Genomic DNA, 65370 nt, shown 5'->3' on the forward strand with positions numbered 1-65370 from the left:
AATAATAACTATAACTCCTATAATAACTATAAATCCTATAATAACAACTAGAGGAGACCTCAACACCTGAACTTGTCATATGGTAACTCTAACCAGAATGTGTTGAGGCCTCCTAGTTGGTTCATTAATGAGCACAGGGAATAAGGGTTTGGCATGCCCCCGTACCAGTAGCAAGCCCAAGCTCCTGCACAACCTTCTGGCTCCCAAGATGAAGTGCTGACTATTCTAAAGGAGATGCCAGTCGGACTTGCAAATAATGAAGCCTTCTGCAAGGATTTGAGCAATCAAGTGGCTCAGATGAACCGGGAAAGGCAAGAAAGGCCCTAGGGTTCTCTACCAATCACCACAAAAAGAACCTGAAGATCCTAAGGAAAGAGTAGGTATAAGGGGATAAAGTAGTCGATTTGCCCCGACTTTAAATAAATTGTTAAACTCTTTGTTTCGGTTTAATTTAATTTTTTCGAATTCTTTTTATTTTTGCTTTTCCTTCATTACTTTTATTTGCATAAAATAATAATTAGAAAACCTGAAATCTGAGTTGAGGGGCAAATCGGCCTCTCAGCTCGGCGAGATGGCCATCAGTAAGAGCTTTCGCTCATACTAAAGCCCGGCTCAACGAGCTGGGCATCTCAGCTCGCCGAGCTAAGCTCGGGAATCATATAGTGATTCCCGATTTTCGTCCCTAAATGTATAAAAAATAATAATAATTGTACAGAAATAAAAACTTTTGCTTTTATTTTTTGAACAATTGCTAAAAAAATGGCCCTTGGTTTTGGCCTATTTTATTGATGTGCTCGTTTTTTTCTTACTCACGCTTTATACTGCATGCAATGAATGAATGAATCAATCAACCAAAGATAAAAAGCAGCCTTAATAGGCATGTGATTTATTATTGAACTTTCTGGTTCACTATGCCATTTTCCCTTTCACATGACATAAGATACATGATAGACATTTGTTTTCGTGTCGTCTGAATATGTTTTGTGACAGTATTTTAATTCTATGTCATCGGAAGGCTAAATAAAAAATGCGCTTGCGTCTCAGATGACGTTACGGTTACAGAATGTTGTCATCCCAAAAGAACGCGATTTTGATGGAAAAGTCACTTAAGCATTAGACGACACTTCGATTAAATGACTTTCATTGTTGTACGAAAATAAAAAAAGCGGCAACCAAAACTTAGAAAAGCAGGGGAGCAAAAACTCTAACTTTTAGTTTGCGCGCTTAAAAAAAGAACGGGGTATATAAGGCCAATTTAGCCTAAACCCAGTCTTTCGATCCTCCTCTTCTCCTTTGATCTCCACCTCTGCAGAAGCCCTAAACAGAATTCATCTTCTCCTACTTGGTTTATCTCTCTCAATCGGGTGAATCGTCTTCTAACTCGTTAATTCTTCATCTCGGTAAGGTTCGTTTTAGGGTTTATTTAACACATTACACTATGTTTATGATGATTGTTTTTGAAATTATTAGACTATCTGCATGTTAGTTTTAACTTAATCTACTGCATATTCTTTCTATAATTTGAAGTTTGTTTGCTTAAAATTAGGTATTGACATTCTGAAATAAGGGTTTTATGTGGTTTTAGTATATCTAGTTATTTTTTGTGTTTATCTGGTTTTTTGGCAATGCTGCTCTATTTGGATGATTCTTTCATGTACTTTTGATGCTGGGTTTACTTTGGATGGTTCTTTCATGTACATTTGATGCTGGGTTTACTTTGGATGATTCTTTCATGTACTTTTGATGTTGTGTTTACTTTGGAGATGATTCTTTAATGTACTTTTGATGCTGGGTTTATAGTCTTGCAGATACATTTTCATATACATTTTGGGTTTCTCTGCTGTTTTATGTTTGTCAATGTATGTGTTTATTGTTAATTATTAGTTAGAATACAACTAATTATAGATTATGTTTGTTCAAGATGGATAAATCATGGATGGTGGCTGATAGGAGATCACTACAGTTTAGAATAGGCTTACAAGAGTTTTTGAAGTTTGCAACTGCTAATGCTACAAACTCAAACTATATTTTCTATCCTTGTGTCAAATGTTGTAACCTTAGAGGTGGTAGTATTGACTTTATTAAGGATCATTTAATCTGTAATGGAATTATGAAAACATATACAACTTGGGTATGGCACGGTGAGTGTTCTATTGCAGACTCAAATCATATAGGTGAGAGTTCTGAAACAGTTGAAATGAACCATGACTTAGTGAGAGACTTAGAAGAAGATGGGTGCTCAGTAGAGTCAGATGAAATTATGCATTTCGTCCATGATGGAGACAAGCCTTTGTATCCTGGTTGTACTAAATCCACCAAGATGAATGGTTTACTACAAACCTTTAATCTGAAAGCTAAACATGGTCTGACCGAGTCTTGTTATACTAACATTTTATTGTTGTTTCACACCCTACTTCCTGATGGGAATGAAATGCCAATGTCTGCCAATGAGGCCAAAAAAACTCTTCATGCTTTAGGGATGAAATATGAGAAGATTGATGCATGTCCAAATGACTGCATTTTGTATAGAGTTGTTAATGAGGGTGCCACTCGATGTCCATCATGTAATGTCTCTAGGTGGAAACTAGCTAGGGATAATACAGAGAAGGTAGGGGTAGCTGCTAAGACTTTATGGTATTTTCCACCAATCCCAAGGTTTAGAAGAATGTTTCAGTCCACAGTTACCGCTAAGGAACTTACTTGGCACTCGACTGGTATGAAAATTGATGGATTGATGAGACATCCAGCTGATTCCCCAACTTGGCAAATGATTGACACTAAGTGGCCAGATTTTGGTAGTGAACCTAGGAACCTTAGGATAGGACTATCTTCAGATGGTTTTAACCCATTTGGCAATCTTAGCAGCACCTACTCGCGTTGGCCAGTCATAATGGTTGTTTATAACCTTCCGCCATGGCTATATATGAAACGAAAGTACATGATGTTAACTTTATTAATTTTCGGACCCAAGCAGTCTGGAAATGATATAGATGTGTACTTCCAGCCTTTAATAGATGACCTAAAAGTCTTGTGGGATGATGGAATTGATCGGGTGTATGATGCAGTGAGAGGAGAATACTTTAAGTTGAGAGGGGTCTTGTTGTGGACTATTAACGATTTTCCCGCTTATGGGAACTTATCAAGGAGCATTGTTAAAGGGTACAATGCATGTCCTATATGCATTGACCAGACCAAACCGATAAGGTTGAAGTATTCTAAAAAGATGGCTTATATAAGGACTCGTAGGTGGACTGCAAGAAACCATCCTTATAGGAAGCAAGCTTCTGCTTTTGATAATACTATAGAAAAGGTTGATCCTCCTAAACCATTAACTGGGGAGGAGTTATATGAAAGAGTTCAATGCTTGCCCAAAGCTAATGGGAAGGGTGAGAAATCTGTTCTGTATAAGGGTGACCCTAAGTCTAGACCATGTTGGAAGAAGAAGTCTGTATTCTACGAACTAGAATATTGGAAATTCCTTCCAGTCAGGCATAATCTAGATGTAATGCATATTGAAAAGAATTGTTGTGAGTCTATTCTTGGGACACTATTGAACATACCGGGTAAAACAAAGGATGGAGTTGCAGGTAGAAATGATATGATTGATATGGGGATCCGTACTGACTTGAAACCCACATCTGGTGAGAAGAGAGACAAGTTGCCTATGAGTCAGATCAACTTGTATGCGGAAGAACGAAAGATTGTCTGCAATTCATTTTTCAATATGAAGACTCTATCTCACTTTTCATCTAATGTATGGAACCTTGTTTCGTTAAAAGATTCTAGAATAGGTAATTTAAAGTCTCATGATTGCCATGTTATAATGCAATTGCTACTGCCCATTGCATTGCGTTCAGTGTCAGACAAACCTGTTAGAATTGCCATCATTCGATTCTGCTTATTCTTTAAATCTGTTTGCACTAAAGTAATCGACATATCAGTCCTTCACAAAATCCAAAGTGAGCTTGTCAATACCCTCTGTTTGCTTGAAAAGTTTTTCCCACCCTATTTCTTTGACATAATGATTCACTTAACCCTACACCTTGTAAGAGAAGTCGAGTTGTGCGGTCCGGTATTTTATATATGGATGTACCCCTTTGAGAGGTATATGAAAGTGTTTAAAGGAATGGTTCATAATCGACAATTTCCTGAGGGTTGCATTGTAGAGTGCTACATTGTTGAAGAAGCCGTAGAATTTGTTCAAGAGCATATGAGTAATGGAGATGTTGCAACTGTGGGGCTTCCTAGAAGGAACGTGAAGGGACTAGTAAATGGATGCAAGTCTTTATCTGCCCCTACAATTGTACAGGTGGACTCAGAACAACTGCATAAGGCACATTTAACAGTTTTGCAAAACTGTGAAGATGTACAACCTTATTTTCTGTAAGTACTATCGTGTATACCTTGTGATTTTGCTTTATTTTTTGTTTGTTTGTAGAATAAGTAATTATTGCTTATCTATGAAATATGTATGAATTGCAGGGAGCATATGAAGTTCTTAGAGTTGAGTTATCCCGGCCAAAAAAAGAATCCTAAGTGGATGAGAGATAGACAAAACAAGACATTTCCCGATTGGCTTAAAAACAGGGTAATTTTACATGAATTTATTTGTCAGGGTAATTATGCATATCCGGTTGAAGTAATGGGTTGTTGTGTACTGACTATAAATGATTTCATTTGTCAGGTTTCAAATGAAATAAGAGTTGACAAGTCTGTCGTTTCAGAGACCTTGAGGTGGCTTGCTTCTAGACCGAATAGTCATGTTCCTACATATCAAGGTTATCATGTAAACGGCGTTGATTTCAACACAAAAGCACGGGATGTTACCAGATCAGTTCAAAACAGTGGTGTCTTCTTAGTTGCTGATGCTATGCAGTTTGCAAGCGCGAAGGATAAAAGGCCTAAGACTATGGACATGAATTTTTATGGCCGTATCAGTGAGATTTGGGAAGTGGACTACTACCACTTTAGGATTCCAGTATTCCTGTGTAATTGGGTTGAGTCAGCTAGAGGGGTGAAAGCAAACGATCTAGGCTTTACTTTGGTCAAACTATATAGAATTGGTCATTTGAACGATCCATTCGTGCTGGCTACCCATGTAAAGCAAATATTTTACATTGAGGACCCCTTGGATCCTGAATGGTCGGTTGTCGTGACGTGCCCAGATATATATTTCAAATGTGATGACGAAGATGAAGCTGATGTGGTTGATGATGATTATTATGATGATGATAACAGCAGGATATTCGATGAACATCCACTGAATGTGCCTACCTTCGATGATGTTGACACCGATTGTACAGTTTCATATGCTAGACCAGGAGAAGAAGCAATCTGGATTGATAAGTGAAATTATGATGAAATTGTTTGTTTGCTTGTTCTTATACAATGTATGTCAATCTGGATTTACTTGTACACTTTGGAATAATTAATGTTTGATGAAATAAATGTGATTTGCTTGAGTTATTGTGTGTGAACTTGCTTTGGTTATAATGTGATTGATTGTGAGTTATTGTGCATACTCCTAATGTCATGTACCTACAAGTTTCCTTCATATATGTTTTCATTGATGCAACTTCAGGAATATCATCATAGCACACAGCTCTAATACGAGAGGAGCACCAGAAAAAATGCATGCACGACAACTTGTAAAAAAATAAAGCAAGTTGCTAAGAAGTCATTGGAACGTAAGAGAAAACGTAAAGAGTCACCCAACAATGACGAGACAGTAATCACAACCCTCAGTAAACGTCAATCGAGTTCACCTCCCTCTGAATCGCCACCTGTTGTCGACGAACCTAAAATCACAAATGTGACTGTTGGGTTAAAACTGCTAAAACGTGAGACCGTGACTATGGCGTGGCTGACCCAAGCCATGATTCGGATGAAGAAGATGCACATTAAGTATAATCGCCATTGAGATCCTATTGGCAAGGAGTTTGGGTGGATGCAATCTTATATAGGAGTGTTGGCACGCACGAGGATATCCATCGTGTACAAAGACTGGAGACAAGTGCCAGCTGATGCAAAGGAACAGCTTTGGGAATCTGTTACGGTATACACATATTTGTATGTTGTTCATTAGATGTTATTTGTATGCTGTTCTTTAGACGTTATTTGTATGATGTTCTTTAGACTGTACTTGTATGTTGTTCTTTAGTCTTTATTTGTGCTATCACCGAGTCAAAAGAAGGAAGTCCTGGTATCTGCTGCAGCCAAATGGAGGAACTTCAAGTCTTTACTTATGTCCAAGTATACCATGCCCCACAAGGATGATGTTGAAGTCTTGCAAAAGGTTCCTGATGACTACCGGTTCATGAATAAGGACGACTGGCATCAGTTTGTATCCGATCGGCTTACAAATCAGCACATGGTTTGCCATTTGATTTACGTATATGCTATACTCTTAATTTGTTAGTTTGTATGTGTCGTGCTAACAAATACACATATATATATGGCTTTATTGTTTAGAAAATCCGCCAAGTGCAGATATCCAAGCGGCAAAAGAACAAGTACAACCACCGGATGTCTCGCAAGGGGTACAGAGGAATCCGGGTTGAAATGGTATGGTCGTTTATTGTCTATTTTCATACTTCAGATTTGTATGATTTTTGATATTATTCGTACTATGTGGCAGACCTCAGAGCTATCAAAAGAGGAAGTGGAAAAAATCAGCAGGCACACATATTGGATAAAGGGAAGACAAGACAAACTGGGAAATTTTAAGGACACTGAAGTAGAGGATGTGGTTAAAAGAATTGTAAGTAGCATTTATTCAAATACACATTGTGATTGATAAAACGCATATGTATAACTGATTTATATATGTTTATTTCCATAGCTGAAACTGGAAAATGAGGAGGTTGAAGGTGTGTTTAAAGCCAATGGTAGTAATGATGTGCTAACTGAGGTATTAGGGAATCCAGAACACAGTGGCAGGGTTAGAGGAGTGGGTGCTGTGAAGCCGGTAGTATTCTTCAAGCTACCGGGTCAGAAGAGGGGAAGAAAGAAGCGAGCTGAGGAGTTGCAAGCATTGCTTGAAACAGAAAGGGCAAAGTGGGAGGAAGAGTCAACAAAGAAACATGAAGAAGAATTGAAGAAGATACATGAGATGTATCAAGATGAGTTAAAGAAGTCTGAAGCGAAAATGGTCCAAAAACTAGATCGAATGGAGAAACTTGTGTCCAAGGGGGTTACGACTGAGGAATCCCCAGCAGCTGCACCAACAACTTACAATGGCAAATCAGGAGAAGGTACTTGTAATCGAGATGATATCGATAGAGAGGAGATATTAGGGAAATATGAAGCTGTGGCGAAGAAGAAGTTGGTATTAGAGGTCTCTAATACCATAGAAGAGGAAGTTGTTGGTGAAGGCCCAGGATATGAGATTCCAACGATCTCAGAGGTAAACGGTTATTATGATTGTCAGCTTGTTGAATTTATCACTTATATATACTTAGTTAATTAGTTGTATTTGAAATTGTTGAACTTGACATTGAGGTTGCACTATCAGTGGAAGAGAGTGGGAAGATTGTTGCCCATGGCATATTGATACAATCAGACATTGACCAAGAAGAGCAGACAATCCATGGGCGACCACTAGGAAAGGACAATTATTTAGTGGAGATTGTGTCATTTGATGATGGAGATGCATGTCTGCCATACCCGATAAAAGGTGAAATGGAAGTTGTTAAGGAGGCAATGGGGTCTATTATAGCATGGTCGAAGGTGCTATGTAGTGTCAAATCTGTTGAGGTAATATTCATTTATTTCTTATGTATTATGTGTTTCGATTATTTCTTTGGTTGTATAATGCGTGTTTAATTATTGCAATCAGGAGGCAAACAAGGCAGCAAAAGTTTTTTGCGAAGGCCTTGAAGAAAGTTAATAGTGAGGCTGAGGCGATTGATTTCGTTAAGTTGCCAACAAATTTACCACGGCCATTGCAGAAGTTGTGCAACTGGGCGAGAACAAATATGATGGATGGAATCAAATGTATAACCAAAACTTTTGGACCTGAGTTGTTCGGAGCAGAACGAAAGCAATTATTGATGCCTATCGATTTATATGCAATGGTACACTTTCATGAGATGACCGCGGGCACAATTACATTTTACATGAGGTACATGAATGCAATACACAAATTTATTAATTTGTATATCTATTTCATCAACACTTATACATGTATTTGCCCAGTCATCTATACCATGTATTGAAAAAAACATGAATGGAAGAAAGGGTGTTATTTGTTGATCCATGTACCACTTTTGCTCTTGGAACTAAGAAAACTCCAACGGACCGCTCGAAGGAGTTGATGGATCGGTTCAAATAGGGTGGTGCTAATTCTATATTCCTTATTCCTTACAACTCAAGGTAACTATGAATCTTTTGTACTGTGTGTTTATCAGTTGATTAACTGACATTGATACAGCTGAAATGGATAATGTTTGCAGATCACATTGGACTCTCACTGTCGTTGACATTGAGAAGAAAAAATCATATTGGTTAGATCCGTTGAAAAGGAGATTGCCAAATTCCACAGAATGGACGGATGTTGTGAGTAAGTAAGTTACCAAATGCCTCTAATGTGTACGCCATTCAAATAGTTACTCACATAAGCTATCATGTTGTTACGCTTGTTGCAGTGCCATGAAGTTCTATTATGCTTAGAAAGACCCAAAGAAGGTGACGAAGACCAAGCTGAAGATGACACCGCTTCTAGTGAGTTTTACAGTTACACAAGCAAGTGTATATTGTCTTTTTTGGGGTCTAACCATTATATTTCGTGCCACAGGGGATACCTGAGCAACAAGATGATAAAACATGTGGTTTTTGGATAATGTTGTATATGCGGGAGATCGTCATGGATAAGGAATTAAACTTTGTTTAAGGAATTAAACTTTGTTGCAAAGGTACCATAATTCATTAGCATGATATTATGTTCAGATATATGCAGTCGTTATCAGTGATATAGAGCAAATTCCTAATAGTAAAGCATTTATGTTTTGTAGTGGATAAACAAGTGTGGATTGACTTACAGCCATTCGGATTTGGATCATCTCCGCACAGAATGGGCAGATCATGTACTTAACTTGAAGTGATTGTGTATGTAATCCTGTTTTCGTACAATATGATAATCAGTTTGTGGTACACTGTTGTTGTGCATATTTTGGGTCTTTTTTGCTGTACAATGATATCCCACTGGTTCTGTGTATATATTGTGCACAACTAGTGTACATGTTATGTAAATAATGGATAGTTAAGTTATATATATGAAGTTTATATCTTGGTTGTAATTGGAGTATTAGTATCATGTAATTTCAATTACAGTATGTACAGGTGCATTAAAGGGTTACAGGTTATGCGACACAGTTGGGATAAAAAATCTGGCATCTAATGCATTAATGAATGAGCGCAAAATTAAAAAAAATTGTCATATTATGACGCGTGACGCGATACCAGGTTAATGAAATACTGTCATGACTAAAACGATAAGATGATATTAATAAAAAATAGGACTGTCGTCTTACAATTAACGTAGTCAAATTTCATTGACTTTTATGACATTTGATTAAATGAAAAATGTCATGGGAAATCCACGCACAAGACAAAAAAATTAAAGGCAACGTCAATTGAAACATCTTTGAACGACAGCAACAAAGAGGAAAACTATCGTCGTAACTTATCTACAATAACACAAACAATAATAAAAAATGTCGTATGACAAGAAAAAGGTCTATAGTTTTACATACTACAATGACGATTTATATAAAAAATCTGTCATTAGAAATTATCCAATACTACGGTTTTGACATTTTCAAACGTCGTTGTAACATGGAAAAGATGACAGACGCTTAGGAAGCGCGTGTCATATGTCGCGTCGAAAGATGATAGAACTCGACCGTCATCTAATGCTTTATCATACGGCAACGAGCCCTGTGACAAATTTATATCGTGCAGGACGACGGTTTTGAACCGTCGTCTGAAGAGGGTTTTGGCGTAGTGGTTACAAACTTTTGGGTAACCATAGGGAAATCCTCTAAAAAAGGACATAGTGAAGTGGCTTTACACTTGATATTTCCAACTCCCAATGTAGTACATGAGCAATACTAACATAGCCTAGCTGGAACTTTCTGTGGGGCTATTGCCTTCGTTTCCTCTTTGATAACTTTCCCACATTGTAGGAAAGAACTTCTTCAGATATCTCCCATTTATAACTCTTTGATGTGGTTCCCCTTCTAAATTGGCTAGCCAATATGCATTTCCCTTAAACACTTCATGGATCTTGAATTGACCTTCCCAATTTGGGGACCACTTACCGAACTCCCTATCTTTCGATCCCAGTGTAGGATAGACTTCCATACTAAGTCCCCTTCCTCAAAAGTTTTGCTTCTCACTTTCCTATTATAAGATATGGCCACGTTCTTCTTTTGGATCAACATCTTATTGAAGGCACTCAGCCTCGCTTGCTCCAAATTTTCCATTTCTGTCAGCATGGCTTTCGTGTACCCTTCGATAGTTAGACCTACCTGACGTGCCACTCTACATGACTGAACTATTAGTTCCATCAGCAACATGGCTTTGTGTCCATAAGTTAGCAGGAACGGACTGGTTCCAATTGCCTCCCTTCTAGATGTTCTGTAGGCCCATAGTGTTTCTAAAAGAGTTACATGCCAATTCTTTGGATTATCTATAAACATTTTCTGTATGATCCCAATCAGGATCTTATTGGATGATTCAGCTTGTCCATTTGCCTGGGCATAATATGGGGAAGAGTTGAGCATCCGGATCTTATATGCTTTTAAGAACTCCCCCATCTTATACCCGGTGAAGATTGTACCTTGATCTACGGTTAGCGTCTCGGGGATGCCAAACCGGTGTATGATATGGTTCTTCACGAAGTCAATGACATCCTTTTGATCCACTTTCCTCATGGGCACTGCTTTTACCCACTTCATGCAGTAATCTATCGCTACAAGGATGAATGAATGCCCTTTTGATGCAGATGGGTAGATCTTCCCAATAAGATCCATGGGCCCAACCCCGGAAGGGCCATGGTTTGATTACGGGATGCATGATGTCGGTAGGTACCCTTGACATGGGGTCGTCTCTCTGCCACTATCTGTACCCTTTTGCATAATTGACACGGTCTTTCAAGATGGAAGGCCAAAAAAACCCGTGTCTTCTAAGCAGCCAACGCATTTTGATCCCTGCCTGGTGCGCTCCGCACACGCCTTTATGTGCCTGGCTCATACCCTTCAAGGCTTCAGGCATACCCAAACATCTTAATAATAGGCCATCGTCACCTTTTTTATACAATACTTCCTCCAACAGGAGATAGCATTGCGCCATGATTTTAATCACGTGCGGAGCTCTTTGTGAAGGATCTTTCAGGTACTTCTTTATTGGATCTCTCCAATAGTTTATATTGTCAGCATCAATGTTGAAACTTTCTACCTTGATTCCTCTCTGGAAGATGGACGGGTGTCCTTTCTTCTGAACCAGGAACAAACAATGAGTAAGTTCTTCGGAAATTCTCAAGCCTGATGCCATTTGTGCCATCTCGTTGGCCTCCCAATTTGCCTATCTAGGAAGGTACACCAGAGATAGTTCTTAAAAGTCATCTGCCAGTTGCCTTGCCATGGTATAGTATAGTGTTAAAGATAAGCTTGTGCATTTGTATTCCCCACTAATCTGTCTTAGCACTAGTTGAGAATCACCCATCACCACAGCTTCTTTGGCCCCGAGGTCTTTTAGCAGCTCCAGTCCAATTATCAAGGCCTCGTACTCGGCTTGGTTGTTAGTGAAATCAAAATCCAGGTAAAAAGACAAAGCAGTTTTAACATTGGAAGGGGAGATAATTATCACACCTGCTCCCGCAGCTCTTTCTGTGCTGGAGCCATCGAACTTGAGAGTCCAAGGCGTTCTGCTTGCTCCATAAATAGGCAGATCCAATTCCTCTTCCTTTTCCATGCTTGAGGGGTGCTCTGCCAGGAAGTCCGCCAATGCCTGTCCCTTTACAGATGTCTAAGGGATGTGCACCTGCATAAATTCTGCTAGCGCTAGAGCCCATTTCCCAATCCTCCCCGTGATCAATGGTTCGGATAGCATGAACTTTAGGAAATTTATGGGAGAAATCATGAACACTCTAGATTGGATCAAATAATGCCTCAACTTGGAGCAAGAAAAATACAAGGCCAAACATTGTCTTTCCACTGCTGTATATCTCTTTTCGGTGTCTGTCAAACATATGCTCAAATAATAGACTGCCTGTTCGTGGCCTTCCTGGTTATTCTGGGCCAATAAACAACCGATGGATCTTTCTGTTGCCGAGAGATACAACTTCAGTGGTACTTCTTTCAATGGTGGTACCAGCAGTGGTGGGCGCATCAAGTACTCCTTGATTTTGTTGAAAGCTTCGTGGTGCCTACTCTCCCACCTGAAATCACTTTCCCCTTCAAGGTTAACAAATCAGAAAAAATGTGAGATTTACCTGCCAGATTGGCGATAAACCTTCTCAGGTAGTTCACCAACCCCAAGAACCTCTACAGCTCTTTCTTGTTACTAGGTGGTTTTACTTCAATGACTACTTTCGCCTTGTTCTTGTCCACCTCTACTCCTCTTCGGTGCACCAAGAAACCTAAAAAATTCCCAGCTCTGACTCCGAATGACATTTCAGTGGGTTCATCTTGAGCTTGTGCTCACTCATTGGTAGGAAGCTCTTCCTGAGATGCTCTACATGATTATCATCTCTTTTAGACTTTACCACAATATCATCAATGTACACCTCCATGAACTTCCCTAACATATCATGAAAGATGGCATTCATAGCTCTTTGATAGGTTGCCCTGGCATTTTTCAAGCCAAACGGCATTACCAGCCATTCAAATGTCCCTAATGCTCTCAAGCATCTGAAGGCGGTCTTTGCTATGTCTGCTATTGCTATTAGGATCTGGTTGTATCCAGAGAAACCATCCAAGAAAGATAGGATATCATTTCTGGACACAGCATCGATTAACATATCAACAATGGGCATGACATACACATCTTTGGGGGAAGCATTGTTTAGATCTTTGAAATCAATGCAAACCCTGAGCTTTCCATTCTTTTTTACTATGGGAACTATGTTTGACAACCATTAGGCATATCTAGTCGGACATATGAACTCTGCGCTCAATAACCTTTCGATCTCCTCCTTGATCTTCAACTCAACTTCTTTTGACATTCTTCTTGGTGGCTGGCGGTGGGGCTCAAACTCAGGTTTGATTAGGATCATGTGTTCTACTAAGCTCCTATCCAAGCCAGGCATATCCTTGTAGTCCCAGGCAAAATAATCTTTGAACTCGTGTAAGAGCCCGATGATCTACTTTCTTAATTCTAGCTCCAATAACCCACTGATGAACGTCACCTTGGGCTCTTCTTTCGTCCCTAGGTTTACTTCTTCCAATGGATCTTCTACCTGCCGGGGACTGTCCTCCAACTTGTGTGAAGCATCCTTGAGCTCATGTAGTTGGATCTCTTCTTCTCCCTCTTCGAGCTCTTTCTCTTGCTCCCAAATGACTTCGGTCCCGGCGCACTCATATTGTTCCACCTGTAACATCTTTTCAATTAGCTCCTGTATATGGACTTTTATCTTAGCGGCTGCAGATACCGTCTTTTGTTATTGAGAAGACTTAATCATCATCAATCTCCTCGATGATTGGGGCATCGTCTAGTGGCCTGCTGGTGTTTGGGCCTACTAGAGCTCTTTTCTGTCTAAAAACTATTTCTTCTTTAGCCGGGCTCATGGAGATCCTCTTTAGCATCCCTGGCTTGCTCTGCCTGATGAATCTGATTGGGCCTATCTCCCTTCCGTAGAACTTGGCATCAATTGCATCTGACACTGCCACGAATGGTTTGTCTTCTATCCAAACTACCTCCACCTCGTTCCCTTTCCAGAACAACAATAACTAATGGAGAGAGGACAGTACGCACCAATTTGAGTGTATCCGGTCCCTCCCCTACAAGACTTGGTAATTTGCTGAAGAATTCACCATAAAGAAAGCAGATAAATCTGACTTGGTTCCCACTTTTACCTCGAGAGGTAGAATGCCCAAAGACTTGGTGACTTCTCCATTGAATGTCGATACTGTAACCTCTGTGTCAATGAGATCTGCCTTAGTTTTCCCCAAGGCCTGCATCATCTTCCATGGCATGATGTTCACAACTGACCCATTGTCTATCAACACTTGGGAAGTGGGTCTTCCGTTGAGGTGGGCTTTGATATACAATGGTTTAATGTGTTGCGTCATCTGGACGGAAGGCTTCTCAACGATTACTTTCTTCGGCCACTATTTGTAGGGGCTTGGATGGTGATTCCACTACTGATTTTAGGCACTTTTTTGGGTATCTCCCAAACCTCGAACTCCATTGTCACTTTGGACACTTATGGCTCCTGTACTGTATAGTCCTTCTTCCTGTCCTCTCCTTGGAAATCTGCAGGTAGGTTTAGTGATATTGTGTTGATTGGGATCACAAAATCACCTATCCTTATTTCGACTGGTCCTGAGAATTTGGCAGCCTGCTGCTTTGGTCTCCATACTTTCTTCTCTTTCTCTGCCTTATACTTCTTAGCCAATTTCTTCCTCAACAGGTTGCGCTTCTGAGTTCTGGTACTAGGACTAAGATGAGGGAACTTATTGTGTGTCACCACATGCCACTCCTTGTAGGCTTTTGTTGAGGAAGGAACCACAAACCTAGGCTGCTTCCTTATGAATTTAGGTTGTGGCTCTTTTCTTGTGGTGCTGGCCTTGCTCTTCGGGAACTGTAATCTCTTATGGACGCTAAGCCTCTTCCTCGGCACCCAACATTTGTTCTGAGCTATCTGAGGCCTGCATGGCTTTTGTTCCGCCCTACTTCTTTTGTTATTTAAGACCTGTCTAAGATCAAAAGAAGCCATGTTAACCGAAGTTGCTGGCGGGAAAGGATATTCATCAATGATCATGGGCTCTTTCTTCTTTGGGAACTTCAATATCCCCTTCTCAATACGATCCTGGATGAGGTTGTGGAAGGTCCAGCAAGCTCCAGTGGAATGTGTCCACGCATCGTGGTATTTGCAATAAGTCTTCCCCTTCAGCTCATCTCTTCATGGCATTTTATAGTTCGGCAGGAAAACAATAAACTTCTCCTTGACTAGGTACTCAAAGATCTCTTCAGTCTTCTCCACGTCGAAAGTGTACTGGACGACGCTCTTTTTGGGATCTACCTCCTTAATTGGGCGAAAATGATCCGGGCACAATTTTGCCCCCTTGTTTAAGATTTCTGCCACTACCACCTCTGGTTTGTTGGTTTCCTAACAGTAAGAGCATATCGAGGTCTTTTTTCGATAATTATCCTCTCTTAACAAATCCTCATACTCAGACACCTTCTGAGCTAGGTCGTAGAAATCTCTAAATTCCATCTATTGGAACTTCTTTCTGAGCTCTATATCTAACTTTCTCTGGGCCATTTTGACAAATTCACGCTCTGGCAGGAAGACTCTGTAGCGACTTCTTAGTCGTTGAACCGCACGATATAATTATTAGCCATCTCCCTATTCCTCTGGGACATCCTGGACAATTCAGCCACACACTTCTGGTTCTGCACGATAGAACTGAGTTTGCAACTGTCTCTCCATGTCTTGCCATGTAAATATCGAATTCCGTGGGAGAGATGAGAACCAAGTGAAGGCCAGACCCGTGAGAGAATTAAGGACAATCTCAACTTGAAGTAATCAAACTTAAAAAGGTTAGCTAATTCCCCGCATTGGATAGTGAATCTAGCCACATGCTCCAGCGTACACTGTCATCAGGAATTCGATATCCCCAGGCATAAGGGTTATCTCTGTCTACAGCCACGGAGTATGGCTTGTGGAACTCTGGCCTCCCTACTTTCGGAGCCCGGGGCCATAGAGTTCTTGAACCATGGCTCTTACTAGTTCCATGTTCATTGCTGGATTTCCTCCTTGGTTCGAGTGGGAACTAAATTGAGGGCCATAAGAAGCTCCACAAGGGCTACCTCCTCCTCCTCGTAGTTTGCCCCCTTGCTCTTGAAGCATATCATCCTCCTAGTGATAAAACTGGGGACCAGTTTGCATGCTAGTATGTGACTGGAAATGCATCATTGGTGGAGCGGGCTGAGTGATTCTGACCCCAACAGGGTTTTTTCCTCCACTCGAAGAGCTTTTGTGGATTCCATCTTCTCTTAATGGTGGTATCTGGTACTTCTCAGGCGGACCTTCCAGTGAGATCACATCTTCTTTTCCTTTGGCTGGTGAAGCAATCTTGTTCACCTCCATGGTGACTTTCCTAGCTCCAACTAGGGATTTTGGCTGCTTCTAAGCGAACCCTTATGCCATCATTTTGATCATCAGGTCTAGGAATTTCTGCAAGTTGCTCAAGGCACCTGCTACAGTCAGAGATGACTCTGGCTCTGGGATTTGTTCGTTGCGCTCCCTCGCCCTGTTTGGTTTGACATGTTCCATATCCTGAAATTTTGGGAATGTTGCTTCAGTTTCGTCAGTCACCTCTACAGGACCTTCTCCTTGTCCTATAACTCCATATAAGTCTCCATCCATCGATGCGGCAGTATTCTCCTTTACATTATTTCTAGGTGCCATCTCAGTAGTGTCCTACTGGGTGTGCCAAAAAAAAATTTCGTGCCTTTTTTTGGCAGTGTTCTAAATATCGGCCAAGGCGGCCGCCTAAGCGGGGATTTTTAGAACACCATCCCAATTTTCACTAATCGGGTGGTATAAATCGGTTGACCAATTTTTTTTTACTGTTGTTGAGCGATTTCCGCAAATGCACAGTTTCGCTTGTAGTAATAAAAAGATATCGATCCCATAGGGAACGTTTTTCAATAAAAACTTATTATTTTATAGTTTAAATACGTCTTAAGGTTTATAAAATAGATAATCGTTATTTGAAATTGGTTTTGAGATTGATTAAATAAGAATTAGTTTAGAATATATGAAGAATGTTAGAAATCAATTCTGTTTGAATATGAATTACAAACCAGAAATATTTAGTGTTTAAAATAAGAGAATAATTGTATTCGTTTGCATTAAGCAAAGAAAACAACTTTAAACTTTGTATAAATTATAAAAGTGTAATAACGTAAACTCCTTCAATTAAAAGGCTTTGAACCGTAGACAATCCTCCTACGGTCGGGTTAGATTGATACCATAACCAAATTAATACTTATTTATGATAAGCCGACTTAACGATCATATCGTCCTTAAGAATGAATTTGCTTAAGTGTTCAACAAAGTTTCCTTGTAAAGATATTGAATTTAACTACGTTTTAATGAAAACACCAGAACTCACTTCGGATCCTTTACAGAAGTGCTACATAAAATTATATTGAATTGCATGAACTTCATTAGATGAAGTGTGAATTTGATACAAGTTTACAGAGAATAAAAAGCATGGAAGCATTCAAAACGACATTGGAGTTCCGGGTCGTCAATCCTTTCCTCAAACCTCGTTAGAGTTTGTCAGGCTCCGAGGTCGAATCCGCTACTTAATCTTCTCGCTGAATCTTCAGAATAGAGATGGTTCTTCTACTACCAAAATGTAAACTAGTTTGAACAGATCTTAATCTAAATCTAACTGCTACTATGTTTGTAATTAATTTAAGAACAACTTCTGTACGGCAAGATTGCTTTTACAAAAATAAAATCTAATCTCTGACTCATTTCTGAGTCAGTGTTTCTGCATAAATTCTGCACTCTTCTTAATTATCTAACTCTCCTCTACAACTCTGAAATCAACTCTCTATTTATAGATGTTGAAGAGTCGTGTCTAAGGGTCGTGTCCGCTGCAAAGAGACATTTCTATCCACCCGAACAGACGCATTTCTTTGAAATTAAACATGTGAAAATGGTGCTGAAAGACCTGCTGATCCTACCGAGATTAATTAAATCTCTACCGAGATTAGAGAGCTGTTGATTTGTCTTCAAAATGAAGGAGAGAGGCACCGGAATTTAGCATGTCGCGACCGAGACACGGGATTTATTTCCCGGATCCGCCTTCGTTCTCGTCCTTCGTATTGGTGCGCTGAATTCCTCGTCTTTTTGGCTCGTAACTTAGGGTTTTCCTTCATTTTTTACCTCTTTTCGTTCCTATTTCGATTTTACCAAATATATAGGTACATTGCATGAAAGAAACATATTCGGACGTAAAAGTACTCTAAATAGATATAAACAACACGATTTCATAGCAAAATTGATGTAAATATTAATCATATTTTAGGTATATTTTGGGCTTAACAAATCTCCACACTTAATATTTTGCTAGTCCCGAACAAAATTTCACTGAATTTATCCTTTAACTAATCTCATTATGAAAATAAAACATATATCTTTGTATTTCTTTTTGAATTAGTTAAGCCGAAAAGATTAACCTTCGCATGGCAAATTTATACGCAAAATATCAAACTAACTAGTATAAAGGCGATAGATATATCATCTGTCTTGTATTTTCAATTTTAAATTGAAGTATTCAGGACGATATAAGCATGCATGTTATTGAGTTTTTCATCTCAAGGCTTTTCAAAGCACAAAATTTCCTTTCCCAAACATAAACTATTATATGAATTATATTAAATGAATAAGTACTTAGATTATTTTATTTGCTTAGTTACGTCCGGGATATGGGTGGTCTCGATCGTAACTTTATATGCATTTTATGTGTGTTCGCTTAAGAGGTACCGACCATGCCATGGGTGGACGCAGTCGTTACTTTAAACTTTAAACACTCTTAATTTTTGCTTTAAACGTTCCTTCCATACCTCAATTGTGATAAGAGTGGTCGCAATCGTGGCCAAAAGTACCATCTACTTAATGTTTCTTCCCTTTCATACCTCGATTGTGATAAGGTTGGTCTCAATCGTGGCCAAAAGTTAAGAATACGACTACTTGAATTAATTAACATGAATTATAAAATTAAAATTTGTAACTTGGAAAAAAGAAAATAGCACATTCATCCTATATTGACTTAAAATTCAACATGTATTGTGGCTAAAGTTTCCTTAAAAACTTCAATTGGTGTTAATGTAAGACGAAATCAAACCGAGCTAAAAATTGTTAGTTCAATTTAATGCCTATAAACCTAATTGAAAATTAAAAATAAGATTTATTGTATCATGAATTTTGCGTGATATAAGATAGAGATTTAAATAAAGAATTTTTTTACTTAAAACATTCACACGAGACAATTTTATTTAAAATTGTATCGGAGATTTATAAAAATTTTGAAAAATATTGTCCGTGTAGAAATATTATTTCTATTGATAATGATAACCTAAAAATAATCATAAGTTAAATATTTTTTAAACATATGAAAATGTTAAGTTTATGAAAAATAATGTTTATATTAAAAATATGTCATTTTTGAAACTTTTTGCAATATGTGTTGCATTGGCATAAAACAATTGTTACATATTGTATATTACTAAAAATTATTAACATGCATTTATATTTAAATAAATGTCAATCATTCTTATTCGTTGCATTTATTCGTACTAAAAATAAAACGATATATGTAATATCTCCTCCCACACTTAATTTGGACCATGTCCTCATTGGTGCAAAAATTGATAAAACATGAAAAATTTATACGAAAATAAATCATACGAATTAAGAAAGAAAAATTATGAAATTAAATCATCCATCATAAGATAATCAAAATTGTACCAAACATAATATGAAATAGAAGCATTGTACCAAAATTTAATTAAAAACAACAAATCAATATAAATGAGTTGAGAAAAGATAAGATAAAACTTATTCTTGTGAAGGTGAACCCGGTGGAGACAGTGTGGTCACGACGCTTTGACGACGGAAAAATGATAACAACCGGCGTCGGGTTGACGTGTGCTCTCTCCGCAAAGTATGTATATTTGCACCCACTGCGGTAATTACTCATTTCTTGATTGCTTTCATCAATATCATCTAACCGCAAATTCATTTGCCGGTATTTGGTTCAAAATTTGGTGCAAATTAACTTGATCATCAACATTGTGCTCTTCTTCAACATGCCTTTGTGTTTGTGTTTGGGCGTCAACATGCTCCTCCTCCTCACCATCATCTTCTTCGTCTTCACCCTCTTCGGTACCTAACCCGTGAGAACTAGAAGCTCCTCCACCCGTGCGAACATTTAGGTGCTGAACACGTTCCTCATATGACACAAAGACGGGGGGACCTTCCTAAAGCAATAAATTGGCTCAAAAAAGAGATGAAACATCCAAAAGAGGTAAATGGCCATGGTAAGTGAGGTTTTGAAAATCCACCAATTCAACACGTGCTCCCATAACAATCCCGGTAATAAAATTACCCAAAGGTACTTGCTTAGTGTGGGATGCGGAGGCACGTTGTAAATTGTCGAATAGCATGCCAATGCTATCAACTTGAAGACCTTTAAAAAGACAATCAAGCATAAACAAATCCCTACTTGCTTAGTGTGGGATGCGGAGGCACGGTGTAAATTGTCGAATAGCATGCCAATGCTATCAACTTGAAGACCTTTAAAAAGACAATCAAGCACAAACAAATCCCTAACTTGAACTTGAGAACTCTCAATCCTTCCAAACAAGGAGAAAGATAAAAACTTATGAAAATAGAATATAGAATTATCCCTAATCAACTTGCTAGAGGTGCTCTGAGGGTAAAAAGTATCTTGGCTGGAGAAAGCATGTCAAATGGTGTGTGTATCAATTTCCTTAGGCTTTTCAACAAAGCCATTAGTTGGAAAGCCAAATATGTATAAAACTATCTTTGTTAGTGTATGTAATTGGGTAAAATTGGAGGTGATTTGATGTTTGTGTAAGGGGTAGGTATATATAGGGTGAATATAGGTGTTTGGAATGTGTGTAGGAATAGGAAAAGACAATTTTATGTGCAAAAATCCGGAACAAACCCGCCCTACAAGTCGCGACACGGCAATTTTTGGAGAATATTTCTCCAAAAATTGGCCTGTCTTGCTGAAGTTGTAGGGATTAGCTAATCCCTGCCGAGATTCGGACCTGGTTGCTTCAAAAACGCGTCGAAAAACTCCGTTTGGCATAATTGCTATGTAAATATGTCCTATAATGAAATAAATGTAAACCTGAAACTGAAAAACACAAATCAAAACATTAAATACAAGGAAAACCAAATGTTTATCCTTATTAAATTTTGAGTAATGAAACATTAAATTCCTTAATTAGAGTTAATGTATAATCAATGTGCATTAATTCATATAAGTTAAATGAATAAGCATTGAATGCAAATTAATCTTCTAAGAGGTAAAAATAAATGTACATTAATGGAAGTTCAATGATCTTGTTCAATATATATATACAGATGCATTGATAATAATTTATAAATTAAACAGATATAAACCAGAACAAAAGATGAAATTATGAAATGAAATTAAAATGTTATTGCATGAACATATGTTTACATAAATTGACAAGAACATATATACAAGGAAAAAAGAAAAAAAATTTAAAAAAACAAACCTATATACAAACTAGTTACAAACAATTTAAAACAAAACAACATAAAATCAAAGGACATCCCGATGAATTGGGATACGCCTTTCTCTAGCCCGAAACACTCTTTTGACAAGTCCCTCACTTTCAAGGAATTCATAGTCAAGAACGGGAAATGATTCCTTATCAATCCAGGGAACTGAAACTGATGATTCCACAAATAATGTTCCCGAACCCAACCTGTCGTTTCTTTGAACGTGATGCGGCAACTAACCCCTCCCTAAAAATCTTGTGAGGAATTAATAGTGTTGCCTTGGAATATGTCTCCCAACTCATATAAATCTGTAACTTGGACCTCAGATAGCAATCCATATCATTGCTGATCCTGAGTTCATCATTCAAAAACTCGTCCATATACATCATTCCGACGAACATAGCGTATCAGAATCGATAGTATCGTCTTCCTTCATCATGATTATAAATGGGAAATGGTGCACCGTAGCGTTCTGACATATCAGGATGCTTATTGCGTGCAGCAGCATTCTTCTTTGAAGATTTATGCTTGGTGGTCATGTTTGTAAATGAAGAAAAAGTCTCTGTAATTCTATTTGGAAATGGTTGATAATTGAGAAGAAATCAGAATTTGTCTGATAGAGATGAAAAGATGTCACGTCCGTATCCAAAAATGTTATTTATAATATGATATTAAGTTATATAATATTTTTACGTGTATTAATAAGCTAATTAGGCGTTAAAAGTTTGTAGAGTATATACACTAAATAAAATATGAATTTGGATAGTGAGCATTTTAAGTATATGAATAAAATCAAAGGAAATTGGTATATTAATTTGAATTTAATTTTCGGAATAATATTTCGAAATCACCATTTAATTCTATTAAATTCGAGAAGCATCTCTTGGACTAGTCTTTTTTATATTTTTATGAGAATTGAGATCAGTTATATACAGTGATTTGTTTGTGTGTGATCGAAATAATAAATAAAGGTTCAAATTGAAAACTGATTGATTTCAGATCACTGATGAATTTTCAATTCCTCGACTAATACCGAACCATTAAGCGCTTAATTTTCTGTTTACTTATAAAATAGAAATAAATACGAAAAGGGAGATGATTAGATTAAAGGAACATAATAGAGAACAAATAGGGTAAAAATACGTTAAACGGGACCTAATTACATAAATTATAAGAATTGGGTCTAAATTGAAATTTACAAGAAAAAAAAGAAGAAGAAAGAAGAAATCATGTTATACATGCAAATCCCAAACTTATAATTGATATAGGAATTTCAGTAATGAACAAATAAACATATAATTAGTTGATATGTTAATGAGTGATGAAATTGTGGTTAGAATTTGAAAGAGTGAAAATAGACCAGGTGAATATAAATCCTAAACTTATACTTAATTGATATAGGAAATTGTGTAAGGGAATTTGGTTACAATTAAACATATACTTTAATTGATATGTTAGGAGGGATTAAAAAGGGATTTCAGGAAAGTGAGGGGGCAACTCTTCTTCATGAACCTTCTCCCTAATTTCCATCTTCCTAGAGAAAGAACAGGAAGCATCTAGATTACTTCCTTTTCTCTTTTGATTAAAAAGGTCCTCACCCTGCATCTCTTTCACGCACTAAAATGGGAAAGAAAGGGATCTCTCATTTATCCTTTCCCTCAATGGTTTTGTTGGCTTCCTTTACTTCTAAAATGTTTGATAGGATTTCACACGAGAATGGGTGGAATAGACCAGAAATTCTCCTCGGGTGGTCCTGGCATCGACAATGAGCATTTCTAAGAGGGAGAATCGATCATGTAAAGGGTTCAGGTAAAGATACCCATGTCCTAATTTCTTCATATTATTAGTTATTAGAAAACCCAATTCTTGCTTCTCTTTTTGTGTCTTTATATGCAAAATCTGAATTTTCACTGACTTTGAGAATTCCAGTAATTTCTCTGCTATTATAGCATTCGGCTATTCCTTCTGATTTCATTAAATCGTATGTTTTACCATAGCATTCTGGATGTGTTTCTGTTGGACAGTTCCTGGGTACATTTTGTTCTAAGCATATTATTGGGAAAAATTCGATTTGTTCTTTTTATGGGGTTTTATGTTCAAATTGTAATTTGTAAGAGAATCCCTTATTTGATTGAGCTTCAAATGCAACTGTAGGAAGGTTGATCTGTTGTATTTCCTTAAGGAAACTTTTAAAGTATTGTTATATAATAGTTACTTACCAGTAAATTAGGAAATAATAAATGGTGCAATAGTTCTCAGTAGTTTGAAATGTGAAACATGCTCCTTTAGAAAGGAATTATCCATCATAGGCTATGAGTTTAATATTCAAACAAGGGTAAGGTGTGCCTCTCCTAGTAGGATAGAGAAGTCAAAGTAATTAGAGTCATTCTCAAAAGTGCATTTCAAAATCTAGTATATTTATATTCTTGTACCTTTCCAAAACCTTGAATGTTTGGTTAAAACATAACAGGATGATATTTGTGAAATGAACTTGTGTAAATTGGTCCAATTATCAAGCCCAAAAGACAGCATGACAGGAAACCAGTATTGGTTGTTGCGATAGAAAATAAGAACATTGAACCCTGTGATGGCATCGAGGGGAAGTCTACTGTTTTTGGGAAGCAATTGCTCATGAATATTTTGAGTCCAAAATGTGTATAACATGCTATAGTATAGTTTGGGAAGTATAATGTGGTCTGTAATTCAAATTATATATTGATAGGTCTATCAATAATAAGCTTTTCAATTTTATGCTGTTTTGGGATAGAGATTAATCTGAAAGTAAAGGTTTTGAGTAAGCAGTTATAAGTCCTAGGGCATCACATTTGAGGTTCCGTAAATATTAAACCCTTAGTAGAATTACGTGGCTTTGATTCCCGATTTAAAGATTGCATGACGTTCGGGATACGTAGGAAGCTTGATAGAATTATCAAGTCCAAGCCACATAATTAAATAAATGTTAGGTAGTCCGAATAAATTTTTATCTATTAGAAAATACGTCCGGCTTTTAGACTGTTAGAAGTTTGTTATCCTGTTTCAGTTCATACCCGATGTCGTTTGGGGTCGGGTGTGATAAAAGAAATGGAAGTAAAAGAAATCTGATCTTTTTCAATTATTTATAATGAATCCAGGACAAATCAAAGTGTCTATTGGGATTAAAAAGGTGCAAATTCACGCCATTTGAACATGAAAAAACTTGTGTTTTCGAAATTTACAGCATAGGTGCATGAATTGAAGGAGAAAAAAGGCTACAAGACTGAAAAAGCTCGTGTCACGATCGAGATTGGGGAATCTTGGTCGCGACACGCCATTTTCCACTTAGGAAATGTGCGTCGAAACCCAAAAATGTTGATCTCGGCCGAGATTCGCGAATCTCGGTAAGGTCAGAAAAATCGCTTCCCTTTCCTTGAATAATTTGACCCTTGGAATCTCAACTAAGATTCCTGAAATCTCAACTGAGATTCCTGAAATCTCAACTGAGATTCCTGAAATTTCATATATACACATTAATTTCTTGAAAATTGATTAAAAACATGACTTAAATAAATTTTTATTGATTTTAAACTTGATATACACTAACCTAAAAACTAAAAATTTTAAGAATAAAAAAAAAATTGTAATGTTGAAAATATGTCAAGTTAATAATTTGTTGGTTTCAAACCAAAATCATGACTTATGAAAAATGAAAAGATGCCTTTTGTGCCTCTTGGTGAAAAAAATCTAAAATTAGAAATAGAGAGGAAAATTATTTACATTTTTAAATTTTTTTTTTCAAAATATGCGTGTTGTGGTCGAGAAATTGGAATATCGATCGTGACACGTCTTTCCCCTTGGCAAGGAATGCTTTGTGTTGGTCCTCCTTAATTTTTATAGAGATTTTCAAAATCTCAGTAGGAGCAGAAATTTTATAAGACATTGAAAAATAAAGATCTCAATTGAGATTATCAAATCTCTACACAAACAGAAACTTCTATAAGGCTAACAAAATTTAAAATCTCAGTTGAGATTATAATTATCTCAGTATGAGCAGAAATTCCTAAAGATTTTTAAATCAAGAATCTCAGTTGAGATTTATTAATCTCTGCATGAGCATAATTTTATAAAACTTCAAACAAAAATCATTGTAAAGATTTTAAAAATCTATATACAAACAGAAACTTAAATCATGTGTGATTTTAATTCAATTGAGATTTTTTTTTTAAATCTAAAGACACTTTCCTCATTAATTACAAATATTTAAGATACATAGCATATTTTGAATCTCTTTCAATGAGAATTTTTATTTATTTCTAATCTGGCTATTATTTTCTAAACTAAAGATTAATACTAAAATGAAATGTAAAGATTAAAATACGAAAAACTAAAAATGTGATAATCCTTAAGAATTCTCAAGGAGAATCTAAATTTTGGACAAATCAATTATGTGGACCAGATTTAAATATGGTCCTGTCCAGTTTTACTTACCTGGAATAAAGAATATATATTTTTTTACGTTTTCTCAATTTAAGGATCTACTGATTCCGGTTGAATGCCCGAACTTCTGGTTCTGCGCATGAACAAGAACTACGTGCATGAACTGAAACTGTTGAAACTGTGGTAAAAGTCGACAATTCCTTCCTGGCAGATAAGATAATTTCAAGGACTGTATTCCCTATTCCTACTTTCTAATGTATCTGTCTGAAAAAAGTTGATCGGCTGTTTCTTAGAGAGATATATGTAGGTGGTTAAGGAAATGATAGGATAAAAAAAAGAAATTATTTGGGTGTACTGTAAGAATTGAATAATTTTTTTACAAAGAGATATCACGTTTTGGTGAAGGGTTAAGTTTATAGAAAAGAGATAAAGGTTTCTGGGGAGAGTTAATTTTTTTTCTAGGAAAATCATCTGTCTTGTTGCTGATACTGCAGTGGCGGAACCTGATATGTAATTTTCTTGAAAAATTTCCTCTCCCTTCTGATGTATTTGCATGCTAAATTTCTTTCCTGTAGACTTCTTCTGTGCATCAAATCTCCAGTTTATCTTCTTTGAGAAAACTTGGATTTTTTTGTATTTTTTTATCTGCAGATATCTAAATGCAAACGTTAAATAACACCGAGGATTTAGTCCTAGCGACCATCCTCAAAATAAAAAAAAACTATAAAAATAAATAAATACATATATTATAAACCAAGCTTCGGAATAAAACACGAAAAATATAAATTTTTGTTAAAAAATTTGGCGTTCCCCAGCAACGGCGCCAAAAACTTGTTGAGTGATTTCTGCAAGTGCACGGTTTCGCTTGTAGTAATAAAAAGACATTCATCCCACAAGGAACGTTTTTCAACAAAAACTTATTATTTTATAGTTTAAATACGTCTTAAGGTTTATAAAATAGATAATCGTTATTTGAAATTGGTTTTGAGATTGATTAAATAAGAATTAGTTTAGAATATATGAAGAATGTTAGAAATCAATTTTGTTTGAATATGAATTACAAAACAGAAACATTTAGTGTTTAAAATAAGATAATAATTGTATTCGTTTGCATTAAGCAAAGAAAACAACTTTAAACTTTGTATAAATTATAAAAGTGTAATAACATAAACTCATTCAATTCAAAGGCTTTGAACCGAAGACAATCCTCCTACGGTCGGGTTAGATTGCTACCTTAACCAAATTAATACTTATTTCCGATAAGCCGACTTAACGATCATATCGTCCTTAAGAATGAATTTGCTTAAGTGTTCAACAAAGTTTCCTTGTAAAGATATTGAATTTAACTACGTTTTAATGAAAACACCAGAACTCACTTCGGATCCTTTACAGAAGTTCTACATAAAAATATATTGAATTGCATGAACTTTATTAGATGAAGTGTGAATTTGATACAAGTTTACAGAGAATAAAAAGCATGGAAGCATTCAAAACGACATTGGAGTTCCGGGTCATCAATCCTTTCCTCAAACCTCGTTAGAGTTTGTCAGGCTCCGAGGTCGAATTCGCTACTTAATCTTCTCGCTGAATCTTCGGAATAGTGATGGTTCTTCTTCTACCAAAATGTAAACTAGTTTGAACAGATCTTAATCTAAATATAACTGCTACTGTGTTTGTAATTAATTTAACAACTTGTGTACGACAAGATTGCTTTTACAAAAAATGAAATCTAATCTCTGACTCATTTCTGAGTCAGAGTTTCTGCATAAATTCTGCACTCTTCTTAATTATCTAACTCTCCTCTACAACTCTGAAATCAACTCTCTATTTATAGATGTTGAAGAGTCGTGTCCGCTGCGAAGAGATGTTTCTATCCACCCGAACAGACGCGTTTCTTTGAAATTAAACATGTGAAAATGGTGCTGAAAGACTTCTTCTGGGGAGAGTTAATTTTTTTTCTAGGAAAATCATCTGTCTTGTTGCTGATACTGCAGTGGCGGAACCTGATATGTAATTTTCTTGAAAAATTTCCTCTCCCTTCTGATGTATTTGCATGCTAAATTTCTTTCCTGTAGACTTCTTCTGTGCATCAAATCTCCAGTTTATCTTCTTTGAGAAAACTTGGATTTTTTTGTATTTTTTTATCTGCAGATATCTAAATGCAAACGTTAAATAACACCGAGGATTTAGTCCTAGCGACCATCCTCAAAATAAAAAAAAACTATAAAAATAAATAAATACATATATTATAAACCAAGCTTCGGAATAAAACACGAAAAATATAAATTTTTGTTAAAAAATTTGGCGTTCCCCAGCAACGGCGCCAAAAACTTGCTGAAAGACCTGCTGATCCTACCGAGATTAGGGAGCTGTTGATTTGTCTTCAAAATGAAGGAGAGAGGCGCCGGAATTTAGCGTGTCGCGACCGAGATTAGGGAATCTCAGGCGCGACACGAGATTTATTTCCTGGATTCGCCTCCTTCCCGTCCTTCATATTGGTGCGCCGAATTCCTCATCTTTTTGGCTCGTAACTTAGGGTTTTTCCTTCATTTTTGACCTCTTTTCGTTCCTATTTGGATTTTACCAAATATTTAGGTACCTTGCATGAAAGAAACATATTCGGACGTAAAAGAACTCTAAATAGATATAAACAGCACGATTTCATAGCAAAACTGATGTAAATATTAATGATATTTTAGGTATATTTTGGGCTTAACAACTGTCTAGGCGGTCTCAGGCGGGCTAGACGGCTCCTAGACGGTCCAAGACGGCTTCTAGGTGGTCCTAGGTGGCTCCCATGCGGCCTTTTTGAAAAAAATGATCCTTAAATTTTATGTCAATTTTTTTAATTTAAAAAAATACTATATCAAATAACAAAAAAATAAAAAAACCTTAAAATATTAAATTTATTTTTAAGAATATTAATATTATTTTATTTTGACATATTTTGTTATAAATATTATTTTATTGATCTATTTGTTATTTTTTTTTAAGGACATTAATATAAATAACATTAAAATATATATGTTTTTCTATCCTAGATATTTTATATTATTATTTTTACATAATATAATTCATATATTAATGGTATTTATATAATAATTTATTTAATGAAAAATAAATAAATATAAAAAATACAAATTCGATTAATCCCGATTAATCGCTGATTAATCAGTAAGGGCCCTCTCCGCCCGAATAGCGCCTAACGTCTTTTACAACCTTGCTTTTTGGTGTGGATTGGATCGAATTGCGAGCGTGCCAGCAGCTTTGTTGAAAAACTACAAAAATAGCTGATAACTAAGATCTAACTTCTAATCAAACGAAAGTGTAAAAAGCTTAAAGGACATAAAATGCTTAAAGTTCGTAGTGGAACCTAAAAGACTCGTTATGACTACACTAAGATGTTGCAAGAGAAAGAAACTTGAAGTGATTAGGCACCCTAGGTATAGCCCTTTGTGAACATTAGCCTATTTTTTGCTTAGCCAAAATTCCTTAACAAATCCACTAGATAAGCCTCTTTGAGCCTACAATTACCCTTTTCTTTGATCAATCCTGTTACAAAACTTGGCCTTCTTAAATATCCAAAACTTGGCCTTCTTAAATATCCTTTCTCACCCAAGTTAATTGACTCGATTTAGTTTTGATAAATCCTTAGACACAACTATCCTTCAAATCCTCGTTAGCAATCATTAAAAGGTTGTAATTTTAATAGAGGAAGCAATCTTACCAATTCAAATTCCATCCTTTTTCCCCTCTATTCAAAAAATATATATGGTTAAAAACCAAATCAAAAGAATGAATCATAGAGGAAAGGATAAAGGACGTGCTTATATTTTAGTTGCTTCCCGAATACTTCATTGAATCACAAAAACAACATTGAACTTAACCTTCTTACACTTAGTGGAAAACGTGTCCCTTTTGCAAAAATCTTAGCTAGTCGAGTCATTAACTTTTTGCCTACATAATCCCTTTTTCATACCCCAACCCTTAGCCTATGTTACAACCCTTAAAGAAATATGACATATGATCTTGTTTAATTTTAATGCATTAATTTTGACCGGATGGATGATGCAATCCCAACGTGACTACTTTGTGCAATAACATGTAGAGCGTTTACAAATAAAGCATTTACACCCTAACACTTGAGCGTTAGAGTGACCACTTGCGAGCTATCAATTTTAGTTCTCTTCTTTCGTTTTCATGAAGTGTTGATCGATAAAATAATTAATCAGTTTTGGAGACTCGTCTGAGGCTCATTATGTTTTTTATTGTAAAATGAGTTGTCTGAACTGTTGTGGATTATAAAGTGTAATGGATTCTTGTTTTTGTATGGGAGCTATTTGTTGATTTTTCTCTGTTTTGGATTCTGTCTTGCTTGAGGACAAGCAAGATTCAAGTGTGGGGGAGTTGATACGTCCCAAATTTATAGTGTTTTTAGGAGTAATTTAGATTGTTTTAATTTAGTTTTTGGTTAATTTTGGTATTAATTTGATAGTTTTCAGTTAAATTTAGTATTTTCTGCTTTTTATGCTATTTTCAGTGTTTTCAGGGACTTTTGGGCATTTTCTAGATTGGTCAGGGACCATTGGAGAGTTCTGGGCGCATTAGGGACCAAACGAGAAGAAACTAGACAAGCTGAAGCCTGTCTCGGTGAGACAAAAGTCTGTCTCGTCGAGACAGGACCCTGTCTCACCGATGGAAGGCGCACCAGCGCCTTCCCCCTTAGCTGGGACACGCAAAACAGGCCTGGGACCCACCGGTTTTCATCCTTTTGTGGCTAAATTACCCATGGTCTCTCCCTATGTCTATAAATAGGGAGCTAGTTTTCTCTTAAAACCCTAACTGGACTCTATTCAGTTTTAGCGTAGTTTATTTTCGCAAAACACTTTCTTTCTAGCTTTGATAGTGTAGTTTCTAGCTTTGATAGTGTAGTTTCTATTTTCCTTCGAAGAACAATCTGACGGGCGGGCATCGACGTCATTATTTTGTAATCAATTCACATAAACGGGTTTCAAATATCTTTCTCTCCCTTTATCTTTATCTTTATAATTTATTGATATGCTTTCCATTATTCCTAATTGCCTCTTTATCATGATTAGTTTGTCTATGCACTAATCCTCATCCAATCTAGGATGGGGATGAAATTGATTGTATAATTATGTATGATTAGGGACCTAGGGTTTATGTGGTTGCTTTTAATTGATCAAATCATGCATGCTTAATGCCTTGAAACTGACAGGAATATGATTATTGCTAGATATGATTCGATGAAGATTATCTAATCTGCAATATATATATATGCTTAGTGCCTAGAACCTGACAGAGATAGGATTGTAGATAGATATGAAACCGACAGGAGATTGCCTAATCTGAAATTGCATGTTTTGGCCTCGCTAGGACACTAGGAGCGCGGCTTCGTGGCTGGGCTACGGCTTTAGTCTTAATTACCAGAGAACATAAAGATTTACATGTCCTAGGTTATATGCCTAACCAAGCCATCAGCTGAATGCATGTAAATAGGTTGTATGGACCTTAATCACATTCGTATTTCTTGCTAGGGTAATTACCGTCAATTATTAGCAATACATAAACCTGAACTCCCTAAAGCCATACATAGGAATTAATCAATGAATTCCTCATCCTAGATTGTAACCCTCATTGATTTCATAACCTGCCTCGTGTATTGCTCGTTTAGTTATTTTACCGTTTATATTAGTTTTTCAACAACCCAATATACATTCAACTTGCTAAACAGATGGATTAGCCTAATAGATTTACTAATTGTGATGATAGTCCCTGTGTTCGATCTCGTGCTTAGCACATTTACTACTTGTTGCGATAGGATACACATACACTTGTCCTATTAACTGCTATATATTTTACGAGCATCACCAAGGAAGTAAATGCAAGTTCATTTCAACCAAAACCCCCTTTTCCACGAAAAGTCCGAAACAAGGACTATGATAAACAACTTTTAACATTTCTAGATAAACTTAAAAATTTGCACATTAATTTAACGTTTATGGGTGCAATAACTCAGATTCCTAACTATGGAAAGTTTTTGAATTATTTGATATCTAAGAAAATAAATTGGGAAGGTATCTCATTTATAGCATTAACTGAAGATTGTAGTTCAATTGTGTCGAGTCATTTGCCCACTAAGTTAAAAGACCCAGGATATTTCACAATTCCTTGTAAATTGGGAGATATTGAATTTTCAAATTGTCTTTTTGACTTAGGTGCAAGCATTAACTTAATGCCATTGTCAATATTTAAAAAGTTAGGTCTAGAAGAAGACATTAAGCGCACTAATATGATTTTGCAATTAGCAGATCAAACCACTAAAAAGCCATATGGTATAATTGAAGATGTTTTAGTAAATTGTGATACTCGACTTTGCATATGATGTTAATTATCCATTAATCATTGGAAGACCGTTTATGAATACGGGATGTGCATTAGTCGACGTATCTGAAGGAAAGGTAATTTTGAGAATTGGTGAGGATGAAATTGAGTTTAATATGAATAGAGCTATGAAATATCCTATGGAAGAGTTTGTTTGTATGAAACTTGATTTGGTTGATGAATGTGTTAGTGATATAGTTAAAGAGGAAAATGTTATAGAACCCATAATTGAAGAAGAAATGGAAGATAAGGCTCCAGAGCCTTTGATTCGTGATGATGGACCAATACCACCCTCAGTTTTAAAACCACCTAAATTAGAGTTAAAAGAATTGCCCAGCCATTTGAGATACGCTTTTCTAGGTGAAGGCGATACTCTACCTATTATTACCTCTAACAAATTGACTAATGAACAAGAGACGAGTTTGAAAGAAATTGTAAGAAATAGGATTTGAAGTATAGGTTGGCAAATTTCAGACCTTAAGGGAATTAACCCTTGCATTGTTATGCATAGGATACACTTAGAAGAAGAAAAACCTCCTAAAGCGGATAGATAAAGACGCCTAAATCCGAACATGAAAGAAGTAGTTAAAAATGAAATTACTAAACTTTTGGATAACAGCATTATCTATCCAATTTCGAATAGTGAATGGGTTAGTCCAATCCATTGTGTACCTAAGAAAGGAGGTATGACCGTAGTTAGAAATGATGAAGGAGAGTTAATACCTACACTAACCACCACAAGTTGGAGGGTTTATATAGATTATAGGAACCTAAATACGATAACTAGGAAAGATCATTTTCCTATTCCTTTCATTGATCAAATGATCGAAAGGATAGTCGAACATGCATTTTATTGTTTCCTAGATAGGTATTCCAGATTTTTCCAAATCTATATTTACCCGGATGACCAAGAAAAAAAACACCTTCATATGTCCCTATGGAACTTTTGCTTATAGAAGAATACCCTTTGGTTTATGTAATGCACCTGCAACTTTTCAACGTTGTATGACTGCTATTTTCAACGATTTTATTGAAGATATCATGGAAGTATTCATGGATGACTTTTCCGTATATGGAGATTCTTTTGATGCATGTTTAAAAAACTTAGATAAAGTGTTGTCTACATGTGAAGAGACTAACCTAGTACTTAATTGGGAAAAATGTCATTTCATGGTTGATGAAGTAATAGTTTTAGGACATAAAATTTCTGAAAAAGGATTGGAAGTGGATAGAGCAAAGACTTCAGTGATTGAAAATTTACCCCCACCAACCACGGTTAAGGGAGTAAGGTCGTTTTTAGGACATGCGGGTTTTTATAGAAGGTTTATACAGAACTTTTCTATAATTGCCAAACCACTTACTAATTTACTTATGAAAGATGCTCCTTTTGACTTTAACAAGGATTGTTTGCAAGCCTTTAATACATTAAAAACTGCTCTAGTCAATGCACCCATAATTGCTAAACCCGATTGGGATTTATCTTTCGAAATTATGTGTGATGCAAGTGATTTAGCCGTAGGATGTGTATTAGGTCAAAGGAAAGATAAGAAACTTCATTTCATATATTATGCAAGTCATACTTTATCCGGTGCTCAATTAAATTATGCAGCAACCGAAAAGGAAATGCTAGCGTAGTTTTTGCATGTGATAAGTTTAGATAATACTTGTTAGGGTCTAAAGTCATCATTTACACCGATCATGCTGCTTTGAGGTAATTGTTTGCTAATAAAGATGCAAAACCACGTCTTATTAGGTGGGTCTTATTGTTGCAAGAGTTTGATATTGAAATTAAAGATAAAAATGGAGTCGAGAATCTTGTCGCCGATCATCTATCTAGACTTGAAGATGAAAATGGTCCCATTGGTGAGACTGTAGGCATACGAGATGATTTCCCTGATGAACATCTCATGCAAGTAAAGAGTCTAATAGCACCATGGTATGCGGATATAACTAATTACCTTGCTGCAAATATAGTTCCTGATGGGTTGGATTTCCAACAAAAGAAGAAATTCTTTTCAGATGTTAAAAAATATTTTTGGGAAGATCCATTCTTGTGCAAAACATATGGTGGTGGCATGCTTAGGAGATGTGTTAGTGAGTCAAAATATTATTCTATTATGTTTGAATGTCATGCAAGCTCTTATGGAGGTCATAATGGTGTAAGTAAAATAGTTGCAAAGGTATTAGAATGTGGATTCTTTTAGCCTACTCTGTTTAAACATGTTCGGTTGTTTATTAATCGTTGTGATAAGTGTCAAAGAGCAGGAAATTTAGGCAAAAAGATGAAATCCCCCTAAAGAGCATATTGGAGGTTGAAATCTTCGATGTGTGGGGAATTGACTTTATGGGTCCTTTTCCTCCTTCTTTTGGCAAAAATTATATTTTAGTAGCCGTAGACTATGTTTCAAAGTGGGTTGAAGCAATTGCAACCCCGAATAATGATGCTAAGGTAGTTGTTAAGTTTTTAAACGAAATATTTTGTCGATTTGGAGTTCCTAGAGCAATGATAAGAGATGGAGGTACTCATTTTATTAATAAAAGGTTTGAATCGCTTATGAAGAAATACGGAGTACATCACCGTGTATCTACTCCATACCATCCTCAAACGAATGGTCAAGTAGAAATCTCAAATAGGGAACTCAAGTGGATATTAGAGAAAATGGTTTCGTCTTCGATGAGAGATTGGTCTCACAAACTTAACGATGCGCTATAGGCATATCGTACCGCATTTAAAACACCTATAGGAATGACACCATATAGATTAGTCTATGGTAAAGCTTGTCATTTACCGATAGAATTAGAGCATAAGGCATTTTGGGCAATTAAAACCGTTAATTATGATTTACAAAGTGCAGGTAAAAAGCGTTTGTTCGATTTAAATGAATTGGATGAGTTACGTTTCTTGTCCTATGAAAACGCTACGGTGTACAAAGAGAAAGTGAAAAAATGACATGATGCTAGAATTACGGTCAAAACTTTCAAGATTGGGGATAAAGTTTTACTTTTTAACTCCCGATTGAGGTTGTTTCCAGGTAAGCTTAAGTCTAGATGGACGGGATCATATTTGGTTACTGATACATTTGATCACGGAGCTTTGGAATTGGAAAATTCTAAGGGAGAACGATTCAAGGTTAACGGTAATCGTTGTAAGATTTATTATGATGGAACTCCAGTCCAGGTAATTGAATTTGTGCAGTATTTAGACGTTCCTTGATATTTCTTAAGGGATTATTTTCATATTTTAGTTTTTAGTTTTTAGTTACATTTCATTTTTAGTTAGATTAGATTAATAATAAAATAAATTTTGATCATTAAAAAGATGTTAAAAAATATATGTTTTGTATCTTAAATTATTTGTAGTTAATTAGAAAAAAATGTTTTTAGATTTTAAAAATCTCAATTGAATTAAAATCAGGTGAAATTATATCAAACATTAAGTTTCTGTTTGTATAGAGATTTTAAAAATCTCAACAATGACTTTTGTTTGAAGTTTTATGGATTTCTGCTCATGCAGAGATTATTAAAATCTCATATGAGATTCCTGTTTTAATGTCTTGAGTAGGTTTCTGCTCATATAGAGATTTAGGGAGGTCCAACGCGCAACTCTTTGCCAGTGGGCAAAGCGTGTCGAGGCCGAGATTCTCAAACCGCGACACGCGTGATTCCTCCGCTGGTCAGTTGAATTTCTTCTCCTTCCTTTTTCTCACATGCATTAATTTCAAACTTTTAAGTTATTTTTCACCTAAAGGCACCTTTTCATTTTTAAAAGTCATGAATTTTGGGATTAAAAACCTATAAATTAAATTTCTCTACAGATTTTTCATATTTTTTCATCTATCTTCAAAATTTCTGAATTCTCTGTTTTAATTCTTAAGTTTTAAACACCAAAAATTTACTTTATCATGACTCCTTCTCCAAAACAATTGAAGAAACGTAATCCCGCTCAAGGAAAGCGTGTTGACATCTCAGCACGTTATGGTGCGTGGTTCCCTATTTTCAACAAAGATGAAGGATGACGTTATTTGCACTTCCGCTACGTCATGTTTTGTGGCATGATGTATGTGGATGAGTTCTTGAATGATGAACTCGGTATCAGCAGAGATATTAATCGTTATCTTAACAATTTAGGATGGACAAAGTTTTCATCCATGTGTTTCCCAATTATAGGAAATTGGGCAGTAGAGTTCTTTTCAACAGTTCGATTCGTCGACAAGCGGCGAGTTCGTCTCAGTTTTCGCAATAATGGAAGGGAATTTACATTCGGTTATCCCGAATTACATGCATGGTTTGATTTTCCACCACGTCTTGCATTAAATAAATTGATTAATTCCAACTCCATCTTAAATCTCCATAAGTATCTCTCTTACAGTCTTTTTGGACATGTTTACGAAAATGTAGCCCGTGACACAGATTTATAGGTTTTAGGAGATACACTTCAAGGTAATGTTGTGGATTCATCGAAACTTTTGATGGACGGTTTGATATCTACTTCACGTTCGAAGAATAAGAACGTTGGGTATAGGAATATAGTTTGTGTAGTTATTCTGGGTGCCAAGGGCACAATTTCAGTTTCTTGGAGTGAGAATGAACCATTTCTCGTCCTTGATTTCGAATTCTTGGAGAACGAAGGACTTGTCAAACGAGAATTTCGTCTTGGTCCGCAGTTTCTTTCTTCACAAAAGAGACAATTAACAGTTCAAGTAAAAATACACCGGGTTCAAGCACGAGGAATTACCATCCATAGAGATGAAGTTTAGACTTAGTTTCTTTGATTGTGTTTAATGTGTTTATGAGTAAATATATCTTTGATGTTTAGTTTACATATTTTCTGTTTTTATATAAAGTGTATATATGTTCCTCAATTAATGAAATTATCTTTTTATGAATTTTTAGTTTAAGGAAGCCGTTAAGGCTAACCTTTTATTTAATTTTTCAATTTTGATTTTAAGTTTTTTTCAGGTTTAAAAAATCATTAAAGGAACATTAGTGCAAGAAGAAATAAATTTAACAAGTTGAAAATGTCAAAAAATAGAGATTTTGGTGAACATCTCGAAAATCTCTGTTGAGATTTCCAAAATCTCTAGACAACCAGCAAGTAGGTGAAGTCAGGAAGAATTTTTCTTCCTAAAAAACACATGTCGCGACCGAGATTTTGAGAATCTCGATCGCGACACGGTGATTTTAGGCCGAAAATTGGCTTAAATTCTACAGCTATTCCTATTCCAACTTCAAATCAAAAATCTTTTCTTCTTCCACACTAATTACACATCAATCACTTTAAATTCACCTCACTTTTCACCAATCAATACACTTCTCGCTTTCCCCAAAATTAGATTTTGTTCTTCCCCATATATCTTTTCTCTATTCATCTTCTTCCCCAAACACAAAACCATAACCTAAACCTTCCATATCTTTCAAATTTTCTCACATCTCTCTATTTTCTCTCACAAAAACCAAATTTTCAACCATGCTTAGACACAAGAAGGTTGCACATAAAACTCCTTCAACCTCCACAAATAGATTACGGGTTGAGTATGGAGCAACGTTTGATATTTATTCGGAAGCGGAAGGGCGGCGTTATAGGCACTTTTCCGGATCCAAGATCATATTCACCGACATGCTCTTCTTAGACTTTGAAACGGTGAGTGGTTTTTCCTTCTCCGAAAGGATTAATGAATTTATTAGAGTTCTAGGTTGGGAAAGATTTGCTGGTATGCGTTTCCCTCATAGTGAAATGGATATTATCGAGTTTTTGGTTACTTTAGCGTATGATAAGAAGAATGGTAGGATTTCTTTTAGGAATTTGGGTAGGCATTTTGATGTTGGCTATGAAGAGATGGGTAGATGGTTTGGATTCTCTATACAAAAAATTTATGCTAAGCCTAAGAATTTTCAAACCAACCCGGTTTGGAGATCTTTGACGGATTTGGATAATTTTAGTCCAAAAAACACTTCTAGCAAGCTCATTAAGGATAATTGTGTTTTCTTATTTCACAAGTTTTTATCCTATTCACTTTTTGGGAGAGTTTAATGGTCAAAAGTTCAAAGTTGGGATGATTTTTTATAATTTGCACCGAGACTCCGTTTCAACCAATAGGCAATTTCTTATGAGTAATTTTATTACCAGCATTGTTTTAGGAGCAACGGGGGGTTTGGCGGAATTCCAATCCCTCCCTCATAATTTTTATTTTCCTATGTTGGATTATGCCGCACTTCAACGGGCAAATTTGGTGCTTAACCAAGGACCGCCTACTTTTAGATTGTATGAGGCTAGCACTAGGAGTTTCTTTGCTAGTTCGGGTGGCGGTGCTACTAGTTCACATGGTACAGGAGCTCAAGAGGAGGATGATGAGGAGAATGAGGAGGAGGAAGAAGCGGATGTTTGTGGGAATGAAGAGAGGCGAGAAGAGGAGGCACCACGTGAAGACGTTGGGGCCAATGTTGATGAAACGGTAGGTTGGCAACGTGTCTTGGAGCAAGTCAATGCCAACAATCGCCAAATGAATTTGAGGATTGATGAAGTTGGTGAAAATATCCATAGCTTGCGAAGGGAACACAAATCCACTCGACGTCGGTTATTATCCTATTTCCGCCGTCAATGAGTCGTGTTGACACCATCTCCACCAGATTCTCCTTCCCGTTTATAGGTTTTGTCTTTCCTTGATTTTTAGTTTCTATTTCTATTTTAATTTTATGCTTGTTTGTTTCATACTATTTTATTTCGGTTATATAATTTCGTACTCTATCTACTTATGAATTATCAACTTTTGCACCAATGAGGACATGGTCCAATTTAAGTGTAGGAGGCTATATTTCATTTACTCATTCTTTGAGTATGAATGCATGTTTATTTTAAGTATAGGAGGCGATATTTCATTTACTTATTCTTTGAGTACGAATGCTTGTTTTAAATTTTTGCCTACGTAAAAAATCATAAATATACATATGCTAAAAAATGAATTTTATCATAATAAAAAAATTTCTTCATAATAATAAACATATGCTTTTCAAGGTTATCAATATGTAAGAAATAGTTAAATATTTCTATAAGGGCAATCAAATATTGAATGTTATTACAAATATCCGAAACAATTTTTATAAAGAAAACGTCTCGAGTGAATGTATTTAAATAATAAATTCTTTATTTCGATCCTTCTTTTGTATTATGTCAATGCATGATAAATATAATTCTTATTTCTATTTTTCAATTAGGTTTATAGACATTAATCAAACTAACATTTTTAGCTATTTGCTTGGTTTGATTCCGTCTTACTTTAAAATCAATTGAAGTTTTTAGGAAAACTATAGCCATAATACATGTTGATTTTAAGTCAATATAGGATGAAGGTACTATTTTCTTTCCCATATTAAAATTTTATAACTCATATTAATTAGATTAAGTAGTTGTATTCTTAACTTTTGGCCACGATTGCGACCACCCATGTCATAGTCGAGGTATCAAAGGGAAGAAAAATAAATAAAACTGTACTTTTGGCCACGGTTGCGACCACCCTTATCACGATCGATGTATGAAAAGAACGTTAAAATATAAATTAAAAGCAAAATAACGTGTCTAAAGCTTAAAGTCACGGTTGCGTCCACCCATGGCATGGTCGGGACCTCTTAAACAAACACAAAATAAAAATGTTTATAAAGTCACGGTTGAGACCACCCTTATCACGGGCGTGACTAGCAAATAAGTTAACAAAAACCTAAATTCATATTTATATATTTATTAGATATTATAAGTTTGGGAAAAGGAAATTTTATGCTTAGAAATGCCTTAAGACCGAAGATCAAAAACATGCGTGCTTTCATCCATCCCGAATGCTTCATTATAAAAATTGCAATACAAGTCGGATGATATTCACTTTAATCCTAGCTAGTTTGATGTTTTGCGTATAAATTTACCTTATGAGATTTATCTTTTGGTTTAACTAATTTAAAAATGTTATTCGGAAATGTATTCTATTTTAAAAAAAAAGATCATTTGAAAGATAAATTTGATGATAATTTTGCTCGGGACTAGCAAAAACTTAAGTGTATGAAATTTGATAAGCCCAAAATATACCAAAAATAGCATGCATAATTATGTCAAATTCATATGAAACATATGTTAATTATATTATTTTGGAAAGATTTTACGTTGGTATTTGTTACTTTTGTGCAAGGTGTTAATTATTTGGAAAAATCCAAATAGGAGCTAAAATGGAGCAAAAATGAGTAAGAAATCAAGTTTTTAGTGAAAGACACGTACAAGATTCAGAAGTCGCGTCAGAGAATCAGCAAACCAAAACTAAGGAAGAAATAGCAAGTCTCTGTCGCGACCGAGATTCTGGAAATATCGATCGCGACACGCGTCTGGTAGCACCAGAAACGTGTGCGCCGTCCACTCCTCCTTGCTCCCTAAGTCGGGACAAAGATTTTAAGAATCTCTACAGAATCATCAACTCTATTCAGCATATTTTACATGTTTCAATTTCCAAGTGACGCATACTTTCATCTGGATAGAGGCGACACTTCACCAACGGATACGTCTTTTCAACACACCTCTTGAACAATTATAAATAGAGGAGATTTTCAGAATTCAATGTTAGATATTCTAGTTTATAATTTTGTAAGAAACATACTTGTTATACAAGTTGTATAAATAGTTAGATACAAGATACAGATTTTATAGTTTATGTTAGAGTTTATTTTGAAGACGAGTTTATGCTCTGTAGTGACCGAATAGGTGCTATTTCAAGGATTCAGCGAGAGGAACCAGTGTCGGAGGCCCCAGGGTCTGACGAACTTACGAAGTTGAGTAATGGATTGACAACCCGGAACTCAATTACTTAAAATGCTATCCAAGCTTCTTCTTCTCTGTTAACTTGTGAAGTTTCAATTCAAACTAATAAAATATCTTTTCAATACAATTCCATTTTTACTGTTGTTTATTTAAAGTTTGATCTAAGCGATATTCTTTAAGTAATCTAATTGGTGTTTTCATGAAAAAACATTTAGAAACAAATTTAGTAATCTTCCATGCAAACTTTGTTGAACACTTAAGAAAATTCGGATTTATATTTGGTCATTGCGTTAATTCGAGTAATGAAGTTTAGATTCCAAATTTGATTAAGGTTTTCAGTCTTAGGCCGAAGAGGAAAGATTGATTACAGTTCAATTCCTTTAAATTGAATTAATTGATAATTTGTTACATCTTTCTAAATGAATCAAAGTTATAAGTTGTGTTTTCGCTTAGTATAAATAAGCCTTGGAAATTAACTTTAATCTAAACATAATTTCTATAAATTGTAATCTAAACTATAACAAAAATTAGAATCAGAAATCACTTTTTTGAACCATTTAACAATTTTTCTATTAACCTTGAGAAAACGAATTTAATCAGAATTATAAATTTTTATTATCAAACGTTCCTTGTGGGATCGATATCTTTTTATTACTACAAGCGAAACCATGCATTTGCAGAAATCGTTCAACACTGCTCCTACTGAGCATAAGAAGAGAAAGAAAAGAAAGGCTGCTAAGCCTAAACCAACTCCAAAATCCCTTAAGTCTCCCAGGATGGGGACTAAAAAAGTAAGAACCAACTCCTCCAAATCTGACTCCGAACCAGAGAAAATCAATCTTCTGACAAGTATGATTATGAGGCATCAAAACCAGACATATCAAATAAGCCTTCCAATAATAAAAGGCTAGCTTTTGAGGTTTTTGATTTAGAGCTTCCAGCCACAAAGAGACCCTCTATTACTCCCAAAAGCTTCAAGCCTATCAATGCCCCACCTCTTTAATGGCGGTCTCTAAGGATGCTCACTTCTTTGAGCTTTAGAAGAAGTCTGCCACGTAACTCCTGTCAGCACTGCCCCTCCTTCTAGCAATCCTCCTACAATTGTCAAACTGACTATAAGAGACAAAGGAAAGCAAAAGGAGAAGGCAAAGACTCTGGACCAGGGTGATCTCACCCTAGAAGAAGAAGCTGCTTTGAAGAAAACATTAAACTTGAGCAAAGTTGGCCTCCCTCACGCTTTCGTATGCAATTCTTCTGTAAAATCCCCTACTAAACCTCCACCTCCACCACCTTTTGTGCCAGCAAATACTACCCCTACTGAATCTACAACTATTGAGCCTCGCAAGAGATATAAAAAGAAGATCCCCAAGGTTAACTTTTGCCTACCCAAATCTGCTGAAATAGATAAGGCAATCTCTTTTGACCCACATTCTGAGTTGGAGCCTTCACAGATCAATATTCCCTTTCCAACTATACATACCATTCATGATCCGACTACTGAGCCGACCATAGAAAAATAAGTCGTTGTTCCTAACTCAGAGGAACAAGCCAAAACTAACAACTCTGACACCAACCTCTGCTCAAAACCCTTCTATCATCTTTGAGCAAGCTTCCAAAGATAACATTGTTGATCCTCATGCTTCTGATTTGGATGCTCCCCTTATCTCTGATCCAAATCCATCTCAATCTCTCCACAACTCACCATCCAAACATGTTGAACAGGCTTAAGGAAAAGTCTCTAAACCTCTACTGAGGGCACTACTTCTCACGGCTTAAACAATTCAGAGCTGCCCACTCAGTAGAACATCTAGGAACATCTCACTTTTACCTCATTCCAAACTGCCACATCTGAAGGCAAGAAGATTCTAGATGTTACCTATGCCTTAGTGGCTGATATGGCTAAGTCTCATGCCTCTTCCTCCACTCAACCTACTCCTTCTTTTGAGCACACCCCTCTTAGCAAGACAATGTTGATGCTAAATGAACTTACAAGCATGAAGAGCCTTCTTCAAACGCTGGCTGCATTGATCTCTCAGCAAAGTTCCCATACCTTTGCTGATTAGATGATTGCTCTTCAACTAGCGATGGTTCAGCACATGAACCTTCTAGATGCCAAGCTCTAAGCTATCCCCACAAATGTGGCTACTACTGAAGATGTTTCTCAACATTTATCTTTTCACTTCCAACAGTTGGATTCTGAACTTACCAAGATATAATAGCAACTTGGCTCATCACTAACCTCTTCTGTTGATCAATTAACTGAATCCCTCCACCTTCTAACCATCAACAGAAGTGCTATGAAGACATTGGACAAGAAGATCTCTACTATCTATAATCAGAACTCTGAAACCAACAAGCATGTCCAAACTCTTGCCAACCAGAATAGGGTTTTAGGTCACGCACTACTGAGCATTCATCAGAAGTACACCTTTCCACTTGCTGATTGTGTTGTTTGGGGTTCCAATGCATTCGAACTCATTATTAGCAACATGTGTAGCAATGGTTCTTTTAGTGTCGAGTCTGCACGTGATGGTCCTACCATCTTCAATGGCCTGAATCAAAGCTCACAGAAGCTTCAGGCCTATACTGAGCAACTGAACTCTAGAAATGTTGCTGGACATGGCCAACCTCTAGGGACCTTCCCCATCACTGATGCTAGTAAAAAGGGGGAGAAAACCTCTAAGGTCACATAAAAACAAAAACATGATAATAAACCGCAACCTCTGGATCAGTTTCAGTATCAACATCTAAGCAGCAACAACAAACTACAACCAAGAGAAAGTCTAACATAGTCTCCGTGAATATTAAACCTAAATAGGAACTTTGTCTAGTCCTTCCTCTGTGCTTATAGATTGTTATGTCTTATATGTTGTACTACTGCTGAATGTTTATAAAAATGTCCATCTTTTATATATATATATATATATATATATATATATATATATATATATATATATATATATTGCTTCTGAATGTTAATTGCTTCTGTTACATGCCTTTCTTATTTATAATCAAACAACTCTGCCTAATCAACACTTTAACAAAATGATATCAATGGATAAAATAACTCTGATATATCAATGGTTATAAGGACATTATAAATTAACTCTGATACCTCAACGATGATTATAATTAAGGACATTACTTCAGTATCAATACTTGTTATAGTATTAAATCATTTAGGTTTGGAATTTTTCAGGCTTTGCACTTTGTTCGTCAAGAAATTTGATCGTTTCTTCGGGCAGGCTCAGTACACAAAGACTTCTTTTGGTTTTTTGGTGGGTCTCCAGAAACGTCGGAAGAGAGGACCAAAGAGTCTAACGCCTAGATCTTTGCAGATTTTGTGGAATGCGAGGAGTTCTAGCCAAGCATTGGGAGAAATCTGGCACGGATAGAGGTTAAACTCATTTATCACAGCTAGTATTCCGGGAGCTAGGGGAAATTCCATTTCCCACTCAAGAAATATGTCGAAAATGCCCATTTTGGTGGATGTGGGGGGAAGATGTACCGAATCATTGCCTTCGGGCAAAGATAGAGTAAAATCTTTCAACCAAGGATAAATATCTAGGAGAGCTTTTAATCGAATCGGTGTAAGAATGAAGGGTTGATTAAAGGCTTTGGGATTTGTTTTTCTCGCCTCTGCTGGAGAATTTTCAGTTTCGAGGTTTTCAACATTTAAGTTTTGAGAAGGAGGAGATTCAGCTTCTTCAACAATATTTTCTAAGAGGGGTTGGGGTTCCTGTTGAAGAGATTTACGGATTTTTCTCGTTCTGTGTTTTGAAGAGGAGGCCATTTGTTATGAAATAATTAAAACAAGCAAAAATAATAGGAAACTTACAGGTTGTCGAGAGAATGAAGATTGCAGACGAAAACTCAGGAGTAGACAGTTCTTCTTTGGAAAGAATGACTTATGGAGATGAAAAGATGAGAAGCTCAAGGGTTCGCCTTGAAAGCATAAGCAGAGTTAATTGTCATCATTACGAATTTTTTTAACGGCGTAGTAATTATGATACCCCACGTGTACACATAGAAGAAGCCTAAAGGCGTTTTCAATTTTTTTTACTCAGGGGACAGCTGTTATAGTATTAAATCATTTGGGCTTACGGCAAGTGGGCCCATTATGAATTATAAGGCTCAGATGAACTTTGGCCCAACTTAAAGAAGATTGAAGGACCTTTTAGGTATAATACACACACGGACCGAAGCTATCATTCTGTCATCTCAGTATTGATGAAGGTAATTCGTTAAAAGGCATCTTAGAAGACACGTGGACCAATCAGAGCGATGGATTCCAAATACACGCTCCTTATTCTCATAAATGCAGTGGCACGCAAAGATAGGGTCCACTGACTTATCATAAGCCGCCACGTGTTCGAGGTATCACTTTTGTTATCTATAAATAGTTGAGATGTTCCAGAGTTGAGGTAATTTTGATCCTAATCATTAAAAGTACTTTCTTTCTAGTCTTTGATATACTTTTAGTTTGTCAGCTGACTTTACTATCGGAGAGTGTTCGCCAGTCTCCGGCCCCTTTTCTGACAGTTCTTGTGATCTCAGGTGACCAGAATCTTGATCTCTTGCAAGTTACAAAATTACGGTAACTTTACCTAATTTCATTCCCTTGATATATCTTGCACTGATACACTATGCTTCTGACTCTGAACTTAATTTTACTCCGAACTTCTCAACGTCTAACATTTTTCAATCTTAAGTAATCTTTTCAGTAGCTCAACCCTTATGGGGGAGAATCCAGAAGTAATGTAAGTCCAACTATTATGGGGAAGATTATTTTATTCTCTTTGTTTTTAACCTCTGAATTTTTGCCAACATCAAAATGGGGGAGTTTGTTGAAACACAATTTTCACACTAATTTTGATTATGACAAAAATATTAGATGATAATTAATATTCCATAATAAGTTAAACATTAAAATTAAATGTTGTTTTTAATTGGACTAATTGTTTGTTAAGTGTATGTTTGATTAAAATAAAAGAAAGAAAGGTAAATAGATAAAAGCTTTGAAATTGGATCAAAGGCCCAAAGGAACATTTCAGCCTAAGTACTGGAAGGATCCAGAAGCAAAGCCCATGCCAAAACAGGATTACTTGCTCCGGAAGATGAAGATCAAGCCACATCTAGCAAGATCAACATTGACATTGCACCACTATATAAGGAAAGAAGTACAAGGAGCATACGGCTTGTCCCCTGGTCAACTTGAAATCGTTACCTTATTTGTGCAAACCATTAGACAGCCTCTGTCAAACACTCAAAAGCATGTTGTCTCCTGGACACTACGAAAAAGAGAAAATCAACGATTGGCTGTGTATACTAAATGCTGAAGATGAAAGGGATAGGAGGAGCCTTTCCCTCTAATGGTTATTTCGAAATTCGAAATGACCCAGCTTCAAGTGTCACTATAAAAGCCCCATCGTTTGCTCATTTTGGACTTGATCATCAACGCTGAAATCTAGAGAGAATCATCCTTGAAGTTCCAAAAGCAAAGCAAAAGGCTTATACACATTTACTGTTTTCATTCGTGTAATAACTTGTAGTTTTTTCATTGTGTTATGAGTAAGAACAAACTTATCAATAGTTTAATCAGAAGCTCTTCTGTTCACTTCGGTCATAAGTGAATAGCAAGAGAGGTTGATAGATAGCTGAGTGTGGAGTGTAAAGGACGGTACTTTATAGACCTCTGTATCTATTGTAAGGGTTTGTGCTCTACCTGTTGAAAGAGTTCACTAGTGGATTAAAACCTATAAGAAGGTATTCTAGGGATTGGATGTAGACAGGAGGCTGCACCAGTATAAATTGATGCGCATCTATTTCTCTAACCCTTTCCTTATATATATATATATATATAGGGGTGAGATCCAGCGTGACAAGGGTTTAAGTTGTGACAAGGAGCTTATTGTGTGACATAACAAAACTACGTAGTTTTGATGATAATTAAAAAGGGCAAGATGGCAAATTGGTAAATAAAATGAAAGAGATGATAGAGAAAATTGTTTTATTTCTTTTCTTTAAAATACATTTTCCCGACATCTCTAACATCGTTTTTCGAAAATTTTTATACTATTAGACTCGTCTAAATTAGACCGTAATTTTAAGATCCCTGAAGCTCAAGTAAAAAAATTTCCAGTGAACGGAATTCGGGTGGGCGTTTTCCGGTGAGAAATAAAGTGCCCAGAAAATTCTCAAAAAATTCTAGAAAATGTAAAACATTATTCTAAGAAACTTTAATTCTTGTGTCGAAACAGGATTTCTTACGGTTTAGTCCCAATAAAACTTTTTCCTTAATTTTATCCATTTTACATGCTTCAACAATTTGTTGGGACTATACCGTAAGAAATCCCGCTTCGACCCAAGAATTAAAGTTTCTTAGAATAATGTTTTACATTTTCTAGAATTTTTTGAGAATTTTCTGGATACTTTGTTTCTCGCCAGAAAACGCCCACCCGGATTCTGTTCACCGAAATTTTTTTTACTTGAGTTTCAGGGATCTTAAAATAACCGTCTAATTTAGACGAGTCTAATAGTATAAAAATTTTCGAAAAACAAGGTTAGAAATATCGGGAAAATGTATTTTAAAGAAAAGAAATAAAATATTTTTCTGTTGGAACAATTCAAGTATTATGTTGGAACAAATGGTACACTGATTTGGAACAATGTAAGTAGGACAAAAAACGTGCCCAGAAAATTATCAAAAAAATTGAAAACATGTAAAACATCATTTTAAGAAACTTTAATTCTTGGCTCAAAGCGAAATTCCTTACAGTTTTGACCCAATAAATTGTTGAAGCATGTAAAATGGATAAAATTAAGGAACAAGTTTTATTGGGACTAAACCGTAAGAAATTCCGCTTCGACCCAAGAATTAAAGTTTCTTAGAATAATATTTTATATTTTTTGGAATGTTTTTAGAATTTCTGGGCACTTTTTTCTTGCCAGAAAACGCCCACTCGGATTCCGTTCACCGGAATTTTTTTTACTTGAGCTTGAGGGATCTTAAAATGAATGTCTAATTTATACGAGTCTAATAGTATAAAAATTTTCGAAAAACGAGGTTAGAAATGTCAGAAAAATGTATTTTAAAGAAAAGAAATAAAACAATTTTCTGTTGGAACAATATAAGTATTATGTTGGAACAAATGGTACATTGATTTAGAACAACGTAAGTAGGACAAAAAACGTATCCAGAAAATTATCAAAAAATTCCAAAACATGTAAAACATTATTTTAAGAAACTTTAATTCTTGGATCAAAGCGAGATTCCTTACAGTTTTTACCCAACAAATTGTTGAAGCATGTAAAATGGATAAAATTAAGGAAAAATTTTATTGCGACTAAATCGTAAGAAATCTCACTTCGACCCAAGAATTAAAGTTTCTTAGAATAATGTTTTACATGTTTTAAAATTTTTTGAGAATTTTCTGGACATTTTTTTGCTTGCCGGAAAACGCCCACCCGGATTCCGTTCACCGGATTTTTTTTACTTGAGCTTCATGGATCTTAAAATGACCGTTTAATTAAGACGAGTCCAACGGTATAAAAGTTTTTGAAAAACGAGGTTGGAAAAGTCGGAAAAATGCATTTTAAAGAAAAAAAATAAAACAATTTTCTCTTTCCTTTTATTTACAAATTTGCCACCTCCTTTTGGTTAATTACAAAATTGGTCCTTATCACACAATAAGGCTAGTCACACCATAAGAGATGTGTCACACCTGATCTCTCCTATATATATATATATATATATATATATATATATATATATTCAAATCTATAATTTGTGCTTCTGACTATTATGCTCAATAGCCTGTCTAATTAAGTCACGTATAGGCTCTTCTAGTTAAGTGGCCTTGTGTATAAAATGTTCAGAAACAGAATCAAGCTTTGTAGTCACGCATAGGCTCTTCCAGTTAAGTGGCCTTGTGTATAAAACGTTCAGAAGCAGAATCAAGCTTTATTCCTGCCTAATGCAGTAAACAAAGTTTGCCTCTGATTCTGAGATTGCCTTGTCTTGTGCTATTGAACTAAAGTTGTGAGAAATTTATTAAAGACTTAAATTTACCCAATAATTCCATTCACCCCCTTTGGAACTAAATTCTATCTCACAAGGGACCAACAGCCTTAAAGGTTTCCATAAATAAGCTTCCTTCGGGTTTTCATTCCAAGTAGTGACGAAGGGAAATCCCCAAATGTATGGGTTGTTCGGATCTATTCTGCTTGGTTCTACCCAAAACCATTTCGGCTTGAAGTCTTTGATAGTTTGCACCTTTTTCTTTAGAAAAGGACGTGTTTTCTTGCAAAGGGTCTAGTAGATCATGTCTTCTTCAGGTTTCTTCATCGGATGCTAGCAATGGCGAAACAAGGCTCCGGTTAGTTTGATGTCGAGGTATGTGCAAATTTTGTCGAAGCTAAGTAATTCTAGACATGCATTGGGAGTTATTTGGCAGGGGCAAATGTTGAATTCATTGAGTACTGACACTATGCCTCAGGGAAAGGGAAACTTCATTTCCCACTCTAGATATTGGGTGAAAATGGCTAGTTTTGTTGTGGAGGGGGGAAGATGAGCCCTTTCATCTTTTTTAAGCATAGAAATTGTCATCTTTGTTTCCCCATAATTACGCATGAACTAATTGAAAGGGATCAACGTACAGAAAGTGCCAGATAGAGGAAGAGCCGAAGAACATTTCTCAATCAGTACCATCTGCAAGAAACAGAGCAGGCTGACCAAAAAACAACAAAAGAAGCAGAGTTTTAAGGAATAGCAGCTCGATCCAGGAACTTAAGCTAAAATAACATGGAGTAAGAACGTGGAGTGAGAACGTGGGTAGTACGCAAAGAAATGGAGCTCTTCGTGCAAAGGGAGCTAACTAGAGAAACGTGGGTTAATGGAACAGGAACGTGGGCATGGCAGTTACAAAGCCACCGTATTTAAAGAAGAGAAAGGCAAGAAGAAGAGATCCAACTCAAACCAATTCAAAAAAATAAAATCAAATCAAACCAAATCCTAATAGAATTCAAACAATTCTCACATTACGGACTCTAGCTATTTTGCAGCCTTAGTTTGTTCATTCGAATTTAACTTCCAATTTGTACGCTCTAGCTCTAGTCTCTCAGTTTTATCAACGAAATCATTCAAATACAATGCAAGCAATGTTTTTCCCTTTGAGTTCTCTCTTTTGCAACATCTTAGTGTAGTCATAATCAGTCTTCTAGATCCCATTACGAATTTTAAGCACTTTTATGTCCTTTAAGCATTTTACACTTTCGTTTGATTAGAAGTTAGAGCTTAGCTTTTAGCTCTTTTTGTAGTTTTTTGACAAAGCTACTGGCACACTCGCAATCCGATCCAATCCACATAAGAAAGGCACCAGATAATTTTGGCACTCTCGGTGGGACACTACTAAGATGGCACCTAGAAAGAACGCGAAGGAGAATATTGCTGCATCTGTGGATGCAAATGTGTATGGAGCTACAGGACAGGGAGAAGGTCGTGTGTAGGTTACTAATGAAACTGAAGCAACATTCCCAGAGTTTCAGGATATAGGACATATTTGGCCAAATAGAGCCATGGAGAATACTGGACAGATCCTAGAGCTAGAGTCTTCTTCGATCGTAGCTGACGCTCTGAACAACTTGTAGAAATCAATAGAGCTGATGATCAAAATCATGGCAGAGGGTTTCTCTCAGAAGCAGCCAAAAACCCCAACTAGAGCCAAAAAGATCACGATGGAGACGAACAAAGTCTCATCACCGGCCAAAGGAAAAGAAGACATGATCTTATTGGAAGGGCCACCAGAAAAGTACTAGATACCACCACTAAGAGAAGACGGAGTCCATAAAGGCACTTCAAGTAGGGGGGAAAACCCCTATTGGGATTAGAATTACTCAACCCATCCCACCACCCGCACATTTCCAAGAACATACCAGTGTGCAAACTGGCCCCCAGTTTTATCACCGGGAAGATGATATGCCTTAGCACTCAAAATGCAGGCTCCGAGGAGGGGGAGGCAGCCCATGTGGAACCTCTTATGGTCCCTAATTTAGCTCCCACCAGAACCAGGTAGGAAATTCCGCTATGAACATGGAGATAGTAAAGGACATGGTTCAAGAGCTTTATGGCCATGGGCTTAGAAGTGGGGAGGCCAGAGTTCCACAAGCCATAGGATAATCGAATTCCTGACTTTACTCTTTTTTCGGCAGAGGAAGGACAATCTACGCTGGAGCATGTGGCTAGATTCACTATCCAGTGTGGGGAACTAGCTAACCTTTTTAACTTTGATTACTTCAAGTTAAGATTGTTTCCTAATTCTCTCATAGGACAAGCTTTCACTTGGTTCTCCTCTCTCCCGGGGAATTCCATATTTACCTAGTAGGACATGGAGAGACAATTCCATACTCAGTTCTATCGTGCAGAACCGGAGGTGTGTGTGGCAGAACTATCTAGGATGTCTTAGAGAAGCGGATAGATGGTTGACAATTACATCGCACGATTCAAACGCCTTAGGAGTCATTATAGAGTCTTCCTCCCAAAACATGAATTTGTCAAAATGGCCCAGAGGGGGTTAGACATAGAGCTCCAAAAAAAGTTCTAAGGGATGTAATTCAGGGATTTCTATGAGCTGGCCCAGAAGGTGTTAGAGTATGAAGACTTGCTGAGGGAGGACAATTACCGAAAAAAGACCTCAAAGGGATCTTACTGTCAAGAAACAAACAAACCGGAGGTAGTTGTGGCAGAACTATTAAGCAATGGGGCAAAGGTGTGCCCAGATCATTTTCGACCGGTCAAGGAGGTAGATCCTAAGAAGAATGTTGTCCAATACACTTTCGATGTGGAGAAGAATGAGGAGATCTTTGAATAACTGGTTAAGGAAAGGTTTATCGTCTTTCCACTGAATTACAAAATGCCAAGAAGAGATGAGCTGAAGGGGAAGACTTCTTGCAAATATCATAATGCATGGATGCATTCCACTAGAGCTTACTGGACCTTCCATAACCTCATTCAAGACCGCATCGAAAAGGGGATATTGAAGTTCCTAGAGAAGAAAGATCCCATGATCATTGATAAAGATCCATTCCCGCCAGCAACTTCGGTTAACATGGCTTCTTTTGATCTTAGACAGGTGATGTGCCTCCCGTTGAAGGCTCACTAAGGGATAAGTGTACCCTGTTGTTATCAAGTAATAATCTGGACAAGTCCAGGTATCGAATCCACAGGATTTATTCCTGCAAGTATCGAACTACTGGGTCTCAGGTGTTATCTAGGCTGTGTGGGTAGACAAGTTCCCTGAAAGGGATTTTCTCATCTCTTTCATCTAATTATGTTTTTATCCCGTGATACAGTCTATGAATCCTAGGCTAATTGTATCCGCATAACAATGTTCTTCACCTTTAATAATATTTTAGCTCTTATTTTGTTCAATGATTTATTTGTTTAATCTTTGTCTTACGCTTTATTTAATTGGTTTAACTCATTCAAAAGCCCAAAAATCTAGTTGGCACATATTGTGAGCTGAATCTGACCTAGTCAGAGCCTAGGAGATTGACGACCTCTTAGTTGATTAAGCCTAAATTGCTGAGCTTTAGACCTAGTTTCGGCCTTACAAGGGAATCACGCACTAGGGACTTCAGAAGGGTAAGTAGGGTTAATCGCCTTGAATACAAGTGACTTAGATTAGGTTTTTAATCAATTGACCTAATAACCTATCCTCATTATTATCGTTTCACACCATGTTTCCTCAGGTAATTGCATTAGTGAAATATCACCTAGGAGTAGTTTAACTTAATTAGGAGTAGAATAACTTAATTAGGCGTAGAATAACTTAGCTAGGAGTAGAGTAATTCAACTAGGAGTAGATTAACTTAATCAAAACAAACTCAAACCCCCCCCAAAGCCTAGATAACACTTGAGACCCAGTAGCTCGATACTTGCAGGAATAAATCTTATGGATTCGATACCTGGACTTGTCCAGATTATTACTTGATAACGACGGGGTACACTTATCCCTTAGTGAGCCTTCAACGGGAGGCGCATCACTTGTCTAAGATCAAAAGAAGCCATGTTAACCGAAGTTGCTGGCGGGAATGGATCTTTATCAATGATCATAGGCTCTTTCTTCTCTTGGACTCTCAAGTTTGATGGATCTAGCACAGAAAGAGTTGCGGGAGCAGGTGTGATAATCATATCTCCTTCTAATGTTAAAACTACTTTGTCTTTTAACCTGGATTTTGATTGCACTAACAATCAAGCCGAGTATGAGGCTTTGATAATTAGTTTGGAGTTGCTGAAAGATCTTGGAGCAAGAGAGGTTGTGGTTATGGGTGATTCTCAACTAGTGCTAAAGTAGATCAGCGGGGAGTTCAAATGCACCAGCTTGTCCTTAGCCCCATACTACACTATGGCGAGGCAGCTGGCAGATGATTTTAAGGAACTATCTCTGGTTTATCTCCCTAGAGAAGCAAATTGGGAGGCAAACGAGATGGCACAAATGGCTTCAGATTTGAGGATCTCTAGGGAACTTACTCACCGGTTGATCTTGGTACAAAAGAAGGGACATCATCCATCCTCTAGAGAGGAATCAAGGTAGAAAGCTTCAACATTAACGCTGATAGCATAAATGATTGGAGGGAACCAATAAAGAAGTACTTGAAGGATCCAGCACAAAAGGCTTCGTACGTGATAAAAATCAGGGCGCAACGCTATCTGCTATTGGAGGAAGATCTTTATAAGAAAGGTGATGATGGTTTGTTATTAAGGTACCTAGGGATGCCAAAAGCATTGAAGGTTATGAGCCAAGCACATGAAAGCGTGTGTGGAGCACACCAAGCAGGGATCAAAATGCGTTGGCTATTAAGGAGACATGGGTTTTTCTTGCCTTCCATCTTGAAAGATTGTATCAATTATGCAAAAAGGTGTAGATAGTGCTAGAGACATGGCCCAATCTCGAGAGTTCCGGCCAATATCATGCATCATGTGATCAAGCCATGGCCTTTCTGAGGTTGGGCCATGGATCTTATTGGAAAGATCTACCCGTCTTCATCAAATGGGCATTCGTTCATCCTAGTGGCAACTGATTACTTCACGAAGTGGGTAGAGGCAGTTCCCATGAGAAAAGTAGACCAAAAAGACGTCATTGACTTTGTAATTAACCACATCATACATATGTTTGGCATCCCGGAGACACTAACTGTGGATCAAGGTACCATTTTCACCGGGGATAAAATGAGGGAGTTTTTTGAAGAATATAAGATCTGGATGCTCAAACTCTTCCCCATATTATGCCCAATCAAACGGTCAAGCAGAGTCATCCAATAAGATCCTAATTGGGATCATACAGAAGATGTTGATGAAGAATCCGAAGAATTGGCATGCAACTCTCTCAAAAACACTATGGGCGTATAGAACGTCTAAGAGGGAGGCAACTGGAACCAGTCTGTTCTTGTTAACTTATGGGCACGAAGCCATGTTGCCAATGGAGCTAATAGTCCAGTCATGCAAAGTAGCCTAACAAGCAGGTCTAATTGTGGAAGGCTACACTAAAGCCATGCTAACAGAAATGGAAGATTTGGAACAGGCTAGGCCGAGCGCCTTTAATAGAAGGTTGATCTAGAAGAAAAATGTGGCCAAATCATATAACAAAATGGTGAGAAGCAAAACCTTTGAAGAAGGGGACTTAGTGTGGACGTCGATCCTACCATTGGGTTCAAAAGATAGAGAATTTGGCAAGTGGTCCCCGAATTGGGAAGGTCGTTTAAGATTCATGAAGTATTGAAGGGTAATGCATATTGGCTAGCTAGCTTGGAAGGGGAACCACATCAAAAGGTTATAAATGAGAGATATTTAAAGAAGTTCTTTCCCAAAATGTGGGAAAGTCATCAAAGAAACAAAGGTCGTAACCCCGCAAGAAGCTCCAACTAGACTGTAGTGGTCTTTTGTTGATGTTTTATACTCGAAGTTGGCAATAATTAGTTTTAAAGCCACTTCGATGCATTCCTTTTTAAGAGTGTTTCTTTGTCTTTCCCCAAAATTTGGGATCTCACAAGCATGGTAATCAGAAATTCAATAAATCGCATGCCCGCTGAGGCCGCTTTTTATCCCCATGCAGATCATTCATTTATTCATTTATGCAAGCTAAAGTATGGATATATGAAAAACGAGCAAATAAATAAAATAGACCGAAACCAAAGGCCATTTCACATAAATATTTGCGCAAAAGGAAAGCTAAAAGGCGCTAAACCATAGCACCCCAAAATTTGTTCATAACGGAAATCAAACTGTTCACAAATTGTTAAGGTCGGTCTTCTTAAAGTCCTGCCAAGCTTCCAAACAAGTTGCACGTTTCAAGTTCAGGGCATCAACATCACGCACTTGCTGCTCCATCTTCCCCTGGTCTGCCACAGCCTTCTCCTCAGAAATCTCTAGCTCAATAAGGTCTGTTTGCTGAGCAGAAGCTAGTAAAGCTCTTTCATAGTCCACGGCCTCCTGGTCCAGCTTGATGTGTCTTATACGTTCTTCAAGGGCCAACAGTTCTTTCTCTTAAGCATTATATTGCTCTTCTTTCTCCTGATCCAGCTTGGCCCTCTCAGCTGCACGTTCACGAATATCATTGATGGTCTGCAAGCAAGCAGAGTAGGCCTAAATCGGAGCAACTTGTTGTCATCTGCATGCATTTCATCATAGAAATCTGAGGCTTTTTGAGCCAGGGAAGCCAAAAGATACCTGCTGGCTTGAGAAGTCAAGGAGGAAGAGAACACTCTGACAGCCGACTTCGGTATGGCCACCTGTGTAGAATCCAATGCATGTAGCTCTAGGGCCAGACAGTGTTGGATGGTATCTTTAGCCACTTGGATTGAATCAGCAGAAGCCGATGGTGCCTGATTACTGCCAAGGCCAGAAATCCTCTTGGCTATGAAGCTTAAATCTAAACGCTGCAAGGGATCAGCATGTGCAGCCAGCCTAGGCCGGGGAGTTCTAGCCACAGAGCCCTACACAAACAATAACAAAATCAGAAAGGCAGGCAAGCACAATAAGTAGAGAAAGGTACTCGAAAGCCCATAAATTATACCTTGAGATCAGATGGAGTGCCTGTGGAGTCTGTGCCTAGGGTGGAGGTGGATCCGAAGTCTTTGACAACGGGATGTTTAACAGCAGCTGGAGTATGTCCCTTCCCTTTTCCTTTTGGCTCATGGGTCCCAACATCTGCCAAAGGAAATGTAGAAGTAAACAAAAAATGCAGAGTACACAATCGAAGAACAAGCTAAGAGAAGGACTTACCAGATCCCATGGCCATGACAGCACTAACTCCACGAGCGACAGCCTCGTTAGACTGGACTTCAACCTTTTCTACTTCTTCTTCGTCCCAGTCATCATGGGTTTCAGCATCATCAACGTCCATATCCTCATCTTTCTCTTCAGATGGCTCTTCCTCAGCCACAACATCGTCACAATCCTCAGCTAGGTCAGATTCATTGACCTCATCAGCTAACAAGTCGACAGAGATTCTAGCCTTGGACTCAAACGTAGGCTGATAAGTCCTTCTCTTCAACTTACGACTTAGAGTAGGCTTGGAGGAAGCTCCAACCTTTGTTTTCTTTGATTGTTGTGTGGTCTACTCCATCTTGATTTTCCATTTTTGGGTAGGAACTTTTGCTACAGGCGCAGCTGACAATGGAGAAAGCAAGGATTAAAAAGAGAAATAGGAAATAACTGAGAAAAGAATGGAGAGAAAAGGGAACTTACTGCCTGGATCGGTAGGGATCAGCCTGCTATACAAGCCAGACTAATAAAACTCAAATTCATGATGGATATCTTTTTGGTTTCTCTGACATGAAAACACTAAACTAGACAAAGAGGGCAATGGCATGGCACTCTAATGATCTACATCTTCTAAGCTCACCTTGGAACAGAGGGCACCTTGTGGAAAGAAAGAACGGGGTATGGATACCCTTATTTGAGTGAGCCCGAACTGTCTTGACCACAAAGTTGGAAAATAACCCGCAAAGCATGGTAAGTTCCCGTTCCAAGACGTGCATCTTTGTGGGTACCAACTTGCAGGTAGGTTTGGTGAAGGAAGATCTGCCAAATATAGGAATCAGCTGTATTAAAGTCTTTGAGATAGAAGTTCTAGGCACTTTTCGTCAAGTCCTCAATAGACTTATAAAAAACGAGATAGCCCGAATTAGACATCTTCAACGTATGAAAGAAATGCTTGGCTTCCGCAGTCTCAAGAGAACTCTCACAGAGAGCCACCCTCATCCCAGCAAAGCCCTCCTGCAAAGGACTTTCTCCAACCAAAGTTGGGAAGTAGGAGAATAACCAGAGTTGCAAAATCCATATTGCACCACTCAATTTAGCAAAAGGATCACTCGCAAAAGATAGGTGAATCTGGTGGTAGACAGAGCCTAGCAGAATCTTCCCTAAAGCAAACGAAGCTCCTGAAGCCAAGGACTTAGCCATCGGCAAGGAATCCAATGTAGGAATTCCTCCCCAAGGAAACAGCACGAACTTGTTCAGTAAGACCCAATGGAACACTACGTGCTCTTCCTCAGTCAGAGCTTCAGTTGCAGGTAAGGAGGCGTAGGCAGCGACCATCTTGTGATAATTAAAGGGAGCCATGTTGAAATCCTTGTACTCCTTTGAAGAAATCTAGCAAGGGACATCTGGGCCAACCACAGGCAAATGAGTTAGAGCTACGATGTCCCAGAGAGTGATAGACATCGGGCCTCCAGGAAAGAAGAAAGGATTACAGTGGCAAGACCACATCGATAGCGCTCCCAGCACCAGCCCCTCAGAAAAGGAAATCTACTGAGAAGTCAGCTTGATAAAATTAGAGATATGATGTCTCTCCCATTGAGCACCAAAGGTTGGCCTCAACCGTTTGATCCAGTCACCCTAGAGCGAAGTATAGCGCGGCCAGGTTTTGTTCTTGCCACTAGTAGAAGGGCGGTTAAGATCTCTAAAGGCTAGCAGCTCACGGTCCGAAGCCAAGGGGTAAGGGAAGTCCGGTAAAGCAGTGGTAGGAGGGCAATTGGTCATAGTGTATAAAGTCTGCTGCAAAAGGGGAAAATAGACCCTAAACTTAGTAAAAAGAGAGAAACGAGAAAGAAGAGCCAAAATTAAGCAAACAGAATAGAGAAGAAAACTCAGCAGAGGACTAGGCGTCGTGGAAGAACCAGTGCGAGGGGTGGAAGAAGGTTTCGCCATTTCTGAGAGGAAACACACGCATGCAAATAAAGATCAATGCGGGGAAAGTGAAAGCCAAAAAGTGAGAAAAGAGGAAAACGAACTAGAAACAAAGCTTACCAAAATGAGAAAATCGCACGAGAAAATGGGAAGTTGAGCTCCTTTAGGAAAGTGAAATGAAGTAGGGATTCTCAGGTGGGGGGAATTTAAAAGAAGAAAGAAGAGAGCCGAAGAGTTTGTAAATGGTTAGAAGTGTATTGATGGGGGGAGTTATAGCTCAATTAGGAGTTATAGCTGAGTCAGAACAGTTATGGATTCGAAAAAGCTGACAAATCATTATGACGGACCGCCAGGAGTGCGAAAAGAGAAAGGGAAAAAGACGTCCAGCTATCAGCTCTACGTTCGAGAACTAATACCCGAGGGGGCAATTGTTTCCCCCATAATTACGTGGGAACTAATTGAAAGGGATCAACATAGAGAAAGTGCCAGATAGAGGAAGAGCTGGAGAACATTTCTCAATCAGTACCATCCGCAAGAAACAAAGCAGGCTGACAAAAAAACAACAGAAGAAGCAGAGTTTTAATAAACAGCAGCTCGCTCCACGAACCAAAGCTAGAAGACCATGGAGTAAGAACGTGGAGTGAGAACGTGAGAAGTTCAAGTACGTGGGCAGTTTGCAAAGAAATAGAGCTCTTTGCGCAAAGGGAGCTAAGTAGAGACACGTGGGTTAGTGGAACAGGAACGTGGGCATGGTAGTTACCAGCACTACAAAGCCATCATATTTAAAGAAGAGAAAGGCAAGAAGAAGAGATCCAACTCAAACCAATTCAACAAAATGAAATCAAATCAAACCAAATCCTAATGGAATTCAAACAATTCTCACATTACAGACTCTAGCTATTCTGCAGCCTTAGTTTGTTCATTCGAATTTAACTTCCAATTTGTAACCTCTAGCTCTAGTCTCTCAGTTTTATCAACGAAACCATTCAAATACAATGCAAGAAATGTTTTTCCCTTTGAGTTATCTCTTTTGCAACATCTTAGTGTAGTTATAATCAGTCTTCTAGATTCCATTACGAACTTTAAGCACTTTTATATCCTTTAAGCTTTTTACACTTTCGTTTGATTAGAAGTTAGATCTTAGCTCTTAGCTCTTTCTGTAGTTTTTTTTTACAAAGCTACTGGCACGCTCGTAATCCGATCCAATCCACACAAGAAAGGCACCAAACAGCCGAAGCCATAAGTATTCTTCTTCAATGGCTTTTAGGCAAAAGGATGACAAAATTGATGGTTGATCAAAGACTCTGGGGTTAGTTTTGCAAGGTTTGGTTATTTTTTTTAGTAGCAGCAATCTCATTGGTGTTTGCTGGGATTTCAGCAATCTCATTGGTATTTGCTTTTCAGTGAATTTTCTTAGTTCCATTCTTAGAAGAATAAGCCATTTAAAAATTAAAGAACACAAAAGAGCTTGAGAGAAGAAAAATCAAAGAACCAGAAACTTACAGTTTTTAACAATGGAGGATTTCGTAGAAAGTAGAGAAGATGGGCTCTTGAGTTTTTCTTCAATTTATAAGATGTAGAGGAGATGTGAAGAATCAAGAATTTTTATTTATCTTGGGATGAATGAAGCGTGCCCACGGTCATAATTACTTTGTGAAGAAGGCGGCTAATCAAATCTCAAGATGACGTCATTGGTGTTAGTTATGTCCCTTGATGTTCTGATCGATGAAAACTTAGAGAATTTCACTATGACACTATGAGGGGGTATTTGATACGGTATCAAGTTATTTGGGCTTTTGGCAGTTGGACCCTAGCCATGATCCGAAGTCGTCATATGGTCCCAATTCCACCAAAGCCCATAATTGCATTCTTCTTGGCCGAAGCCAGGACTTTGGCCACTTGATGCCCAAAGGTTTCTCTTCGGGAGCTGCTTAAGGAGACATATGGACCAATGAACACGCTGAACTCTAAAAGCACACTCCCTAATCTCATATTCATTTTTACTTATAAATAGCTTGGAAGCCTATGTTCACAAGTATCTTACTTCAATCATTTTATTACTCATTTCCCTGTTCTAAGTTGGTTTGATATTTCCTTAGATATCTTCTAACTTTAGCATCGAAGAGGGTTCACTAGAACTCCGACCCCTTTTTTTGACATTCTTTGTGATCTTAGGTCATAGGAGAGCACTTAGAAGTGAAGTTTTCAAGAAGTTCCATATCACCAGCAAAATGATCAAGGCCTCTTAGGTATCCCAAGTATTTTTGGGTCCTTTAGGGTTAGTCTTAACAGGTTTTATATCTTCTTGATCATAATAACCATTTTTGTGTATTGTGGCATGGCCTCTTTTTCCACAGAAGCTACAATCAACTTCTGGTTTATTTTTCCATCCTTTCCTGTTTGGGGTATAGCTTCCAAAGGGCTGTTGATGGTGGCTATATTTTTTTGGAGTCATCAGGTGACTCTAAATTGATGTTATGTCTTTTCGGAGGACTTTGGATTCTTCATGGACTTCTATGACAAACTTTATCATAATTTTAAGATTTTCATCTTGACGAATATTATCTTGAAGGAGATATTGGATGTCTCCGAGTTTTACTTCTTCAACTTCATCACATCTTCTGCCTAATGCCTTTATCTTTTTATTACACTTCTTTACAAGTGAGTAGACATCACATAAGGCATTAATCATTTTATTTCGGAAGACATGAAGGGAGATTACCTCAACATTCTGATCATCGTTATCAGAAGCGTTGGAGAGCTTAGCTTCTTCAATAGGACTTGGCTCTTCTGTCTCCACAACCATAAAGTATATGTTGGCTGTCTTAGTAGCTTCACATTCGGAGGATGAAGATTCATCGTTGTCAATCTAGGTAGCTACCATGGCCTTTTTGCCATATTTCTTCTCCTTTTTTCAGAGTTGGGTAGTTTGACTTGATGTGTCCGGGCTGATGACATTAAAAACATGCGATAGGCTTTGAAGGTTCCTTTTATGAACTTATTATCACCTTGTTCTCTTCTAGGTTTGTCAAACCTCTTGTATGGCTTGTTGTATTGGTCATTTTTCTAAACACCCGCTTTATTTTATGGGTGAACATGGCCATTTCCTCATCATTAGTAGTGCTCTCTTCTGAAGAGTTAGCCTTCAGTACTATTGATTTTTGCTTTGTATCTTCTGACTTCTCCTTTATCTCAAATTCTTCATTGAGATTTCATGCGTTAGAAGAGATCTAATGAGCTCATCGTATTTGTACATTGTGTGGGCCACGCCACTCCCACCGAGGTGCGTAGAGCCCACACGCCACCCTAGAGACATTTATTTTTGTGGTGGGGTCAAAATCTTCAAAGGAACAAAAAAAATTGATACTCAAGTGACATCTTCAACCTTAAACTAATTTAAATAATTTCCAAAATTTATAGATTTATAGACCCAACTTTGATTGGTCATAACTATCTCATTTTTCATCCAAATTGTGTGTATCCTATTTAATTTTTTTGACACGTGTTACAGACATCCTATTTTAATTAAGATTAATTAGAGTAAAATAAAATAATTGTGTTAACTAGTAAACTAGGAAAGAGATGAGAGGAGGGGACAGAAAAATAGGATAACAAAATTTCTTAGAATAGCTCTAGTGGAGCCTTTCTTCTTATTACTTCCCAAAATTAGGAGTAACCAACCATTAGGAAGGTTGTACTCAATTATAGCTTGTTACTTTATTTGGTGATAGATAGTGAATTTTTCCCTCAAAATCCAAAGAGTGCAGCTCACGGAGGCGCTAGATGCGCGCTATATGCTCAATTTGCACTATCCAAAGAATTGCTTTTAGATGGTAATTTATAAGTTCAGTCCTTCCTGTTTTTCTTTATTTTTATTTTTACCCAAAAAGTTACGAAGTTACACGGCTTGTCTAATGGAAGGTTATTTTTGAATGTGTTTAGTATATAGGCGGTGTTAACACGGGAAAAAATCCTCTGTCCCTTCAAATCTGTCTCCTTCCCTATCTTCCAACCAATTAATTACATGTGTAAATTTAATCCTAGTCATTAGTAACACTAATTAACTCTCTTAATCATGGTTAAGTATTCTCTCTCATATTAACAACTCTAATTTTAATAGGTTTCATGATTGTGGCAGATTCACGAGTCTCTATCTGAGTTCAATGTTCTTCATTTTCTTTTGTTAGATTGATTTTTCCTGTTGTGATCTTGCCTTAAGAGATTCTTTCTCTCGGTTTGATTATTATTCTTCTTCAGAAGGATGAATCATTGTATTTTGGGTATGAATTGCTGATTTTTGGAGCAGAAAAAAAAACATTTTGGAGCAGAAACAGGGGCAATTAGTCTCCCGTGTCCCCCTCTCAGTTAGACCATGCTTTTTGACGGGTGTCTCAGTTATAAGTTTATCCATCTATAGCCATCTATTGCTTATAGTAGCAAATCTTTTTACAGCTTAAATGAGATTTTCTTTTTCTTATGTTGAGTTAGAAGTTAATGTTTGGTTAATCGTTTATGTCAATGAAAGGTGGGAAAATATGAAGGAGAGAAGTGGAAATCAATGTCTAAAGTTATAAGTTGCTAATTTAAATGCTTTCGAATATTTATATTTATGCTCATGGTGTTTGTTAACTGATCAGGTTTGAGGTATGCAACCTTTGATTGATACTGGATTTTGTGTTGTTTGTCTGTTCTCTGCATTGATAATTTCTTGCTAACTGAATTTCCCTGTAATAAAATCTAAAATATCCAATTCTGAAGTGAGTCATGATGACGACAAGATCTGTAGAGGTATATAAGATTAAATCTGGCTCTTCTTGGATTGAATTATCCTTTGGGTTTTTTAACAACATTTCATCATTTTACATTGCTTGAATCTGAAGTTTTCTCCACTCTAATATTTTAAGTTTTGTTATTCAAGTAAAATGTTGAATTAAGTCAATAACTATCATTCCTTCTATATGTGTGCAAAAACAAGCATGATTGTTTTATCAAGTTCCTCACTAGTTAATGTTAATAAGTTTCACTACGCCAAAACCCTCTTTAGACAACGGTTAAAAACCGTCGTCCCGCACGATATAAATCTGTCACAGGGCTCACTGCCGTCTGATAAGGCATCAGACGATGGTCGAGTTCTGTCATCTTTCGAAGCGACAGACGACACGCGCTTCCTAAGTGTCTATCATCTTTTCCATGTTACAACGACGTTCGACTTTGTTCAAAACCGTAGTATTGGCTAATTTCTAATGACAGCTTTTTTTATATATGTCGTCATTGTAGTATGTAAAACCATAGACCTTTTTCTTGTCATACGACATTTTTTGTTATTGTTTGTGTCATTGTAGATAAGTTACGGTGATAATTTTCCTATTTGTTGCTGTCGTTTAAAGATGTTTCAGTTGACGTTGTTTTTAAATTTTTTGTCTTGTGTGTGGATTTCACATGACATTTTTCATTTAATCAAATGTCATAAAAGTCAATCAAATTTGACTACGTTAATTGTAAGACGACAGTCCTATTTTTTATTTATGTCATCTTAGCGTTTTAGTCATGACATTATTTCATTAACCTAGTATCGTGTCACGCATCATAATATGACAATTTTTTAAATTTTGAGCTCATTCATTAATGCATTAGACGCCAGATTTTTTATCCTAACTGTGTCGCATAACCTGTAACCCTTTAATGCAACTGTACATATTGCAATTGAAATTACATGATACTACTACTCCAATTACAACCAAGCTATAAACTTCATATATAACTTAACTATCCATTATTTACATAATATGTACACCATTTGTGCACAATATATACACATAGAACCAGTGGGATATCATTGTACGAAAATATGCACCAAAAAAAGACCCAAAATATGCACAACAACAAGTGTACCACAAACCGATAATCATATTGTACGAAAACAGGATTACATACACAATCCATTGTCACTTCAAATAAAGCACATGATCTACCCATTCTGTGCGGAGATGATCCAAATCCGAATGGCTGTAACTCAATCCACACTTGTTTATCCACTACAAAACATAAATGCTTTACTATTAGGAATTTGCTCTATATCACTGATAACAACTGCATATATTTGAACATAATATTATGGTAATGAATTATGGTACCTTTGCAACAAAGTTTAATTCCTTATCCATGACGATCTCTCGCATGTACAACATTACCCAAAAACCACATGTTTTATCATCTCGCTGCTCAGGTATCCCCTGTTGCACGGAATATAATGGTTAGACACCAAAAAAGACAATATACACTTGCTTGTGTAACTGTAAAACTCACTAGAAGCGGTGTCATCTTCAGCTTGGTCTTCGTCACCTTCTTTGGGTCTTTCTGAGCATAGTTGAACTTCATCGCACTGCAACAAGTGTAACAACATGTGTGCGTATGTGAGTAACTATTTGAATGTGTACACATTAGAGGCATTTTGTAACTTACTTGCTGACAACATCCGTCCATTCTGTGGAATTTGGCAATCTCCTTTTCAATGGATCTAACCAATATGATTTTTTCTTCTCAATGTCAACAACAGTCAGAGTCCAATGTGATCTGCAAACAATAGCCATTTCATCTGTATAAATATCAGATAATCAACTGATAAATGCACAGTACAAAGGATTCATAATTACCCTGAGTTGTAAGGAATAAGGAATATAGAATTAGCACCACCTTGTTTGAACCGATCCATCAACTCCTTCGAGCGGTCCGTTGGAGTTTTCTTAGTTCCAAGAGCAAAAGTGGTACATGGATCAACAAATAACACCCTTTCTTCCATTCGTGCTTTTTTCAATATATGGTATAGATGACTGGGGAAATACATGTATAAGTGTTGATGAAATAGATGTCCAAATTAATAAATTTGTGCATTGCATTCATGTACCTCATGTAAAATGTAATTGTGCCTGTGGTCATCTCAAGTAGGTGTACCATTACATATAAATCGCTAGGTATCAATACTTGCATTCGTTCTGCTCCGAACAACTCAGGTCCAAAAGTTTTGGTTATACATTTGATTCCATCCAT

General features: G+C 37.0%; 1 long non-coding RNA gene across 1 annotated transcript; it reads left to right on the plus strand.

Annotated features, from left to right (window-relative positions):
- Positions 1-22973: 22973 nt before the first annotated feature.
- LOC136202612 (uncharacterized) lies at positions 22974-30979 on the plus strand. The gene is made up of 2 exons (XR_010674512.1): positions 22974-23335; positions 30489-30979. It is a non-coding gene; the product is annotated as an uncharacterized lncRNA (long non-coding RNA).
- The last annotated feature ends 34391 nt before the right edge of the window (positions 30980-65370 follow it).

This window comes from Euphorbia lathyris, chromosome 8 (genome assembly GCF_963576675.1).
Source record: "Euphorbia lathyris chromosome 8, ddEupLath1.1, whole genome shotgun sequence".
NCBI classification, from domain to species: Eukaryota; Viridiplantae; Streptophyta; class Magnoliopsida; order Malpighiales; family Euphorbiaceae; genus Euphorbia; species Euphorbia lathyris.